The sequence below is a fragment of the Silurus aristotelis genome (assembly GCF_946808225.1).
Source record: "Silurus aristotelis genome assembly, chromosome: 28".
Classification (NCBI taxonomy): Eukaryota; Metazoa; Chordata; class Actinopteri; order Siluriformes; family Siluridae; genus Silurus; species Silurus aristotelis.
The window spans coordinates 5,300,077-5,372,165 of NC_139601.1; the positions used below are offsets into that span (position 1 = coordinate 5,300,077).

General features: G+C 39.6%; 3 protein-coding genes across 4 annotated transcripts in view; 1 reads left to right on the top strand and 2 right to left on the bottom strand.

Moving 5' to 3' along the window:
• zmynd8 (zinc finger, MYND-type containing 8) overlaps positions 1-102 on the bottom strand; it is a 19,479-nt gene extending 19,377 nt beyond the window's left edge. The window contains exon 1 of the mRNA XM_083534043.1: positions 17-102. The gene's annotated coding sequence lies outside the window, so the exon portion shown is untranslated. The remainder of the gene's footprint in view (positions 1-16) is intronic.
• Positions 103-3,915: 3,813 nt separating this feature from the next.
• On the top strand, positions 3,916-38,385 carry ncoa3 (nuclear receptor coactivator 3). 2 transcript variants are annotated; one of them, XM_083533905.1, is made up of 24 exons: positions 3,916-4,088; positions 25,618-25,692; positions 25,968-26,016; positions 27,975-28,079; positions 28,159-28,319; positions 28,869-28,969; positions 29,057-29,231; positions 29,312-29,497; positions 29,646-29,735; positions 29,825-29,968; positions 30,193-30,340; positions 30,728-31,251; positions 31,398-32,386; positions 32,482-32,599; positions 32,710-32,865; positions 32,980-33,207; positions 33,367-33,475; positions 34,388-34,559; positions 34,833-35,180; positions 35,332-35,568; positions 35,676-35,910; positions 36,002-36,179; positions 36,407-36,587; positions 36,766-38,385. In XM_083533905.1, the coding sequence occupies exons 4-24, from the start codon at positions 27,994-27,996 to the stop codon at positions 36,772-36,774; spliced, it is 4,575 nt and encodes a 1,524-aa protein (XP_083390031.1). In that variant the 5' UTR covers positions 3,916-4,088; positions 25,618-25,692; positions 25,968-26,016; positions 27,975-27,993; the 3' UTR covers positions 36,775-38,385. The 2 variants fall into 2 exon arrangements, with proteins under 2 accessions (XP_083390031.1, XP_083390032.1); XM_083533906.1 differs by lacking the exon at positions 3,916-4,088 and adding an exon at positions 24,497-24,933.
• A 1,890-nt stretch (positions 38,386-40,275) lies between these two features.
• Positions 40,276-41,395, bottom strand: id1 (inhibitor of DNA binding 1, HLH protein). The gene is made up of 2 exons (XM_083534327.1): positions 40,958-41,395; positions 40,276-40,848 (listed from the first exon to the last, which is right to left on the bottom strand). Exons 1-2 carry the CDS (start codon positions 41,303-41,305, stop codon positions 40,813-40,815), a joined length of 384 nt encoding a protein of 127 aa, XP_083390453.1. The 5' UTR covers positions 41,306-41,395; the 3' UTR covers positions 40,276-40,812.
• Positions 41,396-72,089: the final 30,694 nt, after the last annotated feature.

Below are 72,089 nucleotides of genomic sequence, written 5' to 3' on the forward strand. Positions count from 1 at the left end.
GATGAGTGACACAAACCTGTAATGCACGTAGTGTTTTCCTGTCTTTAGATCCTCATGCACGACTCTGTTGATCCTTTATCCCTCCACCTGAGGCCAAGTCACCAGCTCAAGCCACCAACATGAAATGCAACCAAAAGTTTAAAAAAAAAAGCATCATGTTTTGGGTTAGAGCTAAACAGTGGTCCCCATCTTGGGGTCCTTGAAGCATGGTCAGGGTTTGTTACTGTGGTTTAAAATCACGAACCATTTATATCAAATCAGATGATAAATATATCTACTTCAAGTAAATGGGTATAGTCCAAACCTCATAACTCAAATGAGAGCTAGCAGGTGAATAAGTTCATCTCAGAGCTAATGTGTTCGTTTATTCAGTGCCAAATGCAAGAATAAAATGTTCTATGGAGCCAATAAATAACCAGAACACACATTTAAATAATAAAATGTATTGGGGGGGATTTATTTCATACTTAAAGGGGTTGTAAGCTGGCTGCAAATAATTTATAACTCAAGTGCTTAAATTTGCAGCTCCATTACCTCCATTAAGTTGTTTATTTGATTATAATTCTACAGATTTTCATATGTTTGGATCTTCTATATCAAAACGAATCAATTCAATTCAATTCATTTTTATTTGTACTGCGCTTTTAACAATAAACATTGTCTCAAAGCAGCTTTACACAGATAATGTGGTTATAAAAAATGTTCTTTATAAGTGTAAGTTTGTCCCTGATGAGCGAGCCGGTGGGGACTGTGGCGAGGAAAAACTCCCCGAGATGGCATAAGGAAGAAACCTTAAGAGGAACCAGACTCAAGAGGGAACCCATAATCATCTGGGTTGCACCGAAATCATTGTACTACAATCAATGTACAGACATTATGGTTAACAAAGGTGAATCATAATACCACCATGGTTTACATGCTGCAATATGGCGGTACTTTCCACCTTTTCTTTCCGCCACCAGAACACATTAGACCCACGTTCATGGTATTTACAGGCTGACTCATTTTCAAGCAACTGAAGTATAGATTTAACTCAAGTTACCAGGCTAATAGCTATAAGAAGAATGTGACAGCTTCTTGTGTTCCACAGCTGTAACAGATTTACTTGGAGAAAAACATCTTTTGTGTAACTGTTTATTACATATTTATATATAAATATTAACACAGTTATATGATTTCACACCGTAACTACATTTTTGCCCATGAAATCAACAGGCTTTTGCTGTGGTTCACTGTTATAGTGATATTATTACGGTAACTTTAGCATATGCTGCTTTTAAAAGGCACAAGAAACCTACAGTACAGTTATTTTCTTCACATTTTTAGCTTTAATAAGTTAATCATTTTATCAGTTAAGATTAAAATTCTGTATGAATGAATTATGTCTTAAATTAACAACATGATGCTTTAAATTATTCATTCATGACACAACTTCTCATTAAATATTTTTTCGTATTTCTCTTTTGGATTGAAACTGAAGTCATTGCCAAAACCATTCTGTCATCGTTATAACTAATGTATGACCATGGTTTGTACAAAATAAAGGGTATTATGATTTTGGAGATGTTACTGTAATGAATTTGCTCTCGTTGGCTATTTCACTTGGTGAATGGATTAACACTATTACAATTCAAAATGTGCTTTACAAGGAAACATCCATGTACATCTCATGACTCAGTCATTGTGCATCAACAGCTGCTTTTTGCTCAGGTCCAAATTTACTACACAACAGTATATACAGTATTTGTGCTTGAGTGATTTCTAATATTATGACCTGACCACTAGAGGAAGCTGTTTACCTCGTAGGCTCTGTCAGTGTGGCAATTGAGGAGGACAGCTGTCTATGAGACTCCCTGCTGCATTAATAAATCAAAACACAGACACACACACGCACACACACACACACACACACACACACACACACACACACACACACACACACACACACACATACAGGAGCACTCTACACAAGGAATACAGAAATTAAATATTAATTTTGTCTATTCTTAACTAAAAACTCTTGTAACAGTGTGTTTTCTGAAGGATCAATCAGATCAATCCTTGCCATTTTAAAGGCAGGACAAATGCAATTTTGTCACACCCTCTCAAATATAACAGGGGGCTAAAGGGGCAAAAAAAATTGTGAATGATGGTTGCAATACTTCATTCATACACACAGGCAGTGAACTTTTATCACCCACAATAATCCTTTACTGACTTGATGCACAAACCTATTTTATGTATCTGTCAGTATCAGATGTGAACCTCTTAACCCTTTAGCCAGAGTGTGTGTTTTGTTAGTGTGTGTGTGTGTGTGTGTGTGTGTGTGTGTGTGTGTGTGTGTGTGTGTGTGTGTGTGTGTGTGTGTGTGTGTGCGTTTTTGTTTGTGTGTGGAGGGTTCACGTGGGAGGGTGAGGTGAAGGAAAGAACCGGGTGATTGGATGCTTGCAGGTAGACGATCTATAGACACACAGACGATTAGGGGCTATCTCCTGTCCTTTCAAACCCCAATCTCTTGTCCCTTTCAAAGGCTGCAGAAAGAGGTGGGGGGTGTGGATGTGGAACGCATCTCTCGCTCACGAGGGGGGTTTGTTAAGAGTCTTTTTGCTGGAACATGGGGGAAGGGTACAAACAGGTCTATGGGCCTCTGCTGCGTGTCGGAGGAATGTTATTTAGGTGTACTCACTCTCAAACATACACACATTTTATATTTAGTTGATTGTACCAGGCTTGAAAGTAAGAGTATGAGACTCGACTTTTATTCTGCAGATTCTCACATTTTTATTGCTCCTGATTCTCCTTTTAAAATGGGTTCTTCAAGAGTTCTTGGTATATCTAAGGGTTCTACTTTGGTATCTGATAAGGAAACACTGTTATAGATTCCCAAGTAGAGCATAAATGTAGGGCTCTAGATTTGAACTAGATTTGTTTTGTGCCACCTATTCGGAAACATAACACTGATTTTTGACAGCAGTATACATTTATAAATTATTGACATTTATTTAGGACAGTCATCACATGTCTGGGATCATCCCTGGGTGCATCTTTTTTTTCTCCGTTTACCACTCAGTTCATTTTCTATATATAAATGGCATTTTCCAGCATTGCAGCATGCCATTTGCATGTCCACACATCCTCGTTGAGATGTGATTAGAGGCCGGTGTTGCAGTCATGACAGGAAACAGCAAGCAATGAGCTAATTACACCCCCTCACACACCTCTTTTTCTCCCTCTCACTCTATTCTTTCCCCTCCCCCTTCAGTGTCCTCGTCCAATCTCTCTCTCTCTCTCTCTCTCTCTCTCTCTCTCTCTCTCTCTCTCTCGCTCTCTCCCCCCTTCCTCCCTCTTTAGCACTGTCTCCTTCTCCAACAGTTGAAATCCTACACTGGTATGCCTGCGAGCTCACCATGGAGACGAGGTCACCGCTATCTTCCGTCTCTGGTCTTCAGAGGACACCTACAGCATCCATAGGGCCCTAAATGACCTATTCAACTCCTTCAACATCTGTGTGTGTGTGTCTCCCTCTTTCTTTATTTTTTATAAGCTTAAACTGTATAAGGGTTATTGCATTTAAAGGGGTATCAGCAAACACTCTTTACATGCATGGAAAAGATTATTTGCATACATTATTGTCCATTATTGACAGGGAAAATGGACATCAAATGCTTAATTAAAATTCAGCCCATAGTTCAACAAGTTCAACCAAACATTCACACACAAAAACATAGAGGGGGCCTACGTGCTCCTCCGGGTGTGCTAAAAATAAACGTACTATATATTTTTTCTAATATTGCTCCAACTTCCCATCTCCTAGTGGCTGTTTTCTGTATGAGGGGGGAAGTTCATGAACTTGTAGTTCCTCCTCCAGGGGTTGTGCTTACACTCATAGCTGTGGAGAACCACATTACCCAGGATGCACCAGGCCAGTCTCGGCGCTAGGCTTCTCTGTGCGCTCGGGGAGTGTTTCCCATTTAAAACAAACACAGCTCGCGCGGAAGATGGCGGAGCGTTCAGAAGTGGCTTAAAGGAAACTGGCGTGTTGGAAGTGGGACACGTTATTAAAAAAATAAAAAAACTCGACCCCTCCGGTAAGTGATCGCCACGGTACATTTAATTTATTTTGCACGATTTCCGGCTGTGTTTTACGCGATTGCATTTTATATATTTCAACGCCGCGCAGTTGTTTGTAGGTCGCTTCCCATCCGCGCGTAAGCTCGCGACCACTCGCGGAGACAAAAATCGCTCGTGCACCTAACACAATGTACCTTCATTTCTCCCCCGGCGTGTATTTTCACCACCATCAATTATAAATATAATCTTGTTTATTTTTCTTATTTCGTTTCCCACCGCTTTTTTTGTCCCACCAGAAGTGAAAGCACTGAAAAAAGAACCAAGCACGGGTGCTTTACAAACTTCACCCACCTCCAATTCGGTGCACGTTCATGATCTCTTTTATTTCCTGATGATCAGCAAAAACACATACACACTAAACACCCCGGTGTTACTCCGTGCACCTCATCCTCATTTACCCTCACCCGGTTTCAGATTCCCATCACGGTCACGGAATGATTGTTTATTATATTTTTAATATTCATCTCCACCAGGAAGTTGTCGTTTTAAAAGCGATTTAAAACGCGCACGCGCGAGTACACGCGCGCGACCGCGCTGAAGTTAAAGTTCAGCAGAAAAGTGCAGCGATCGGTTTTTTTTATTTATTTATTTCACACACACCCCTCCTCATTTTTTATACCCCTATTCCAATTTCAGTCACGCTTAGATAAAATGCACTTTAATTTCTATTCGAATTGTGATAAAACAAAAACAAAAACACAGTGTTGCAGTGAACGTGGGTTGAACACGACTTCCGGTTTAAAGCTGTAAATACTTATACACTTATGGACACAAACACACGAGAACACTTTACCCGTGTCTTGATTGCTGCAATAGATATTTTGGTGCTGGTTTTCTATTATCTTGGTGGGGAGGGATCAAAAGGGCATGTGACAGATGGGTGGGAAAAGTGTGTGTGTGTGTGTGTGAATGGTCAGGTGTTTTTTGTTTGCTTCAAAATGTTATGTAAAATGTTGTGCCTATGTTTATTGAGGTTCTTGAGCAGTAAAAAAAAAAAAATTTACAACCTGGACCATAACTGATTTGTTTTCGTAAACATCCTTCAGACGTGGCATGAGTTTCGGGGTTGGCGTCCTCGTCCTCATTCTTGTCCATATTCTCGTCCATGTCCTCTATACTCAGTAATTCATAATAGACAGATTTGTACAATAAGTTCTGAACGTAAATACATTTGGCTGTTTTCGGTGTGTTTGTGTGTGTGTGTGTGTGTGTCTTGTCTCTTTCTATGTCTTATCAGTGAAACATGGAGGTGCAGATAGATGACGCCTTGCCTCTGTCTTGACAGAAGCACTGTCAGGAAGATGTACAGTACTGGCAGTGTCTCTCCCACCCCCCCTTTTTTTCCTCCTCTCTCTTCTTTGTGTACACACCATGCTTTATAAATATCGGTGATTCACTTTGGGGTTTCAGGATCACAGAGAATGTACTTAAATAGTTGTTTGACTTGTATGTATGTCACCTCTGAAGAGAAAAAAGTTCAAGTCGTGCTCGCCGCTTGATGGAGGAGTTGATTTTCCAGTCTGATGTATTTACATATTTACCATCTGGCCTGAAGTTTCAGATAAGGACTGCGTTCTACGTTCAGTTCACTATAATACTATTTGCTGCTGCCGTTCTTGCAATTGTGCATTGAAAGGGAATTGTAATTGTCCACTTATGCACACACACACACACAGTGAACCATGCTCATCTCTCTGTGTGGGAAAAGACCCTCTGAACTCTTCCTTGCACTGACCGCAAGCAGAGTCCCCTCCTCCCTCCTTCTCTCCCCTTTATCTCCTCTTTTCTCTCTGTCCCCTCTCACACTCACAGGGGTGTCAGGCTGCATTAACTATGAATCAATCTTGTGTCAGACTCTTTGACTGTAGCTGGGGGTCGGTGGCCGAGGGCGTCCGTGGCTGCGGCGTCCTCCTCCACCTCCGCGCGCTTGCCGTGCATTCTGTCACTCATTAACGCTGCGCCCCTCTCCAGGGACTTCGAAGGTTTCTGTGGTAGTTTCAGCTTGCAGCAGACAGACCAGTTTTCTGGTGTTGCGTCAACACGGTAGGAACACACCCACTCAAAACGTAGCAGAGAGAGAGAGAGTGAGTGAGACCGAGAGTGAGACAGAGAGTGCTTTCGGGTGACAATGGTTGTCTTGATAATTCAGTGTGCGAGACAGTATATTTTGGAGTTTGCGTAGCAGCACTGATCGGAGAACAGTGTGAAAACGTGGATGTCTCATCACCTCTCTTTTGCACTCTGTCTTTTTGTCGACGTACACTTTTTCCACCAGTCCCGTCCGAGAGCCTGAATTGGTGGCATTCTTTCAGTGTGGAGTCAGAGCTTGTTTTCGTTTGTGTGTGTTTGTGAGTGAGTGAGTGAGTGAGTGAGGGAGCGAGTGAGTGAGTGAGCGAGAGAGAGAGAGAGAGAAAGAGAGAGAATGGTGTGCTTATGAGACAATTGCTTCTAGAGAGGAAGGCATATTGTGTGTGTGTGTGTGTGTGTGTGTGTGTGTGTGTGTGTGTGTGTGTGTGTGTGTGTGTGTGTGTGTGTGTGTGTGTGTGTGTGTTAAAATTAGGGTGTGCAGTGTGGCTATGGGAGGGCTGCTGATGACAGTGTGCTTAAACAACAGCTTGATTGTTGTTCCAATTGTAATCTGATACCTTGGCCTTGGTAGTGGCTTTTTGACTCAGGCTAGGCAAAGGTGTTGCAGAGCGCTGTGGGTCTTAAAACTCTCCCACTGTTGTGATCTTAGCCTTTTTTTTCATTTCTTTTTTTTAAGACGTATTTTTGAAAGCCAGTATTATTTTCGGTATCATCTGGTGCTTCCAGTGAATTTCAAAACACTACTCGTACTACATACAAATCTCTCATTCTCTTTTACATTGCGTCGACAACATAATTGCTCCTGGAAACGGCACTAACGCATTAGCGAAACGTTCTCCAAAAGCTGTTATTGTCTTCATGTCAGCCTCAGACCTGATAAGCAGTGAGCATAATCTTATAACTTGGCTGGAAAAATTTTCTCGCTCCACACTTATTTGAATGTCTGTAGTGATGCGAATCACACGTGCTGTTTATTACTGAACGTATATCCAGAGCACAGCCGTAGGAAAGCTAGCAAAAAACTACAAACCAGCAATAGTTACAAATCAAGCCTTTATCTCATTGTCAAGTGTTTCTATTGCTTACTGTAACTAAGTTCCTGTTCTGAATGTAGTTACACTTCCTGCTTGGAAACCAAATAAGGATTTGTGGGTGAAGCTTGAATTAGTATAAACCTCTGCTTGCTCAAACAGAATTGTAAATCAAGTTTAAAAAACAGGGCTACGTTCTATGAGTTTTATCTTGGTTGAATAATCACTAAGGTTATACCCTTTAAGATGCTCTTATTGCTACATCTAGTGATAAACAATCCACGTGACTAAATGGCAATGAAAGTTAGCTTTTAAAGCTTAACCATCAGGTGATTGTGAGAAATTAGACAATATTGATAACCACATTTAGGAATTGGGTTTGAAGCTGATGCTATCTGCAATGTAGGAGGTACTACAGAAGGAGACAGAAGTTTAGAAAACTGTGCTTTTTATTTTACTACTGTATTTATTATAATTTTTTGGAGCAATTGGTTCGATCCAATGAAACCTTCTTGGTCCACATCTGGACACAGGCCACCAGTCGATGACCCTCTTTTAGACACAAGTTCAAGCAGCATTCACATTCCAAAATTTGCTTCCAAAAAATTCCTGACACAATCCGAACTTGTTTGTTAGCAGTGTTTTATTGAGCACAAAAAGTTAGCAAACAAATCTTCAAATACATTTGTTTAAGACCGCTAGAATCATTAGATTCTCACATGCAACTCAAGTAAGACTTTTAACATGTGTTTACAAATAATGTGTTGCTTTCTCTTATCAGTAGGGCTGCTGCTATCAATCATTTTATTGTAATTGAACATTTTATTGATTAGTCCATCGATCATTTCTAATAATCGGATAAGCAGTACTTTTTCTTCATTGAAGAGCAATACTAAATATACAAGAAAAAAACAAGTCTCTTATAATGAACATGGCATTTGTTCCTTTTAAGAAAAAAAAAGAACATTTTTATTGCTGAATTTGCAGTCTGTGAAAACTAAATCCATTTAGTGCATTTAATTGCTACATTACATCAAAATGCAAATCAACAAAATTTTAAATGGCTGTATGGTGCTTTTAGTTTGAAATGATCCCAAACTTTGAATGAAAGTTGACATGAATCTTCTCCTTGCCCCTCACTGTTTTCTCTCCGTTCCTCCATTTTTCATTTTGCAGTGTCTTCTGTGTTTTACTTGTTCAGGGGTCTAAAAGATCAAGTTTTTAGCCTTGTTTTGTGCGTACAGCACTTTTCACGCAAAGGTTGTGATTTATAAAAAAAAAAAAAAAAAAACTTGACAGGAGAAAATGCGCACCTGTAAGTAAACTCTAAACCCTGCATAAACGCAACATGGAGACACAGAAGACGAGAAGAAGAACCCATGACACAGATAATGCGCACAACCATTGCGGGGAAAGTCATTTATACACGTTAGGTACGCTCGAAACGGGGCTGTTAACCAGCGTATCCCACGTTTATAAATGAGACGCCAGAGCAGTCCAGTCCAGTTTAGCGGGTGGTGCGTCAGTAATAATGGTCCGTGGGGAAACGCAGTTCTCCGTGTTTAGTTACTTGGACTAAATGAAGTATCGAGGAAATGTTTTTTTGTATTCAAATTAGTCGAGTTACTCGAGGAATCGTTTCATCCCTACTTCTCAGTATTATTTTTCGCCACTTAACACTAAATGAAATGTGAATCCAAAATCTAGACCGTTGAAACCCTGCGATATTATTGCTATTATTACGGTTAACTCTAGCACTAGCATCGCGGAAGAAACAGACTGCAGAAATCTGCACAGACATTCACAGATATAGTTATGCAACTGGAAATAAAAAATTGTCAACCAGGGACGGAAAGTGCTACGGTTTCTGATTGATATATAGCTCAATAAACGGACACCACCCCAAAAATGCTATTTTATGTGTACAGTACTGTATTAACATTTTACGTCATTTTATAATTTATAATTATAATTTTATTATTTTTTTCAACATAAAACTCCATAAAATGTTTTTTTGGTCTATTGTGCTATCAGCGAGAGACCGGGAAAATCAGCGAAACAGATTAGTTATGTGGAAAAGCAATTCCATGATAAACCAGGGGCGCAAGATTCGAACCGGGGTAAAGCGGGGATTACCGTGTGTGTATGTGTTTTTTCGTAGATACGAACACGGCCACCCAAAATTAAACGAAGAAAATGGAAATATATTCAAGAAAACTTTCAAAATCTGTGTGTGCTGTTCATATTCGATAACGCTGCAAACAGAGGGAGAAGAAGAAGAACGACTGGCAGGCGTTCATTGTAGGACCGAGAGCAATACCTCTTTATTTTGCGCAAAGTCCTCGTTGTGTGAGGACATATTCCATACAGTATTTGTACAGTGTGTTGTGATATTTGTGTTGGGATTTTAGTGTTTTCTAATTTCTTACCATGGCAAAAAAATACAAATGTAGTGCTCCAGCTGGTGGACATTAAGGTCAGTAAAATATTTAAATACATCTTTGTATCATAGATTTGTCTTTGACTGCTATATATAAAAATTTTTTTTGTAATCTTTATTTCAAGGTTTACATTTGATGCTCGGTAAGAAAAGCCAGGCATCACAAAATATGTTCGCCGAGGAGCAGTTTTTAATTTTTCCTTCCCATGTCCTCCAAGATGAACGTTCATCAGTAGTAGGCGTTTCTGCTCTGATTCATCTTGTGGTTGCCATAGTTTCCTTAGTATTACTTAGCTGAAGCATTAGCCGGTTTTGTTTGTTGCTTATCTGTGCAGGGACAGGCATGTGTAAAAACTGATTTATTATACCCGATAAACCAATCTACACAACGATCACAGTTTAATTAGACATTAATTAGCATATTTATTAGTGGCCACCTATAATTGAGTGCATGTGTTTGCGTTCACATGCGTTTCTTATACCACTGTACGCACTTTCTAGTTTTATATAAAACTTGGTTTTGAGTTTAGGACCGTTTGTGTTTTTCATATGTGAATTTGACTTGAAGCAGCTTTACAGAATTCCTCTAGAATTCCTCTTACCTCTAGAGTTTGATACCAAATGAACATCCCAGAGGGACATGGACAAGGTAGACCTTGAGGAAAAGAAGACTCGAAAGGGAGTCACACCAGGTAGTGATAAAGTGAGATACCAGTCAACCAGCAATGTATTATGAGTCAGGTCAGTGTTTATATGATTGCTTTGACAGTTCTTGGGTCTTCATTTGAATTGGTTAAATCTCAAATGTTGGTGCTTTAAAAGAAATTCTTGTTAGACCGTGTCTGATTAGTGAGACACCCTAAAATAGCATGTCATTAGGCTTTGTGTGACAAAGAAGAGTTACTGGTAAACACAGCGTCCTAATTTCACCATCTTCCTGCTAGCGTCAGCACAAATGAAGGTGTAGAAGGAACGGTGTGGTAGTTAATGGAATAATTAGTGGTTAGTGTGTAAAAATGACAACAAAAAAACAGCAAACATCAGTTAAAACATTCTCTCGTTATGTTAAAGTATAGCTATTCTGTTTCAGTGTGTAATTGTAAAAATATATATATTTTTTTTAATGAATTCAAAGTGATAAAACTAACATGTGCTTGCAGTGCATTATGGGTAGTACAAAGGGCCATTGGGTCACTGAGGGGGGAAAATGTCCTATTGAATCTTGTTAGAACCGATTCCAAGATCTGGCCTTTAGAGCACCTCATAAAACATGGCGTTTTAGTAAAAACCCTAATAAGACATGACTTCTAGGGTTTGTGACAGGGCAAAAGTTTACATTTAATTATAATATTTATATATAATATTAATTATATATACATATATATATATATATTCATTTATTAGTCACGAAAGATCTGCGGTTTCACGAGTGTGCGTGCAGAAGTTTACGGCTCTCCTTAGCGCACAACAGCGCGGGCTCGCATTTAAAAGGAATGTGTACGTTGCGTCCAGCTGCGGTTGCTTGTGTAGAGCCCCGTTGCCATGCCGACGCGCGTGCGTGCACAATTCAAGGTCATCAGGTTTGTGACGATAGGCCCGATGACGCATCACACACACGGGTTTGTTGTGCTATCCTTGTGAAGACCCGTCATTGGTGTAATTATTAATGCAACTAACCTGCTGTCAAATGTTCAACACTCTCATATTGCTCGAGTCCAAAGCAAGAGATAATAGAAATTGTTACATACACAGTAACAAACAGGAAGGGTTGGAAATTTTACTATTTTTTTGGCCATACGTAAAAAAGCGTTGATTTTGGGGGGGGGGGATTGTGTGCATTTCTTTTGAGTGTCTTAAGAGTCATTGTCAGGTTCAGCTGTTGTAGATTAAGGCCTGATGCATTGTGCATATGCCGTGTTGTTTAGTGCAGTCAAAAGCCGCAAAAAATGATCCGCGACGGAGCCAGCGGGTTTTCTCGTGATCGAGGCATTTTGCGTCAAACAAATAGCATGTTTTTTTTGTACATATAAAGCACAAGAGTTTGTTGTTTATGCTCTAAACCATGTTGTGTTATACTCTGCAAAGTAGGGCGGGACATGAACAATCCCTCATTCTTTTCCGCTTTCACTCTCGTTTTCTGCTTTCTCTTGCTCCGCTGAAGAATGCTCGTAAACCAAGTTTACCTGAATGAGTCCCTAGGAGGGGTCCACTCCTGTTACTGCCGTAAAAAGGTAGCTGTGTGTTTGTGTTATGTTACGGGCTCTCAGTATAAAAGAAGAGAAAAGCTTGGAGTAGCGGCCTAAACGTTACCAGATGCTTTCTTTGTCAATCAGTGCGCATGGAAAGAAAGAAGGAGAGAGAGAGCGTTAACTCTGGGTGAACTTCTGAACTGCTTAGTAGCCACCTTGTTTTAATTCTGCCAGCATCCCCACCCCCTTCCTGGTGCTCCGGCAGCCTCCGAATTTCCCTCTGTAAAAACCTCAGTTCCTCTGATCCAGGTCGGAGTGTAGTGTGCAGTCGGAAGACTTTTAGGTGACATTTAAAAGTGCAAGCTGGTTCAGAAGTCTTAACAGTCTTCAACTGAGAGTTATGAGAAGTTACACTCCCAAGACTAAATATTGTTTGTTGAAATAAGACTTGGGATTGAGACCTAATAGAACCAGGGAAATTGCAGAATCATTTGATCGGTAAAAATGGCAGTGCTGCTAATTAGTACATATTCAGATTGGAGTTCGCCTCTCTGTTCACTCATTGTTACTGCTTGGCACATATTCACAGAAAATGCAAAAAAAAAAAAAAAAAAAGATTTGTTGTTCTGCAGGCATATACACTGACATTCTTAGCAACGTTAGTACCTCTGAATTTATATAATATAACATTTAGGTAAAAATGAAATGTAATTTTTCTATTTTTTACTTTTAGGACTTAAAACACACGCATAGCAGTAATTATCAATGTTTTAACTACTTTACGTAAACCTACATATGAGTAAAGTATAGAAATAAAATTACTTGAATAAAGAAGTAGTAGGACAATTCGGAATATCACTACTAAATACACTACACCTAGTAAACATTGCCTTCTACAACTGATTATAAAGAAAATAATACTGCATTGATTATTGCTATTCAATCACAAAACAGCTACAATGTGTCCTAGAATAATTCAAATAAAATGGTTTAGTAATTTGGTTAAATCGAGGCTCTAAAACTGAATGTTGTTTGTTAATATATGTACACCTTCATGTATTTACATCAACGCAGATTGTAGCAAGTGCTAGACATGAGATTATAATTGTGTACACCACACAAAATAAATCGTAAATGGAATTCTTACTAAAAAAAAAAATACCGGATATCTGTAAGCGATTTTTGTTGTGCTATTGATCTGATGTTAAAGATAATCAATGCATATTTTTTTTCCATGCTGCCCCTTACATATTGTTTTTCTGAAACTCACAGGATCTGATAGTTTCTTTCTCTGCAATTTTCTTTGGACCAGACATTTTTATTTTTTTAGTCTAGAAAGATATTGGCTTTTCCATGAAATAAGACATCCGGACACCGGATCGTGTTCTCGAACCGATCATATGGTGATGCGTGTCATCGGGTCAATATTGGGTGACGCACAGACACATGCAGAGAATGTGGCTGTGTTGTTCCAGGAAGTGCTTGGTATAAAATGGCAAGTTTTACCAGGTAGAAAAAAGGGTTTCCTCATGACGATAGTTTCGGTTCTTCATTATCGTGTATAAAGAAGTGAAGCTACTGGCATGTAGGTTTCAGTGGCCATATTGAAGATTGAACTAAATTAGAAGAAAAAAAACAATGTTAATGAATATTTAATGACACATGTTTTAGAACAGTATAGTGTGTCACATCATTTTGTTTTTTTTGAAAGTGTAAAGATTGTAAACAACAATCTTCCTTCTCCTTCTGAATCACAATCTAATTGAAACTTCGACAAATAGAAATGTTTCCATATCAGTTATAAAAGTTTAAGTTAAGGCTAATTTAAGAGTTGTGTAGAAATTTCCTTAAATAATAAATACCACTTGTTATTTATAGACTGGTGCATGCAATGGCCTAGTCTTAGAATGTCAGAAACAGGAACACTATACGTTTTAGGGTAAATGTCACTATTTTCTTTCTAGTATTTGAGTGCTGTATGCAAGTAATGAGTCTACTGCATACCATGGTCTGATTGTGATTCTGCCAAGCCATCATCATGAGCGTTGCTGCTAAGAATAACCCACGTAGCCCATCTGACAGGTTGGTCTGTGGTAAACGAGCCTACTTCCTGGTCTAATGTCTCTATTACGCCGACATGGCTCCATGATGTCACTGGTGTTTGTGGTCTGTTGTCAAGGCAGCGAAGCAGACGGTGCACTGCGCTCCGTGATGTTAATTAAAGGAAAGGAAGCGCATCCATCAGTCTCCTCCTCCTGAATTCCTATCTAATCAAAACATTGTGGCACAAAATAAAAATGTCAACAGACATTATAAACATTGCCAAGTCTCAATTTCAGGATGATCAGAAGTGTTTTAGGTTGATAGAACTCTGTGATTTACCTTCTTTCTGGAGGGGCGTTGGCTGTTTTCCTGCAAATCACAGCTCTGAGAAGTGTAATTAAGGGGGGAAAAAAACAAGGTGGGGATCTAAATGTAATGTCTGTATATTTCAAAAATGTTTCTGAAACAAGGTTGGAACTCCCTGTTGATGAGCCATTGAAGAGATTCTTCAGTACAATTAACAGCCAGACAGCCTTGTGGATATTTGGGCGTCTGGTACTGAGAGAAATTACCGTACTTGCTTTGTAAGAGACAATGCAACATGATGTACTCTAATTCACTTCATTTTACATTAAAGTTGCATGTTGTTATAATTAATTAAAATAATAAGGTATGGTCTTGGTAACAAAAACAACGAGTACCTAAAAACACAAAGAAGAGACTTCTGACACATACTGTTAATACACTGTGGCAAATCTTTTGATAAAGGGTCTAACTGCTTTGCTTAATTTTTTTTATTAATACTATGTAAACAACAACAAAAAAGCTAGGAAACTTGCCATCCTTTCTTGGAAACAAAAAGTTATCTTAGGGTCACATGGAACTTTTTACACAAGTTTACTTTCACTGTTAGTCACATGTGTGCCCTCTGTTAGCTTTGCCTCTCTGGGAGTCTTTTTGGTGGCACTAAATGCGAATAAGTTGTGCCGTGGTTATTTATGGGTGACTTTTCTGTCAGTCACATAGACATTTGGCAGGAATGTGCAGCGCTAAGATCTTGCATGTGGTAGAGGGCAAATAGTGTTAGTTTGAAATGCTGCATTTATAGTATAGTCACTCAAATTGGCAAATCAAGATACATTAACAACACTATACGGATAAACGTGTCTGAATTTTTTTTATTATTTGGGTCTTCACCAAACTGTTACCACAAAGTTGGAGGCACGCTTATCTATCGACTTTGGCTGGGGTAGCATTACGTTGTCCTTTCACTTGAACTTGCAGACGCAAACCTTTTCCAGCATGACCGTGCCCCTGTCCACAAAGCCAGCTCCAAAGTAATATGGTATGAAAAGTGTTGGAGTGGAAGATCTTAACTGACCTGATATAGACCTGTTTTGACCTCAGCTCTGCACACCTTTGGGATGCATTAGAACACTGACTGCATCCCAGGCCTCCTCACCCTGCATCTGTACCTGACTTTGCTAATGCCCTTGTGGCTGAATGAACACAAATCTCCACAAACACACTCCAAAATCTAGTTTTTTTTACCATTAAATGGGGACCGGCTGTGGAATAGGACGATCAGAAAGCATCAATGAATCTTACAGTCAGGTGTCCATATCGTCTTTGAATATAACTTATATATTCAAGCTGAACGTGTGGTACTCTTTTCAGAAATACCTCATGAGAAGCATTGGAGCGCTCTTGTTTCTGATAGTCGTGCTAAAATTATTGGTGACAGTTATACTAAAGATATTTTAAGGTATAATTTTATGGTATTGTATTAAAAGAATAAAGCAATTGGAACATTTTCTTGTTGAGCTGTTTTATTAAAGAGGAATTCTGTACTCGTACGTTGTTGCACGTCATAACTGGTACGCCGTGTACGTGACATGTTTACTCTGTCACTCATTAGCTTTCCTGCCCAGATAAGACCGTAACCTGGCTTTTTGTGACAGGATTAAAACACATCACAGAATAAACCAAGTACCTTAAATATATTGTATAGTAAACTATTTATATAGTTATTTAAATCTTAGTTATTCAAGTCTCCCCGATACAGTTCATATAACGAATATCCAAATATAAAAAAAGTAAAAAATGTCCACCCCTTATCACCTATGGGCTGTCATTACTGCCATTCAATCATATACTAGATTAACTGTGAATGCCTAATTTGTGTTTACATTCTCGATAATGTTTCTCTTCACTCATCATCTTGCCACCTTTTCTTTGTTACAAAGGTGATCCATTTAAAATCCAAACAAAAGTGAGGTGTCCACAACAGGGATATCTGTGACCCTCTGACCCTTCACCTAGGCTTGTCTTGATCTGCCATCTAACCAAACAGTGCCACGGCTCACTTCACCTAGCATCCGGCCCTGCATCGTCAGCAGCATGCATCTCCACCACGGGTCAGGGGTTATCTGGAAGCAGAGCCGAAAAAAGCCCAACAAAACCACTCGCCCTTTAACCCGCCTCATTATCTTAGCGATAGTGCTGAGTGGTGGCCGTCGTGTCACAGCTTCTGTTAGCTCCGGAAAGCTCTGCTGTTCTACTGCGAACTCAAACAAATCATGCAGTTATGCAACTTCCAAGATGGGTGGATAGGAAAGAGTCCAATCACTGAGCAGAGTTTTATGTAGTTCAGTGACTGAGCAATAATGCTAAATTTTTAGCTGGTTTTTATTAGTAAATTAGAAATAAAAACTCAAGAATATGGTCAAATAATCTTATTCTTTTATAATCTTTTAATGAGAAATTACCTGTTTGTATTGAAAATGTTTGGCTTGCACTTTTTTGTACTTTGCACGTTTAATATAAGAGCCATGAATTTCCAATGCCTCAAGTCTTAAGTCATGAATCCTTGGTTTAGTCTGTAAAAAAAACACTGTTTAGTCTTATATAATACTAGATATTGTCATCTTTGAGTTGAATAAAATTGTCTAAAACAAATAGGATGTAAAAATCTGTGATTTTTGCCTTTAGCATTATTGTGAAGATTAGCGCTCGTTGTTTTTGAGTGGTATAGTGAGTGGTCAGTGTGCGTGTGTTAACCTTTGCTTAACCCTTTGCTCATACACATTATGGCCATGTGATAAGAGAATTACAAATTCCCCACTGGTTTCTGGAGGTGCACTTTGCATAGCTTTGTGCCAGCTGACTGCTTCCTTGTGCCTCAATTAATTTCCTTGCAGGAACCAAAACTCGCCCTTAAAAGGTTCAAAGAAAACGTTTAAAACATTTCCGACCATATCGGTGGTGTAAACTCGATTTGGTTTAATGTTAGTCACCGCATCTGCGTGTTCGGTAGCTGAGGATCTGTCACTCGTGTTCCCGAGGGCTCCTGCCCCTCGCGACCCTTCTGTTCGCTCAGCGTTCATAAGTCATTTAAACACGCTTTTAATAGTGTTAGCTTGCCTTCAAGCTCAAGAACGGAGAGGGGGAGTTACGGGCTGAGGTCACTCCCACAGGGTCGGCGAAGGGCATTCGGCTCACTTCGCTATGAAAACTAAATAATTCGATTTGTGAATAGGGACGATAAAGAGGTTGAAAGCACGTGGTTGGATCCCACATTGGAGCAGCTGCTGAATGAGATAAGAAAACAAACCCAACAGGGAATAAGATGAATATGATATATCTTGGGGCTGCGGGTTTGCATTTTGCAAATGTGATTAATTTTTTATTTTATTTTTTAATTGGTTACAGGTGATGGCACTGGTATCAGGTGACCATTAATCATAAATATCAGCCATTGGACTTTATAAATCAACCACTTTTTTTTTCATGCTGTCATAAAGCAAGCAGAGCTTTATTATTGGTTGTGTGGCGAAATCCTTGTATTGTTTTTAGCACTTTTTTCTGTAGTTGTTTCAAAACAAATGTGACCTTGAGCAAGAGAAAGAAGCACAGTGCTAAAAGAAAAGGTAAAGACAGCAGTGTGTGGGAAGGAGGGAGAGAGAGAGCGAGAGCGCACCCTTCCTGCCAGTGGAATTCAAGGGTCAGAGGTTATGCGCCTCGCTGCTATTGGCTGAGGAAAGGTGAAATTAAAACCACGGTAAACTTTTGACCCTGCAGGAGGCATGCAGGAACGCCCAGCGCCAGCGAGGAGCCGAGGACACGCTCCCTACGAGAGAGAGAGAGAGAGAGAGCATGGGGGGGGGGGTCTGAGAGAACGAGGGAACAAGGAACAACTACTCTGAAATGAATAAGAACCTTTCAGCACCAGAGCCGTCAACACTGACTCTATGGAAAAGAAAAAAAGGAAAGTAAGAGAGAGGAGAAATGCAGTGTTTTTAATTCGCACTATACTCTCTGTGCAGTTCTCACTCCCCCCGTTCAGTTTTTCTCTCGTTCTCTCTTCCCTACTAACTCTCATTCTCCCTCTCCTGTACAGGTTCAAAAAGCCATGGATGTTTTTCCGAGTGAAGCAAAGCTCTTAAAATGGGCTTTTTATGAGGAAAAAGAGGCCCACCCTCTGCCTTTTCCATTTGCTTGCCAATGTGTGTGCGCGCGTGTGTGTGCGCGCGCACACGTGTGTGTAAAAGAAGTAATGCTACATTAGCTCACTGGGTAAAACTGAAGGAAGGCAGTAAGCTGCTCTGTTTGAATGCATCATTCCCCTCGTTTTTTTCCCCTCCTTTCCGCTTTCTCTTTTTTTTTCGTCTTGCTGCCCTTTTCTCTTCTGCTTTTTTTCAATTCTCTCACCCTCTCTCTCTCTCTCTCTCTCTCTCTCTCTCTCTCTCTCTCTCTCTCTCTCTCTCTCTCTCTCTCTCTCTCTCTCTCTCTCTCTCTTTTTCTCTCCCTTTTCTCTTTCTCCTGTCAGCCTGATGAAAGCAGCCTCTGTCATAGATTAATGAATGAATCTGCATAAAATAGACTCTTGCCTTTTGCCATCCCCCTTTCCTCTCCCTACATCTCTTTATCTGTCTATTACTCCCTCTTTCATGCAGGGGTGATTATACCAGGTTTGCTCCCCCCCCCTCTTTTTCTTTTTTTTTTTTTTTTTTTTACTTGCCGTCTGCAGTTTTAGCTTGGCTAGTAGAAGGAGAGAGGAGAGGCCAGCATGTGCCTTTTCAACACACAGAGAGAGAGAGAGAGAGAGAGAGAGAGAGAGAGAGAGAGAGAGAGAGAGAGAGAGAGAAGGGGGGTTGTTCCAACTTGCTTTTTATGCACGACCAATCAGTATAGGGAAATATGGATGTGACACGCTTACCTCCTCCTTCCTCTCCAGATGCAGACCTCTGGCCACTGAGATGCGTTTTTTTTTTCTTTTACATTTTTATGCACTAAATTGCAGACACGTGCGAGCGTGTTCAGCAGCCTATGACGTATATCATTTGTTATACCACAACGCTGTTGACTACTCAAATCTGATTGGACAGACCGTGATCGTTCCTTTTTCTCCAACAGCAGCCCTGACAATAGGCTAGAAAGGAAACCTCAGTTTTTTTTTATTTCTTGCTGTATACGTTATTGTGTCTTTTGTGCCTGCAGTTAAAAAGGGTAAATGTTGATGTGGTGTAGATAGTTCTAAGATGTTTATTCAACATTTATTGCACAGACTCTCTACTGTAGGTACTTCATAATTTTTTGCCAGAATGGTGGATAGGCTCTGCTTTTTTGTTTTGTTTCATGATCTTCACGAGAAAGAAAAGAGGATAGGCTGGTGAGGGGACAACTGTAAATAGTCGTTATAAATGATGATATTGTTTCATGGATGTTCCAGAACATGGAATGTAAATATAAGCAGTTAAAAGTGCACGCCATTTGAATACCTTTAAGTAATTACGTTTTTTTTATAACATTGGGAGATTGTAGCCCGGTCCCAAGGGTTTTATTCCAACTTAATTGTTATCACATAATTGGCCTTTGCAGTACTCGTACCACATAAGGTTGCGGTATGTAAATGAGCCCTGTAAGTAAATTGCTTTTATCGCTTGCTTTGAGGAACCTGACCAGACTCGGACCCTCCACGTGAATGTTTAATGCGTTTGACGAATTGCCGCGTTCATATGATCCAACAACCTTGAAAGAAGTTTGCTGTATAACGCAGACCAATCTGTAACGCTGTCACATCAGGGATTCACTAGTTTTTATTATATCGTACAACATATTGCAGTCACTATAACTAGAAATTAGAGGTGCAAATCTCTAGGCATCCCACTATTGGAATCAGGATTTTTCTTCTTTTTTTTTTCTTTTTTTTGTTAAAATATTTTTCCCTCAATATAATAACTTGCTGCTTTTAAAACACATTATGATCCTCATCCATCATGAAAAAAGGCTGTGTATTCGATGTCACCATTGTTCTGGATCTCCGTTAAGCCACGGTGCAGTAGTTAAATTCTGAAACGACATCCAGTTATAAGATGATGGATTGTTAGAACTTTCTGATCTGTTAATAACTGGCTTGGGATGAAAAGCATAGTGCTTTCTGCATCTGTTCATTCTGTGGAGTTATATTTAAATACATAAAAAAATATGTAAATAATATATTAAGATAGTAAATAAGTTAAAATTATACGTTGAAGTTTAATTTGTTTCTTCAAGCATGTTTTTTTTTATTCACCTCATTAAAATGCTTCTGTTGTGTAATGAGTAAAACTCAAAAGTGAAACTTTCTTAGTTATTTTCCAATGAGTGTTTTTTTTTTTTCCTTTTTCTTATACTACAGCAGACTGACGATGCCTAACAAGTTATATAAGCCATTTCTTCTTTTTTTATTATTATTATTATTATTACATTTAATGTTATAGAACATCTACAAAATATCTATTACCGCTTATGTTGTAGCAGCTACAAACACAAGTTCCCTTTACCAATCTTAAGATAAAAACTCCTTCAGGATTTAGAGTTGTAATAAAATTTGGAATTTTAGTATGTATATTTACTGGGGGGTTTTTTTTGTTTGTTTTTTTTTTTTGTTTTTTTACATTTACAGATGGCAGTAATAATTAATAATACATTGTAATGCCTCTTTTATGTCAAATCCTTTTAGAAAAGACCAATAAAAAGTCATTTCAAGAGTCATTTCACTAAAGTTGAACCTTTCTTGCACTTGTGTGTGTGTGTGTGTGTGTGTGTGTGTGTTTGGAGGAGGTTCAGTAATAAAGCCATTTTATAACCTGCTCTTGTATTCACATGTTGGGCACATGCTGGAGTGCAGTCATTTGTCTTTTTATTTTATTTTTTTACATTTTTTAATCGCCCGCTAACATTTTCCTTTTATTTTCGATGCGGATGAGTTATGACAGGTCATATTGAGTGAAACTTGATTAGGTGTCCAGTGTCCATGCCAAACTAGTTCCTATTTTTCAGCCACTTGTTTATCGTGCTCTTCGTCTTGGTTGAGACGGAAAAAGACAGAACATTGTTTCCAGAGGTTTTGCCCGAGGATGGCAGTTTTTGCGTGTGTGTGTTTGTAAGTGTGCGAGAGGTTTGTTGTTCGGAGTGTGTGCCTCAGCTCACATTTCATGCAGTATTTCAGGCTCTGCCAGAATGTCCCAGTTATTCTGGGCCTCAATGAGCCACTTCTCCACACCACAGCAGGACACACACAGAGCGACACAAACATTTTCTCCTTCCTTTTCCTCCATCTGATTCCTTTCACTTTAAATTTTGTTCACTTTGAATGTTATATTAGTAGTTATATTAGTAGTACCACTTTGAATGTGGTATATTTGATGTATGGCTTATATCATAGAGTGATACTAAGCTCTGTAAGACTAAGGTTTGTAATGGTGCATTAGTCTCATATGGTCATACGAGAAGTGTGCGTCGTGTGCTCACTTTCATCCATAAAAAACTTTATAAAATAAACGTTTTATGTCACACTGCAGTTTCTGGTCCTCATTTGTCGTCCACTTCATCGTTCGGTTGAAAGTATGCATGTTAAGCACATGCTTCAAACATGCAATTATTTAAAGTGCCCTAAAACTTGACTGGACTTAAACTTCATCTGATTCTGATTATATAAATTAGTGCTTGGTTTGAGAATTTTCTTTTTTTTTCTTTTTTCTTTCTTGTTCATTATTTGTTGCATACATTTGCAGTAATATTTATCATTGTTTTAGGTTGACTTGACAGCATTTGCAGCTGGAGGTGGCAGAACTGAAGGTGCTGAGATTTTCATTGCGAGTGACGAGGATGGGCAGTATTAGAAACTGGTTTATTAGAAGAACAGCGCATGTAGGACGTTTTGGAGACATGGTGAGGGAGGCGAGATTGAGATGGTTTGGACATGTGCAGAGGAGGGACATGGGGTATATCGGTAGGAGAATGCTGAGGATGGAGCCACCAGAAAGGAGAAAAAGAGGAAGACCAAGGAGGAGGTTTATGGATGTGGTGAAGAAAGACATGCAGGTAGAGGCAGATGTAGAGGATAGAGGGGTATGGAGACGGATGATCCACCGTGGCGACCCCTATTGGGAGAAGCCGAAAGACGAAGATTATTTATCATTGTTTTAGGGAGGAACTAAAACCCTGAACCGAAAGCGAAGTATGACCTTAATTTGCAAAAGCACCAAGGCTTGAACAGATCCCGTCCAATATGCAAATTATTGTGTGAATGTCTGAGACACTTGTTGGATAGCTTAGACGCATCCTGAGGGGGTAAGTCAACAAAAGGCATGTGATGTTTAATAAAGACCTACCGTTCACATGTTGAGCTAATACTGGTCATGTTTTGGGTTTTACAATTTGTGTATATAAATGTGTTTTGGCGGCTTTATTAATGCTTTTTAACATGTTTTGCACTGTGATTACCGTAGGACGTAAAATCAAAATCTCACTGACATCACAATGACATTGTGTGCTAACTCAGAGGGCGTTGTTGCAACTGTACAACGTCATTAGGCTACTTTCAGCTGCCCGAATGAGATGTTTTAAAGCAGTGTTCTAGTACAGCGCTCTCATATGTGGTGATTTTATAAAATTTCCACATACTCAATACGTGACAATGCAAATTCAGACCATGTTCCTTTCAAACAACTTTCCTCACATGATTATTTGACATTGTTCTACTTCTTGCACTTAGCTGTTAACTCATAGCTAATTGCAATCTGTAAATGAGTATGTATTGTAGCAAGAGCTACAAGAAGTGTAATGTTAGAAACGTTCATTAACGTTAAGAAGGTGACCCAGTTAGAAAAATTACCTGAGCCATGTAAGGTAATGCTAGTTATACGCCATAAAAACATGATTTTGTTCACTGTTGGTGATATCCAGTTCCATAGCTAGCTGTCTAAGAATGGAAACCTTGCTATATAAGCACTTAATACTTGGCTGGTTAACTAGAGCCAAGACTGCAATCTTTGTAAACTGCTAGACAGCTAGCTCACTTGCCTGTAGTCAGTTATGAACAAAATCATGCTTTTTATGGAACATTTTGACAGATTTTGCTGTCTTTTAGATCAATCACTTGGAATAATGACAAAGACTCTGGTGATGAGGTCCCACTGAAAGGTGCTAACTAGCCAGCTTGCATATTATAGATATTCATATACATGGGTTTTTATTTTTTATTTTTTTTTATTTTATACTATTGTAATAGCTTCCTGGACTGAAAATGCACCCAAGTTTATTGTTAAAATGCTAAATAATAAAAGGCATCTTCCTATTTATATTTCTTTCACTACAACACTTTTTCTTCTTGTCTGCTAACAGAACAAGGGTTTTTTTGCCCTACATTTTCCTGAGACAAGTGACCTACTCCATGCTCGAGCCGCATGTACTGTATTTACATATTTCAACCGTATTTGCATACATATTCAGTCTACTGCTCAGGTGAACGCGTTTCAGTTCGTGTCTTCTCAATAATGCAGCTTAGCCTTTAGGTCCATATACTGACTGCACGTGGTCTGTTGGAGTGCAGCAGCAATCTGCTCATGGAAGCTCCCTGAGGCATGTAGAGCTGTGTGTGTTAGCATAATGACAGGAAGCAGCTCTATAAATAATGCAGGTAGGCTCCGTATGGGGCAGGGGAATGATGGGAAATGAAGACGTAAAACGAGGCAAAACGTATGTCATACCCCACGTGTGTCACCGGCCTGGTCGGCGCAGAACTGAAGTGACTTAAATTTCAGAACTCTACACCAAGAAAAATTTGTGAAGATGTAGCCTACTGACAGGGGGAGAAGAAATGGAACGAAGGCATCAGACAGTTATGCAGCCCAGTATGTTAACATGGCTGTCTTCGCAGCTCATGCGCTTTTAATAGAAGAAGGAAGTGATGACGTGAAGCTGTGTGTGTGTGTGTGTGTGTGTGTGTGTGTGTGTGTGTGTGTGTGTGTGTGTGTGTGTGTGTGTGTGTGTGTGTGTGTGTGTGTGTGTGTGTGTGTGTGTGTGTGTGTGTGTGTGTGAGAGCAGTGAATGTGAAGAGGACACAAACAGGATGCTTGCTTTTACTTCTTCCTGTTTCGGACGTTCTAGATAATTCTCCCATGAAGGCAGCTTCACTTTATATGAAACCTAAATGGAAAAAGTGAAACTGTTTGCGTTCTATGATTAAAAACTGTGTTTGGATTTTTATTTAGCTGTATTTTCACTTTGTTATTGAATAAAATAAAAAAAAAGTCTCAATAATACATTTTATTGCACATCAAGCACATTTTCCTTTAAAGAGAGAAGCTCTTAATACAACTGAATTCATGTGTTTTTTTCTAAGCAGTTAAATACTCGTCAAAGTTTGGGTCTTTTATCTTGCCATTTATTTGTAATATTCATATTTTTACATTTAGTAACAGGTTTTCTCAGTAATGCTTTAATCTGGTTTGGTGAGCTGGAGTTTCAGCTCCGTTCGTGACAACACAAAGTAATCTTTATACAGCATTGGACTGAACACGTCAGAGATAAGACAATGACATGAAACATGTAAATTTGAGTGCTTATGCTAGGCCAGTGGATCTGCTTGCTAACTTGGCTAGTGTCCATATTAAACAAAATGTATTAATTACTACATGTATTTTGGCAGGTTTGGTGTACTTTCCTGTATCGTTGTCGAATAAGGGTGGGTTTACAGGGAGAATATTAAAATCTTTCTAAGAATTATTTGAATACTATTCTAATATCACACAAAACACAAGCTACTGCAGTGTGCTGTATAAAGTGACTCTTTACACCAGGAAAATTAACCACCACCACTCCATTTGTCACACAATATTGTTGTTTATACCTTTCCAAGGAAATCATGATCTTTTACAGCAATTTGCTGTGCTGAACAGGTCTCATCTAATTATCGAATGACTAGCCATTTTTTTTTTAGCTAACTAGCAAACAATTTTATTAATTTATTTTTTTTTCCCCACGAATGATGATTTCTGAAACTCATTTGTCTGTTTGTGAGAAATGTCAGCTTGTTCATGCCAGAAACTATGAATGAAAATAAATTACTTGATTTGCAAATTTTCGAAACCCACCTGATGTCGCCAGTTATCTCACTGGTTAGGAAGAATGTAGAAATGTTCCAAGGCCTTTTAGACAAAAGGCAAAACGTTAGATGATAAAAATAAATTCAAACATGCAGTGCATCTTAATGTGTACTTTTTTGCATAAAACGTTTTATTTTAAATGTGTGTACATTCAGATGTAATTTTTACTTGCTTATTTTGGTGAAACAGTTAAGTGTCGATTCCTTGCAATAAAAGTATTTGATATAGTGGTGTTCCTTCTTTTCTTTTTTTTCTCTAAACAGTGTTGGCCTTGCTGAAGTCCTAGATGCCCTCTGTGACTGGGTCTTTAATTAGAGTTTCCACATTGTCACTCAAAGGTAACTGAAAATGTGATTCTGCTTCTAAAAGCAGTAATCTCTGATATGTTTATAATGCTAATCTGGAATCAGGCTTTGTGTTCTAATGTGCTGATCTCAGTCAAAGCAAAGCTTCAATAGAAACAGGTTATACAACTCTAATTCTTTATTGATCATTTGAGCATGGGATCTGAAATGTGCCCTAGGCTGCACTTGTAATTGCATAGAAAAGACTTTATCCTGGCGTTCTTGCTGAAATTGTATCTATCTAGTGACTCTCGGCATGTATTTTGCAGGATGTGAGGTGGAACGGTGTGGATGTCATCATTCTCCACTGCTGCAAAGGTAAGGAAAAAGGAAGAGGGGGCGGGGAACGGGATGAAAACTGATGGATCAGAAGACAGAACGCAGGGAAAGAGAGAGAAGCCGGGGGGACTGTCGATAGAGTTTGTTGTGCGATATTAAATGTGTGTTGCTGCGTTGCACATGTCTGGGCAGGCAATGCAGCGAGTTGCATAAAAGTCGCCGTTTGGTCCCGTAGTTCGACTCAGGAATGATGAGCTCATGCAGGAATTCGTGGCTCTGTTTGTGTGGAAGGGAAGGGGAAGGGTGGGTGTGCGTCTGTGTGTATGTGTGCGAGGCCAAGAGGAAGAGTGTGTGACCTGATGGCCTGTTCTCAGAGGTTTCCGCTGAACACTGAGGGGTCATTCATGAGGCAAGGCTACGCTAACTACACATGTGCACGCACTTTTTTTTTTTACCGTCCTTGTGAGAACTGTTTATTGACAGAAATATTAATGCAGCTTGTTAATGCTATGCCTAGACTTGAATCTCATTCAACCTTAGTCTGTAGCCAAACCTTTTGACAATGTACACGTAGACACACACGTGAAAAGCCAGACACAATTGATGAATATAGATGGATTGTCCGATTTTCTCAAACAACAATATTTAATATCAGGTCTTGTACCAGTATGTTAATCATGAAAATTAGAAGTCACTTCCTTCATCAAGGGAATTTCACATGGGCAAATAAAATTTTGTTATTCAGAAGAAATATTTCAGTTTAATCTATTAATCCACAGCAATGTGTACTTAGTTTGATATATTATTTTTCTTGTGTTGGATTCAGGATCAATCCGTGATCTTTAATAAAGGCTGAATTCCCGTTCGCCGTATGTTCTGACTACATATGATAAAACATAATGGCATAGTAGAATCTCATATAAAGTGTATAGCATTGTGCATTAATGTAGTAATAAAGTAATATATATTATTAAATCTTTTATCATACTTAAACATTAGACATAATACGATAGTTACGATAATACAATATGTTCCTGAATACAAAAGGGAGTTTTTTTTAAAAAGAGAAGCTGTTGTCAGAAAGATTCTGCAGTGGGAAGTGAAGATGTGCAGGTGAAAGAAAAAAGAGAGAGAGAGAGAGAGAGAGAGAGAGAGAGAGAGAGAGAGAGAGAGAGAGAGAGAGAGAGAGAGAGAGAGAGAGAGAGAGAGAGAGAGAGAGAGAGAGAGAGAGAGAGAGAGAGAGAGAGAGAGAGAGAGAGAGAGAGAGAGAGAGAGACTTGTGCGCAATAGTGAAAGAGAACTGGAGAAAGAAAGAGGCGTGTGATAAGAATGGTAGTAAACAACAGAATTGGGCGAGTGTGTACGTGTAACATGAGACTGTGTGCTATGGTAATCTTGCAGTCCTGCTTAGCGCTGAGAAACAATAAAAGCTGTCCTCAGTATGATTTTCTGCGAATGGAAAACTTTTTTTTTTTTTTTGCTGCTGAAATACATTGTTTAGCTTTCGTCCTGTTTTTTTTTTTTTTTTTTTTTTTTTTTTTTTTTCTTTCTTTTTCCCCATGAAACTACCTTTTAAATGATATCGATCCCTTCGACTTTGCCTCATTATGAGAATCCACACTGTGCTTCAGCTTTCGGAGAACAGTATTGACCCTCTGCGAGTCGGTACTGCAGAGAAACACACACACACTGAACGAGGGATGACCCATTTCTCCTGGGGCCCTGTTTCACTCAGTCATCATCAGTGTACACACACACACACACACACACGCTCACTGTCTCCCTCAGCTGGAACATACCTTACACTGTATGAGTGAATACTTCAAATTAAGCTGCCTGATTTACACACACACACACACACACACACACACACACACACACACACACACACACTCTGATTTATTTGGATCACACATGATTTCCTAATTTCTAATTCAGTTGAGAATTTACTTTCAATATGAACAACTAAGTGTGTATTTGTGTGTGTGTTTGTACAGGTGCTGATATGTGTTGAAGATGAGTGGACCAGGGGAGAACACTCTGGAGCCATTAGGCTACGATCGGAAACGTAAACTCTCTACTTGTGACACCCCAGGACTAGGGTAAGAGTGTGTGTTTGTGTGTGTGTTGCAAGTGTATGCGTACGGGTCAGTATTTAAATGTACATATGTATTTATCCAGGTGTGATAAGCGTCGGAGAGAACAGGAGTGTAAATATATCGAGGAGCTCGCCGAGCTGATCTCAGCTAACCTCAGCGACATCGATAACTTCAACGTCAAACCGGACAAATGCGCCATCCTTAAAGAGACAGTACGCCAGATACGGCAGATTAAAGAGCAAGGTAAAGCAGCTTTTTATCACTTTGTATTATTTTTGTTTTAATTTTACAAATTGCATTGACATTTGCTGAAAAAAGGGCCTGATAGCTGGAGGGTGATTTGTAAAGTGCTGCCATCTGGTGGTGGTTGGTGAACACCTCGATGCAACAGATGCATGCCAGATTTGATCATTTTCCATTTTCAAGCTGACAGAAGATCAAACCAGTCACAGTGAATGCTGTAAAACCATCATAGTTTTGGGGGGAAAGTGCAAAAGTGTTTGGATTTAAATATTGGCAGTAACTTAAAAATGCCTATAAGTGTGATTTGTTTTAAATCATTGCATATTTGATGACAAAATGACAAAAATAATTAATTATAATGCCTAATAAATAAATGAAGAGCAGAAAAGGAAAAGTTGTCAGAGCTGATGTTTGTACTGTAATAGTTCTAGTTTGTGCGAGAACACTTCTGCAGATAGAGGAAATGAAAATAACACTGTGTTGCGTTTGGTAACATTTAAAAACGCAAACGTAATAATGATTTGACGCGGCTGCTTGGATTACTTGCAGGAAAGGGTTCGTGTGGCGACGATGATGTCCAAAAGGCAGACGTATCCTCTACGGGTCAGGGGGTCATCGACAAGGATCACCTGGGCCCTCTGCTCTTGCAGGTTGCTAGAGCATGAAAGATTTACCTATCATGTTTGATCCTTTTTTTGTATCTTGTTTGGCTTAACTTTCCTTTCTTTCTCTCTCAGGCTTTGGATGGCTTTTTGTTTGTAGTGAACCGAGAGGGAAACATTGTGTTTGTGTCCGACAATGTGACTCAGTATCTACAGTACAAGCAGGAGGAGCTGATCAACACCAGCGTCTATAACATCCTGCATCAGGAGGACCGTGAGGAGCTGCAGAAAAACCTGCCCAAAGCCAGCGGTACACACTTTTCCATTTACCTTTACCTGATATGTACTGATATTTGCACACTAAAATCTTTCGTGTGTTTGTGTTAACAGGAGCGAATGGTGTTTCATGGACTGGAGATGCCTCTCGTCAGAAAAGCCACACCTTTACCTGCCGGATGCTGGTGAAGTTCGGCCATGGAGGCCATGGAGCAGAGGATGGAGCAGGAAGGCCACGTTATGAAACCATGCAATGTTTTGCGCTCACCCAGCCTAAAGCTATGATGGAAGAGGGTGAAGGTGCAGTTATTTTTTTACACACACCTACACATAGACCTAATCATTAAAAAAAAATGGCACAGTCACAAAATTCACCACATATGATATCATATCTGCTACAACACCTCATAGAGCAATACCTGATCAAGTGTACATGTTGCGTGTGCAGATTTGCAGTCTTGTATGATCTGTGTGGCGCGAAGAGTGACCGTGTCTGTAGATCGCATTGAGAGATTCAGCACCAGGCACGAGCTTTCAGGTGAGTGTGTTGAAACTACTTTTGTAATCATTTCTAATTTAAAGTTTTGAAGTGTCCTCATAAGTTTTTATGGAACATTTTAATAACAGGTAAGCTGATCGAAATCGAGCAACAAAGCTCTTTACACACCACTATGCGTCCCGGCTGGGAGGATCTGGTGCGCAGGTGTTTACAGATGTTTTTACATCACAGTGAAGGCCAGGCCTGGTCTTGCAAACGACACTACCAGGAGGGTAAGTGCAAATCTGTGAGAACCTGTCACCTTTGCAATGCAAGAATTGCATTTAAACAAAAGTTCAAAAGCAGGAAAATAGTATATGAATGTTAATATACAAGTGAATATTAAGATTTAGTAATTATTCTCTTACTGTCTGATGCATTTCCCTGTAGAAAGTCTAGAAACCTTACCTCTCTTGGAATCATGAATAAGTCTCTGGATTTTTTTTTCTCTCTCTAGCTTGTATGCGTGGTCGAGCAGAGACTCCACTGTACCACTTTTCCCTTTCTGACGGAACTCCGGTAACTGCGCAGACACGCAGCGAGCTCTGCCGAAACTCAAATACCAATGATCCTCACAGCTACCTCTCCACTCATCTACTGCAGAGGTTTGTACTCTTTCTTTTGTTATATTTATAACATTTTTTTATTATTAATTGCCTCTTACTTTTATTATAGAAACTCACTATTTTGAGGAACAATTAATGAAGTACTTGAGGTTCTAGTGACACACTAGTCAAATTCACTTATTAAACAAGCTCATGCTATTAGTATTCACTTTCTTCTGACATGTTACATTACTGTTAATATATCCCATGCCCACTTATTTGCCAGCAACCTAATTAATGCCTCTATTAGCGTATTATCGACTGATCCCATTTCTTTTAATATACATTTAATTCACCGCATATTTTCCATTACAGCTTTAATGTTTCATTCTTCCTATATTGAGGCCCTGCTCTAGTCTTAGTCACCCCTTTTCCCTTCCCCTTTAGGGAGCAGAATGGTTACAGGCCAAACCAGGGAGGTGTAATGCGTTCCCAAGGAATGGGTGGTGCCAACCATAATTCCCAAATGAACATGACTCCTGGTGGGCAGATGGGCATGGGGAATGCCAGAGGCTATGGTATGAATGACTCGGGGCATATGGGACCCAGAGTAGGCCCCATGTACGGGCCTGGGAACAGAATGAATCAGATGAACTCGATGCACCAGATGAATCCAATGAGCCAGATGAACTCTATGAATCAAATGAGCCAGATGAATGCAATGAACCAAATGAATCAGATGAACCCCATGAATCAGATAAACCAGCTTAACCCTATGAGTCAAATGAATCAGATGGGGCATCCTGGAATGAATCAGCATTCGCAGCACTTCCATAGTGGAGGCTATGGACTTGGAATGACGAGTCCTTCCCATGGTAGCCCAGGTATGAACCCTTCTCAGCAGAACATCATGGGATCGCCACGAATACGAGGAAGCCCCAAGATGGGGGCCAGCCCTTTCTCTCCTGGAGGTATGAGCTTTACATATACACGGCTGTATCTGGCTTTTTGAAACAAGCTTTTTTTTTTTTTTTTTTTTTTTTTTTTTTTTTTTTTTTTTTTTTTTAAACAAGTACTACTTTGTAATGCTTTTTACATGACTGTGTTTCTTTGGCAGGTATGCACTCTCCTATAGGGCCTGTTGGAATGACTGGCAGTAGTGGCTCCTCTGGTGGCAGCACTTTTTCAAGCAGCTCCCTCAATGCCCTACAGGCCATTAGTGAGGGGGTAGGCTCCTCCCTTCACTCTACACTCACCTCCCCTTCTCACAAGTCAGAAAGCTCTCCCAGTATCAACTCAACTCAGCTTGGTCAACCAAACCAACCTGGGGTCAGTAAAGGGCCCAATGCGGGCGACACAAAGAGCCCTGTTAGTACCCCTGTCACGGGGACGGACCAGCAACACGCAAATGCTTCGGAAACCTCAACAGATAAGCCAGATAGTCAGTGTAACAAAGATAGCCAGGCTGGAGTTGATGTGCAGCGGAAGGGTCCGGAAGGAAAAGGCCATAAGAAGCTACTCCAGTTGCTGACGTCTCCACCAGAAGAACTTGCCTTAGGAGCAGGAACTGGAGCGCCCCCTCCAGGACGTGCATCCACTCCAATCGGTGCAGACTCTAAAGAGACTGGAGGTTGTATGACGAGCCCTTCTTCCACCGGTGTATCATCATCATCATCATCTGCTTCATCAGGAGGCACCACAGCGCATGGTTCAGGATGCGTGTCATCTACGGGCTGCATGGGTGGCCACCTCACGTCTCATTCCCTGCAGGAGAAACACAAGATCCTCCACAAGCTTCTGCAGAACGGCAACACACCGGACGAGGTTGCGCGCATCACAGCCGAGGCCACGGGGAAGGTCACCTTACCTTCGGATCACCAGGGCTCTGAGGGTGTAGGGTTGGAGGTCAAGCAAGAGCAACACAGTCCAAAGAAGCCAAATGCTCTGCTCCACTATCTTCTGAACAAGGATGATACTAAAGATAATAGCATAGAGGGCAAACCAGGACTGGATGAGCTGGAGGGGCGTGGGATTGGTTCAGTAGGAGTCACAACCTCGGACTCCAGTAGCCAGGATAGCAAGGTCAAAATCGAGCCACCTGATGAGGTACGTGAACATGCAATGACAGATTTATTAGATGACGCACTGTTGCCGATTCATTGAAAATATCCATGGACAATTAATTGATTCTATTCTTTCAGTTGCAAAGTTTGGAGAGCATTCTAGGAGGCTTGAAACCGGGTACGGGGATGTTTGTTGATTCTGGAAGCACAGAGGGAGAAAATAAAAAGGGGAATGGACCCAACAGTGGTCCACATGGTAAGACATGATCTTTGCTCTTCAATATCACTATTGTCAATGATATCACCATATTCAACAGTACCTAAATTCACTCCAAATTGCTGCTCTGCGTTTATTTCCCTGTGTAGACCGTGAGGGGGCAGGGATGGGTCCTGGGCCTCGAGTGCCCTTTCAGAGAGCAATATCTGTGGACAGTAAACTATTTGGAGGGGCAAGAGGGTCAGGCAGGAAGAGTGGCTCTTCTGTCATTAAACAGGAGAGCTTGGACAGCCACATAGGCATGGGTGAGGAAACATTTTCCAGTTTAATAAGTCTGAGCTTGTCTGAGCTTCGACGTTGAGAGTATTGTCAATAAAAGCTTTTTCCCATCATCTCTTGATCTTCTCATTATACAATAGGTCCTAACAGACAGATGGCCATGAATCAGATTCCCCCTATGATGGGGCCAGGTGAATGGAGAATGCCAGGTCCTGGGGGCAGTCCAAGTGGCTCTAACGGGCACCCCGGTATGGGTTGTCACGGCATGGATCCAAATCCCAAGGGAATGATGGGAGGACCTATGGTGAACAGATCAAACAGTGTACCAACACCTAGATCCATGCTACAACAGCAGTTAATGGATATGGGTATGTTATTCTAGAAAATGGTATGGGTTGTTATGCTTGTGTGTTCGTCATATATGTCTGTGTGTGAGTCATTTATTTATTACCTGCTTAAGACTTCAAATGTATGCTGCATATCTCAAATAAAATTATCTTCTGTATTAAACGTGAATGTCTTTTCAGGTCAAAATGACATGGGGATGAGCACATTCCGAGGGCAGCCACATCCTCCTCAGTCTCCGTCGTGGCCAGAGTGTGGTATGGGCATGGAGGGACCCTCTAATGCAAGCAGGTGAAGCTTTTATTAGTTATCCAGTATTCTGGATTAGGAAATGCATTACTTTTGAAAACCAAATAATAAAGCTTTTCTGACTATTTCGATGGCCATATATCTATACTTTGAGCAAATTTGTTTACAAATTGTGTGTTCAATGCAAGTACATACAAATCCTAACTTTTGTGAGGCCGGAACAAATGTATTTAACTGTGTCGCATTCTGTTTTTCATTCAGTATATACCTAAACTACTTTAGTTCAGGTACCTGGGGTCAACAGTGCAAAGTAATGCAGAGTGTGTTGGAGAAGTGAAGAAAAGTGTGCAGGCAGGGTGGAGTGGGTGGAGAAGAGTGATAGCAGGAGTGATTTGTGATTGAAGAGTATCTGCAAGAGTGAAAGGGGAAGTTTATAGGACTGTGGTGAGACCTGCGATGATGTACGGTTTAGAGACAGTGGCATTGAGTAAAAGACAGGAGGTGGAGCTGGAGGTAGCAGAGCTGAAGATGTTGAGGTTTTCGTTGGGAGTGACGACGATGGACAAGATTACAAACGAGTTTATTAGATGGACAGCGCATGTAGTAGGTTTGAGGGACAAAGTGAGACAGAAGGTTTGACATGCAGAGGAGGGACATGGGGTATATCGAAGAAGAATGCTGAGAATGGAGACGGCAGGAAGGAGGAAAAGGGTAAAGCCATGGAGGAGGTTTATGGATGTGGTGAGGGAAGACATGCAGGTAGTTGGGTTGAAGATTTAGAGGACGGTGGGTATGGAGGCGGATAATCCACCGTGACGACCCCTAATGGGGGCAGCCGGAAGAAGAAGAACATAAACTACTTTTAATTAAAACAATTGTTCTTTTGTAGACGTATGTATATACATTGGTGCTTGTCCAGTACACTTATATTTTGATATTTTTATTTGTGTTCAGCTTGCCATTTGGCAACCCCTTGGATGACCTGCTTGCTCCTCCATCCACCACTGAAGGTCAGAGTGATGAGCGAGCTCTGCTTGACCAGCTCGACTGTCTCCTCAACAACACAGACAACCTTGGCTTAGAGGAGATCGACCGAGCACTTGGGATCCCCGACCTAGTTGGCCAGGTTTGAGAAAACTCTCAATTTGTAGTTATCGCAGCTGTTAGGATTTAATAACAGGATCCAGCTGATATTAGAATGCAGTAATACAACTAAAACATTTCGTCAGCGACACACTTCAGTAGTTTGATTTGCACTGCTGCTATGTAACACATAACGCCTAAGATACAAAAACAAACACACCGCTGTTGTTTACTCTTGAGTTTATAATGTTTATCTAGATTTAATACATTTTTATGATTTATTTTAAATGTAAAACAAGCTCATCTCTTCTTACAGGGCCAGAGCGCCGAGCAACCAGCAACTCCTACAGATTCTTTCCCAGGCCCATCTCCAGATTCATCTATGAGTATGGATCCTAAAGTCATGTATGGAACAGGCTATCCTGGTCCACCTTCCATGGGCATGCAAGGAGGTTACGGGCCTGGGCCCGGACCTAATACTGGCCCTGGCCCCGGCCCCGGCCCTGGCCCTAGCGCCATGCAGGGCCACCCGGCACAAGGATTTCACCCAATGATGCAGCAGATGGGTGGGATGGTGGGCATGAATCCCCGTGCTGCCATGATGCGTCCACGAATGATTAATGCTAAACATCCACTCAGACTCCATCTGCAGCAAAGGCTTCAGGTGAGAAATCGAGATATTGCGCATATTTTTCTTTTGGGTGCTCTCCGAATGGCATGAGGATCACCTGAAAAATGATACCCGGCAATTCACTCAAACTTGGCAACATTTACAATCTGCTAGCCTGGGTAACCATGTATTCTCATTTTTACAGTTTTTGAACCAGCCCCGACAGAACATGCTGATCAAAACGGAGAATGCACCGACTGGAACGAGGCCCGGCATGCAGCCCGGCATGCAGCCTGGGATGCAGCCCGGGATGCAACCGGGCATGCAACCGGGCATGCAACTCTCCGTGCAACCCGGCATGCAACCCGGCATGCAACTCGCCGTGCAGCCCAGCGTGCAACCTGGCGTGCAACCCGGCGTGCAAACTGGCATGGGAGGACAGGTATGTCACTGCTCACCCACCAGCTAAATTCACATCAAACACATAATCTAGACTCCTGTCCAGTGCTTAGTAAAAATCCCTGTCCTCTTTCTTTGTTTCTCTTTCAGCCAAATTTTATAAATGCTCAGATGCTGGCTCAGCGAAATCGAGAGATAATGACTCAGAGAAGGCAGAGGATGATGATGCTGCAGCATCAGCATCAGCAGCAGCAGCAGCAGGCTGCAGCTGGAGGATTCAGCCCCCCTCCCAATGTCACTGCTCCCACTGGCATAGACAACTCCATTGGTGGAACACCCATGAATCAGCCTGGCCAACAGCCATTTAACTACGGAGGAAACTATGGTGGGTACTTGTTATACCACTAACTGACTTGTTGGGAAAATTCTGTTTGAATTATTTCTTACTGGTATAAACCTCTGTGTTGTGATTACAGCTATGGGTCAGCAGGGTGACCCCTCATTCATGGCCACTGGAAACAGCCCGCCTAACATGATGGCCGGGCGTATGGGGGGTCCCCAGAATCCCATGATGCAACAGCACCCTCAGAGCGGACCCATATACCAGTCAGCAGATATGAAGGGATGGGGACCAGGTGGCATGCCCATGAACAAGTGAGTGGCGAAATACAAAAAAACTAGTTTGAATATGTCATAGTTTGTCAGTATAAATGTATATATTTTGCAAGTGCTCATCTAATATTTTCTATGGTTGTATAATTAGTTCAATTATATTGCTTTTCTTTGTTTGTTATTTATTTCAATGGTCATTTCTGATTTATAATACACTTTCGTATTATTATTATTTGCCTTTCTGACTGTATTTTGTTTTGTGTTTTTAGTTCATACCCTCAGCAGCAGCAGCAGTTCTCCCAGCAGGGGGCACCAGTGCAGTATGGAGGCATGATGATGAACGGAGCAATGCAGGGAGGAGTAAACGGGCCAGGACAGATGATGCCGATGCAAGGGCAGATGGGAATGAACTCCATGGGCATAGGTCGCATGCCATTGGGTCCTGATCAGGTACCACCGTAGTGTTCTTCAGGCATTGGGTGTCTTGTAGTTGATGAGTATTAAATTAGCCTTTCTTCCAAGAGAATTTAGAAGCAAACGTTCCTCAAATAAACCCTAATATATAAAGATATGACTATATACATATATTTATAACTGAACTTGGATTTTGCATTTGCTTGTTTTGCAGAAGTACTGAAGCAGAGCACCGTTGTTGCGAGAGAGAGAAAGAGAGAGCAGAGCGAAGTTATTTCATACACTGAGAAAACCCTGAGAAACAAAACACACAGTACTGCCCTGCTACTGCTGCGAAAGGACAGCCTGGACATTAGACAGAGCACTTGTCCACGTCACTGTGTTGTAATTCTCTCTGAAGCATTTGTGTTTGCCCCAGAAAAGAGTTTGTGCACAAACTCTCTGCCGATCTGCAGCCAAACTCCTGCTCTTCTGCAAAGCTGTGTGAGTGTAATGCCGTACTTCACCACCAGAGGGTGTGCTTTTCTCTCGCTGTGGAACTGCCCTGGTGCCAGGGTGAGGGATGCACTTTATCACAAGGCTAATAAGGAAAAAAAAATATCTGCAATATGCCCTGCTCATTCTAGCCTTATTTAAAGACTATATTTTCAGAAAAAAAAAAAAAAAAAAACTTCTTGGTGACATGTTTTAGCAGAAACCTTGCTTTCAGGACAGACTGCTACAGTTCCACACTATATGCAGCTACAAGCAATAATTTTCTTCTCTATGCCATATCTGTTAAACTGGTGCACCATTAAAATAACAGAGCAAAAGGTACTGCAGTATTAACTGGGCTTTTTGTTTTATATGTGAATAAGGACAGACTTGTACATGCTGTATGCTCCAAATGTATCATATGTGCCCTTATTATAAACTGTACATTTTTGCACAGATTTGGCCCATGTGAGGTTCAGCATATTATATTTTAGGTCAATATTGCTTTGGGCGTTAATTCTATTTTAACTTTCTCAAAGGGAAAACATTTTTTTAAAGATTTTTATCTTTTTCCGATCTAGCCTTGTTTTCTTTACAGTATTGCCGTGATGACAGCCATTAGTTTTTTCGAGGGCACTTTTTTTCTGTGGAAATAAAAACAGAGAAATCCTGTCTGATCAAGCAGTTACGTTAAGAAGACGTCATGGTTTATGTTTTTTTGCTGTATTTTTTTGAGCATTTTACAGACACGGTGGTGAATTTGAGTGAGACGGTTATTTTTCTCAGCCTTTCTCTGTGAGCTAGCTGTTACTATCGTTTTCTTGTTTTAAGTGCTGGTTCTTCATCGATCTACCTTTAATAAACTTGCACAATCCAAAGATATAGATATTTCATTGCTTCGCTGAAATTTTTACCGTACCCGTTGTCTTTGTGTAAATTAAACGGAGTGCAAGGTACATATCATTTAAGGTTATCGTTATGATTTTGTACTTCATGCTGTTTCCCAACCAATGTAATTTTAAGGCCAGTTCATGAAGATTTTTTTTTTTTTTTTTTCCCCCTCTTTCCCAAGAAATAGCAAACAGGCAACATATCAGCTTTTTTTTCTCTAAGCTTCTTCAAGTCTTTGAGCAGGAAATCATTATTTTTTATTTTATTTTCAAGTAGAATACATTGGATCATAATGAAATATATTTCGAAATGAGAACAATGTTTGGTTTAAGTTCTGGGAAAGGGTCTGATTAATTTATGTGGTCAAGCAAGCGAATAAGCTGATGTTTTACCGGATGTAAATCGCAATACAATTTATTATTTCCTCGATGTTGATATTGTTGTAAATAAAATTTATATTTAAACATGACTGACTACAGAGTTTACAGTGTGTATGTGTGGCAATTCTTGTTTTTGGTCACAAGGTGGCGCCAAAATTGCATAAAACCCATGTCGATACAACGTATGTTTTTATTTACATGTTTAAAGGATAAATATTTTGTTATTTTGGGGGGGGGTGTAATGATAGCCTGATAAGCTAAAGAATTTACAGTATCCCCCCAAAAAAAAACCATCTGTTTCTTTGGGTGTTTTATGAATTCCCCCTTGAGATGAATCCCTCTTCTTCGGAACCCTCTTAGATAAGAACCTGCCTGTCAAAATCTTCTACAAGTTTTCATAAAGGATAAGCCAGAATTGACAGAACTCCCTCAAGAGTTCTTAAGCTGTCTCTCTAGTGTTATGGGTAGGGGTAGCCCAAACCGTACCAGTGTTTCCATATCAGAAAGAGGGCAGAAGCCTTAAATATCCAATAAACATGTGAAGGCTTTTAAAAAGAAGACATTTCAATGCTCAGTGTTAGACGAAAGGATTCTTCAAACATTTATTGTATAATGAAAGGTTTTGCTTCAAAAAAGGGAAACACTCTGGTCCATGTGGGAACCCATAAAGGTCCCCACTAAGTTATCCATTAAAGTCAAATCATGTAAATGATATGAACATTTAATAGGTAGTTCCTCTGCATAACCATACAATCCCTGTTTTAAAAATCCTGCCTGGATTTGTTTGTCTACACAGTAGAAAAGTGTCAATTCATTGGTTTTGTTCATCTGCTTAAACCCAGAACAGTGTGTTTCCTTGACACGAGGAGTTCCAAGTTTCAAACATGGGTTTTATTTCCTCTATAGAGTATATGTGTAGGGGGGTGTATATAATATTGAAGAGGCATTGTATATGTGGTCTAAATTTATCCTCCGTGTAAAAATGAAGTATAAATATTAATATAAAAAGTCTATTTATATGGGTATTGCTTTGTAGGCAGTAGGGAAAAACGCATACTTTTTTTGGTGTTGCTGTTTAATTTGAGGTTTTCTTATTAAAAGCTCCGTTGTATTCGTGTGTGTGTGTGTGTGTGTGTGTGTGTGTGTGTGTGTGTGTGTGTGTGTGTGTGTGTGTGTAAGAAAGAGTCCAGAGGGGGACTCAGAGCTCCTCTTGGCCGTCTTCCTGGCGCATCTGCGGCCGCGGGGCTCTTGTGGATTTTACTGTTTGTTAATGTTTCAATCAGCTGTGTGCGCTGGAATGTGGCGCGCTTTAACCTGAAGCTCCCCAGGTGCGCCACGGCGCCGCTCAGTCTGCGTCCTCACCCCCCTCCTCCCCTCCCTGCGCTTGGCACACAGCTATCACACAATCACACACACGCACACACACGCACACACACACACTGGCGAGGCGTGCAGCTGCGCAGGGAAATGAGGGAAAACACTGCACCGAGGAGACCGAATAAATCTAAGAACGATCCGCTTTGCGCACTCAAACACGGTTTAACCCACGCGCTCCCGGACACTAAACACACACCATCACATAGTGAAACCAAAAGAATTCACCATGATTAGTGTTATCACGTGTGAATAGCTTTCAATTCACGTGCAAATGGAGAAATCCCAACAGCCATCAGTTTACCATTAACAAACAATAATCTGAGAGGTGTCATTTTTTGTTTATATGGTACTCATGGTCTTATGTGGACTCTGTATTTTGGGCAGATGTTTGGATGATCAGCAGATTTTGACACTCATTTGGGTTAAAAAAAAAAAGTCAACTATTTTACATATATGTCCAAACATTATATATAGTATGTAAGTGAAAGTAGGAACTGAATTAATGTTTTGTTTTTTGTTTTTTTGATGCATGAAGTCATCAGTGTGATTATTTTCTCTATATTCAACCCCATTCACACACAAACAAGTTCAGGAGACAGAAATAACATTTTTGTTCTTGTTTTAATAAAAAAAACATTCGACAAGATATACATTGTAAAAAACACAATAAGACGTCCATTGTAATATACAATACTTTTTTGTTCCATTTTGCTCAGCAATCTGAGAAATCAACGCTTTAATAAACACAAAAATAAAACTTTCTAAAGGTATAAAAGCATTGGAGAGAAACTCTAAAAAAAAACAATTACAAAAAAGGAATAACAGCAACATGAGAATATTGGTGGGCTTGGGCTGCGTGATGATAACGGTGCCGTGGATTCCACAGCAGACAACCATCTGTGCTTGAACGAGCGACCCACGTGAAATAAGACGAATCTTGGATCATCACGTATTTCATATTGGATTCGACTGAGGAATGTCCTCATAGAGTTGACCACAGTCTGCTGTACACCATGATGAATCACCATACACCAGTTCAATGCGTCAGAAGTGACTCTTGGTTCTTGCTTGGTTCTTGCAGGGATGCTCTAACGTGCACCAAGTGGAGTTGCGCCTTTCTGCTTGGTGCGTCTGGGTCTTTAACGGCACGCAATTCTGTCATCAGAGCAGCCATTCTGCAAAAGGAAACACACTTAAGATTAGATACATTGTCTCCATCGTTTTTTTTTTATTTGGATTCCTCATAAATAAAGCAGGACACATTGGTCATATATGCGTATTTACCTCGACAGAGATGCTGGCGATCTCCGCGTTGAGAGTAGTGAGAGGACTGCGTGGAGTGGAGCTCTTCTTCCCAGGCTCGTTCAGCTCCACCTGAAGATCCCAGATGTAGTCAATGACATGCTGCAGGATCTCCACCTTGCTAGCCTTCTTGTTAGCGGGCAGTGTGGGCACCAGCTCCTTAAGCTTGCTGTAGCAGCTGTTCATGTCCTGCAGGAAGACGCTCATGTGCTCGTCCAGGAGCGGCAGTTTGCACTTGGAGATGCCCAGGCTCTGATCGGACAGGCAGCGGACCACCTCGTCTCCTCCGACCTTGCTCTTGAGAGCGCATGTAGATCCCACGACTTTCATTCTCGCTGTTTTGTTTTTTAGGTTAAAGTCCTTTCGGTTGAGGGTAGTTTTCTTCTGCGTTGACAGATCGTCACATGCCGTCCTGCGCGACACCGACAGCTTTTTATCCGGTTCCAGCGCGTCGGGGCGTGGCCACAACGCGCGTGTTTTCAGCTGCGGGGCCAATGGGAAAGCAGCTCAATAGTTCCTCTGGCAAATCACAGACTCCGCTGTGGTTATCGAGTTTACAATCTGCTTTTGGAAGAAGTGGTGGGGATGGGGGGGTTTACAAATGGAAACAAATGTGTGTCTTTTACGGATGATGTGTGGAAATCCAGCTGTCCGTGCATGGCCCCAAGACTCTGCAGGTGTAGAAAGAGAGAGAGAGAGAGAGAGAGAGAGAGAGAGAGAGAGAGAGAGAGAGAGAGAGAGAGAGAGAGAGAACAGAGGGCTCACCTTACCACCAAAGATCAACACTTTCACACGAAACCATTCTACATATTGTTAAGATATATAATACCTATATATTGCATTTTAGAAAACACAAATCCATCCATCTAATGCACAACAAATGCATCATAGTTCTAGTGCAAGGTGCATCTCAATGCATCTTAATGCATATTGTAATATTAAAGATTTATTTTTTACATTTTTAGTTTATAGGTTTATTTCGCAGTGCATCTGATCATTCTAAAGTTCAACAACAGGTCTCACAAGATCATGTAAACCAGTCTAGTAGCAGGCCTTGGTAGAACATTCCTCAACCCAAAACACTGAAATGTCTAAAAAATATTTTACTCATACATTCTTAGAAATAAAGATACCAAACTGTTTTCTTGCTGTGCCATCAGGGGTATTTATATATTTATTTTTAATAATGTACATTTAGGATACTGGATAATAATCTAAGTGAACATGACCTGGCATGTATAATCATGGGATAACAATAATTAATAAATAAACACACAGGAAAAACATACTTAATATAAAATAAATGCATTCATTTGATGAGATTTTTCATGATATTTGCTCTTCAAATGCATGCCACATGAATAATATGTATTATTATTTTTGTTTGTTGTTGTGCAGTTCATCCGATAATTAATGTCTTTTTAAAAAGTTAATTTGTAGAAAAAAATATCTGGATATTGAAAAAAAAAAAATAATAAATCCTGCTGACTCCATCTCTCTAAATTCCTTCACACGGTGTTCCTGTATGAGTTTCCCATTGAGAGCCCGGCTGTACTCGGTGATACTGCACCGCTGTCTCTTCCTCCGTCCCTCCCTCCCTCCCTCTTTCTCTCTCTCACTCCCTCCCTCCCTCCTCAGATTGTCCAAACAAGCCACCGCAGACTGCCGGGCGCCAGGGCCGTGACGTCACCCATTCATTCGCTCTCTGACGCCTGTCAGGCTGGCGCCGCGCGGGCGGTCTCCATAGTGACTCTAAACACCGGGGGCGCGCCCCCCCTCCGCCGCGCTCCATTCACCTGCACCGCGCCGAGCCTGAGAACAAGCCGGCTGGGAGCATTTATCACCCAAACCCTCTGATGCGATTACCGCGCAGCGCACCTGCAAAACGGCCATTGTGGCCTGAGCGCTTCAAGAGCCTCTTTCAGTGCAAGAAAGAAAAAAAAAAATGAATAAGAAGAAGACAGGCAGAGAGTTTCGAGTATAAAAAGAACACCAAAGTGCACTGAAGCAATTTTTGTATATAAGTAGATCTCCTTGCATTCCATTGCACAGAGTTTAAGTATGCTCAGGATAAAGTTTGCTTTTACAGATAAATGCAGTAGATGCATTACTGCAGTAGATGCATATAAGCTGCATACTGCACAATCTTTTCTTTTTTTGTTGTTGTTTACATATTTTTACATAAATCTTTAATCTGTAATCACATTTAACAGTTTTATCTTTTTTTTATGCATGCATGCATTATTCAGATTCTTGATGTCTTTGCATTCCATCACACATCTCTACATCTCTACATCAGTGCAAGCTCAGTGTACAAAATGTACACAAAGCCTGTGCACGATTCAGTACAAGTTTATGTGATTATTTTCTAAATTAATTGTTAGATAAATCTGCAAGATAACTTTTAGTAAATTTCAAAATGTGTGGGTTTGGTTTAATACAGAAAAATAGCTTATATATTGAAAAAGCCAAAATGTAAAGCGTTTATTGTGCAAGATTGAGCGTAATCGATGCATCGAAAAATATTATCCTGAAAAGTCATTTTAATTTGTGCATGCATGAATGCATGATTGCTTGTCTTTTGCTGAACACAAATTAATTCTTGAAAAACCTTTATTTGGCCTGCAGGACTCGGAAGGAGTTACAGGCTGGGTCACAGGGAGGAGGCACACCACAATAGAAATGAAAGCGTTCCATTCAGAGGTGATCATGCCTATGCCCTACTCCCTATTAAGCCAAAGTAAAAATAAAAAATAAAGAACACATACATAAAATATATAATGTATAAAGCTCATACACTGTATTTAGCCTATGAACTAAGTGTAATGTATTTAACTATCAGCATGCGAATACTCAGTGGATCACACATCTGGCAATCATTGATGTTGTTTTTCTTACACTAAACTGTTACATACAAAGGACGTGTTGGTAACTAATTAAAGAAGATATAACGTGTATGTAAATAAAAAAAAACGTGCATTTCCTTGTCAAATAATACAGTTGTGAAAGTTAATGTATTTAAATCGCTGATATAATCAGGTGATCATAATTGTAACCAGTACTGGGTGTTGCTTCCTCAGTAGTCTAAGTAGCAGTTAATGTAGTTCTGGGAAAAGGAAAAGTCCAGCCATATGTGCATTGTTGCACTAGAATTTTGCCATCCTCCAAGAACAAAACCTTTTTTTTTTTTTGTCACAGGCATGCTAACAGTTTGGGATCTGACCAGTTACAGCCTGAGCACTCTAGTTAGAGCACAAGTACACAGGATGAACCACAGCTTGAGAAATCTGGGTTGGAGCCGGCAAGTCTGGAGCTCTCCTCCACTCGCTCAGTCAGCCTTTTGTTCAGCTGCACAAGCTATCAGCACTTCCTACCGACAGCCAACAATAAGCCTTCACAGCTGGCCTGAACTGTGCAGAGCTTGTTTACCCCACATCAAGGAAAGAGGAGGGGAGAAAGAAAAAGTGAAACATATTGCTTGGAAGTGCTGACACCCCTCGCACATATGAACCCTCTAAAAAGTTATCACATAAGACACTTTCAGAAAGAAATGACAATCAAATAACTTCAGCAAGTTTAAATTTTGAATACATAATAATTTTATGATAAAAATTGATATTTCTGTACATGCATATGTTTTAATATGAGGAATATTGGTTTATAATTCAATACACATTTGAAGGAATTACCAGAAATAAATAAGCATGCCGTATAAAATAGCAAAACAAACAGTGGTACAATTCAATGGTGGGACTTCTAGCACTAAACAAACAAAGAAATAAATAAATCTCTAAATAATGTTTCAAAAATAATGAAAGAATTGATATTTATATAGTGAGATATATATATATAACAGGGATTTCCTTTCTTTTAAATGGCTAATACTTTTAATAACTAATGTTATAATGTATAATTGCGTACATGCATGTGTTTTGACGGATGAAATATTCGAGTATATCTTGCACAACAAATAGTTTCACCCTATAAAACAGTAAGCCTACAATCATACAGTTCAGTCTTGTGAGTTTAGCAGTCCCTCATGCAGTATTGACTGGTACAAAACTTTCTACAAACGTCACGTTCGAACATCTTCCATCTTCACCACATGCCTCTTAAAGGAAAATAGCATACAGCAGTAATGAAATAGCATTTGTTGTGCCAAAACCTTGCAAATCCTTTTTTTTTTTTTTTTTGACTGATTTAGGAAAGTGATGTCTCTGTCCCCAGAGCTCCCCCCACAGAATGAGTGATAATTATTCCTAAGGGAATCACATCCTGTGTAATGAAAATGAGAGGAGTGTGATAAGCACCAGGGTTCAGATCTTCATACGTCATCTTTAACAGGCACACATACTTGAGTGGAGGAATGTCTCCTTTAGGTGAATATAGTGTGTGTGTGTGTGTGTGTGTGTGTGTGTGTGTGTGTGTGTGTGTGTGTGTGTGTGTGTGAGATTGTGTGTGTGTTGTGGTGGGGGGCTTACAATTGGGGGGCATCACATTAATATAAAGGCCCATAACAACCATATTTTGTCTATATAGATTAGATTAGATTAGATTAAACTTTATTGTCATTGTGAAAGGTACATGTACAGAGCCAATGAAATGCAGTAAAATAACAATCCCAAATCAATACTTGCATCCAAGTTGCATCCAACAGTGCATTTCATTCACACAACACAAAAAGCAAAGTCCCTGTAACAGCACATAACGGTACTACTATATTGGAGTATCCAAAGCAAACCACCTGACCCTCCTAGCAGCTCTCACAAAAGCAACAGCTTGCTAGCGGTGGCCTTTCCCTATGCCAGCTTCCACACACACACACACACACACACACACACACACACACACACACACACACACACACACACACACATGCACACACAGATAACTCTCCAAGACCCTCTTGCCCGGCTCCCACGTACTATCAAAGGGTCTTAATGGCTTCTAATTAGCTCCCAATCTGCTGGTGACAGAGCCAGTGGCACGCCAGAGCTCCATTCAGAGAGTGGCCATTGTGCGGCCGGATAGTTTCCACTCGGCTGGAGAGAAACCGTTCGGAGGGGAGAGGACAGATCGGGTGGGGTGGACGGGGGACATGAATGAGAGACAGTGTTGCAGCTTGTTGCAAATCTAATAATGTGGGAGTCTTTTCCAACCTCCCTCCTCCACCCCCCAACGCTGCTCTCATCCGTTAGTTCTTTCTCAGGCTTGCTGGCAAGTTTTCTTCCTCTTGAAGCTAATAGTTAATCTGCAACTGCATCATCTTCTGGGAACTGCCTGTTTGGAGTGTGTAATTAGTATGTGAGCGAGGGTCATAAACACTATCACAGGGAGGGCTGTGTTTACACCCTCACAGCTGGCTGGAGAGGAGCTACAGAATTACTCATTAGCTTTTGAAAAGTTTATTCCAATGAATAAAATGTTTTCATATCTATATTAAGAGGAGCAGATGTGAGAAATGTTTTCGGTGGGGAAAATAAGATGGCTTATTTTTTTTTATATTTATATATATATAGATAAAATGAATATCTATTGAACATTCCAGATGGTGGGATAATAGTGGACTTGTACATAAATCTTGATTTGTTTACATAAACTGTGAATTATACTTGGGTTTTTTTTTTTTTTTTTTTTTCAAAAAGGTGAATGATGTGAATCCTCTTGTCTCTCCCTAATTTACATCACATTGCCTTTATATGACTGAATGAACAGCAGACAGGGCTGTGTGTGTCTGTTAGTGTGAGTGTGTGTGAAGACCAGCTGCTCACAGCTGGGGCATAATGGCTAAGTTTTGGAGGGAAAGACCTCTGCTACCAGGCAGCTGTCACCACCAGCAGGGAAGGATACAGAGGCTAAACTCCCCAAGCAGCTTTCTGCTTTCCTCATTCCTTCGCAGGAAAGGTAGCTTTAACAGCAAACATATTTTATTTTTTATTATTGTGTTACGTAATAAGCTATAAGTGATATCCCATTTCCTGCTGGCAAATTGTTGTTTCACAGTGATCTGTATCTTTAAGAGGCAGGCAAAATCATGCTGCACCTGTCAGTTCAGTTGAATGCAACTTGCAAGTTTGTAAGTGAAACTTCAGTTTCCATTTTACTCAGGTGTACAGGATGACAAAACATGTAAGGTGCAGACTAAGATTCAACACACAACACGTACTGCTCATTGGCTGCTCATCAGGGACAAACGCACACCATTCACCTTCACTGTTGTTTTCTGTAAAGCTGCTTTGAGACAATGTCTGTTGTGAAAAGCGCTATACAAATAAACTTGACTTGACTTGACTTGACGTACATACAGAAGGGTGACAAATTAAAGGAAAAAACAACACCATGTCTTAGTCAGTTCTTAGTCACCAAAAGTAACCAGATCACCTTTAATGCACCTTGGTGTAGATTCTACACATCTCTGGAACTGCACTGGTGGAAATAAAGTAAAAACCTTATATCCATCAAATTTCCATTGCCTTTAACAAATTCAGTGAGCCTACATGTGCTAAAGAGGTGTGGCAAAGTAATCCTTGAAAAGAGCACTCATATCGGGATAAAAAATAACCTGAAAAAAAATGATCAACCAAAAGAATTTCAAATTTTTGGTTAATGTTTTTTGTTAAAGTTCAATGGCTTTGAATCAATATGTAGTTAATTAGAGTTGTAAGCTTTTTACTATAATAGGACAGGCATGCTATACAAGCTGGCATAGCTAGCAAACACAACCAATACAAGTGATGAAGGAAACTGTGGTCGATTCAGGTATATATTGACACGTTGCCTTTTAAAGAAATTGCTTTCAGATACTGTTAATTAGTGAAAATAATGCAAATCCATTCACATACTGAAATGCAACTTCTGCTTATGTGCTAATGCAGGCTAGATTGCTAGTACTTGATTAGCCAGCTAGTTTAGATGACTGGAGGACATGGGGATGCTAGCAAGTAGTATATTCGTTTAAGCTAACAGTGTAGTGACGTTCCTATTCATATTTTCATAGCTTTTGGGTATTTATATTTAAAAAGTTCCACAAAACTAATATTACTGATTTGGCTAGCAATGTGTACATTTCTCAACAAGACTTTAGTGTTGTGTGTGGTGGTGTGGCATCTCGTAAAAGCTGTACATAAACATGGAAAAGAACCAGTTTCCTCTGATTACTGGGTAGTCTGGATTTTTTAAGGGTAGTACTCTACATTCGGCTTCTAAATTACCAGGATTCTGTTGGAACTGGACATTTACATAGGTGGTAAGAAAAACGACAAACTGTTCATAGCTGGTTACAATCATGGTTTCAAAAATGGTCAGAATTTTCAGGACCAGAATAATTCAACATGTTTAGTTGTGTTTTTTAACTTAGCATTTGTCTTTATAGTGTATTGGAATTTGTGTCAGTTCTCATGAACCAGCTTGAACTCCAGAGCTCAGCTTGTTAACACAGTTCTCACTTACTGAGGGCAAAAACATATAGCTGACCCATGGCCTGTACTCTGAACAGCCCTGAAGCTAGAGATGAGCATAGTGGTAGCAGCTGTTTTTCTGTCACAGGGCTCTATTCAGTGTGAGGAGTGCTGGAGGAAAACAATGCCTGCGTCCTCCTCAGTCCCGCGCTAAGATTAATTCCTCAAATCTGTTCTTATCCCAGTGTCGGTCTCCCAGGATGGAAAGGTCTTGTGTTCTCTAGCATGCATTGTGCTGGTTGCCAGAGAGAGAAGCCTATAGATGCCATTGACAAGTGGGTATAGCGAAGGCCTTCTCAATGCTTTTGTCCCAATTATTGCACATATATAATCTGGATTATTCTGGATTTTAAGGCGTTCTCACTTCAGACAATTAGGTAGTCTCAAGGGTCTTTAGTTATGCTTGAATTGCTCAAGACTCATTTAGGGTTTTATCTTCATCCCAGGATATCACTGATGTATCACACAAAAATGTTTCTTTTCAGAACACAAACTTTTAGTAACTGTAATGTGATGTAATAATAAGGATATGTTTTATACATATTATAAAATATTATATTATATTAAAATATTAACACAAAAATTAGGTAGTTAAAAATAATGATAATTAATGCTTAAATAATAATAATAACAACAACAACAATGCCAACTCAAGGGTTGCCTTATCGTCTTTGTATTGAACATCAAGTTCATGTTTGTCTTACATGATTGCACAAGTTTCAGGATCAGCAGGGTGAAAATTTGGCAATGGAGGATTCCACAGTCTTCAGATCAAAATAGCTCAGCGTTGACTCATTGCCTTCCTTTCCTTTACTGAAACTACATTAGGCTTGTGGAGAGCACACCTGTGTCGGGTGTGGTTGTACTGTTCCCTTACTTCCACCACCACCACCCCTGCACACACACATATACACACACAGAGTGCACAGGTGTTTAGCCTAAAGCTTTAACCCTATTACAGGTGAAGCTTGTAATCTATTCCACGCATGTGAAACCTCCAGGAGTGTTGCCTTTAGCTGTCAGTTGCAGCGTCATGAATTGAAGCGGTGTGAGTACAGGTTTATGAAAATACACTTTTATACTGAGATTAAAATTTATATTTGTTTTTATATATCGCAGTTGGAAGTTTATTAGGTAGACCTACCTTTTTTATTGCATAGACAGAACATGGAGGTTACTTTTGTGGTATAAATTCAGGTATTACTGATTGTAGCCTGTAGCATCAGCTGCTATGCACAGTTTTATCAGCCTACGGCTCCATTGACCACCACCAAACCAGATTTTATTTGGGTGGTTAATGATTCTCACGTCAATGACACTAACATGGTAGGTGTTGGTGATATCCGGAGATGCCAGGGCAGCTTTAACATACTTTGGCACCGATTCTTAAAGTCTCTGAAGGTTGACTGAAAAGATGAACTCTCTGCCTCGAACAGATATTTCCTCTATTGGTGTTTTGATGATGTTGGTGAAGAGCCTGCCTAACACATTGCTCCAAAGCCTCCCATACATGCTCAGTCTGATTCGGATCTGCCATGGAATATTATTTATATAATTTTCATCATCATCAAAACCACCTCCGGCCCTGTGGATGTAAGCAGGGTCATCCTGGTTTAAGGACCTAGGTTTAACATTGCCTTCTACAATATGAGGGAACAGTTTTGAGATCATGTGTTGTACATATGTAGATAGAGTGTACAAAGAAAGCGGGATGGATGGTCAGGATACATCCTGTCTGTAAAGCCTTTGCACTCTCCCTGCAAAGGAATGCATACTCTGCATGAATACACATACTCCCCTCGCTTTATGCTTTCCTAAGCATCTGTAGAGCATCTCCCACAGACGCACACAGATGCAGTAGTGGAAATGCTATACTTGTTCCCACCACAGGGTTCAAGCCATCTTGCACTCTTATGCACAACATGCATAACGAGTCACCCCTTGAACTTTTACACAATTTGTAGTGGTTGAAAAAGGGAGGGAAATTAATGTAATTGTGATACATGTAATGTATCACACACATGTTCACACACACACACACACACACACACACACATATATATATATATATATGATGTATAAAAGATTGCATGAGTATCCGTGGCTTTTGCCTGTGAAACCTTCATCTGCAACCAGAAGTGACATAATCAAAGAAAGGGGTGCAATTAAAGTGTCACTATGTTCTCCATATAAATAAACTTGTTCCTGAAGGCACCACGGTTTGTTAGAGAGCATGCCTAAGCAAACATTGCCACAAAGAACAATAAGCTGTCAAAACAGATCGAGGACAAAGATCTGGAAAAATGTCAATTGTGGTTTGGATTTTTTTCTTTTTATTCCCAAACTTCAAGTGGAGCACCACATTATTAAAATAAAAAATAAATGGATTGCACATGTCTATCGCCTGAAAATTATTGACTGGATAGAAAAGGAATTAGTCAGAGAATCAACAGAAAATATGAAAAAGGTCATGGGGTAAATACTTATTCAAGGCGCTGAGCGGTGTGTCCTGTGTGCAGATTGTTAGTGATTATAGCCGTCTTTCTCAGACAGAAAAACATGATAATGGCATACAAATACTTAATGATTAATATAACTCGAGTATTAAAACACAGTTTTTGGCCCATATGTGTAATGTCAAATGTTGATGATGAATAACAAGCTGGTGTAGATGTGTGAACTTGTAGACACGCTAGAAATCTGCAGTTCACATCTCCTTGGGAAATAGGCGGGACCGGAAAATTAGTGATGGGAAAAAAAAGACCTCAGTTTTAATGCAGTTAGCAATTTAGCCATGACAAAGCATTTTTGCTGTGGCTAGCAATACTGTGGTGAGAATGAAAAAAAGAATTTCAGAGATGAGTGCTGTTTACCCTGTTTGTGAGTAATCAACAGTTTTGTCAAGTTCAGCAACGTTGAACTCCACATGGAGTTCATGTGACTGCTGTTTGTGGTAAGTCACTAGTCTTAAAGTCTATTTTACCATCCAAAGAAAAATGTTAATGATGGTAAATACAATGTCAGAAATATGCCAGTTTATAAAAGGATAAATGTGATGCAGTGAAATTTAGTGTTCAACATAGCTCTGTTAAAGATAATGGAGTAAAAGTTCAGTCTTCAAAAGTATGTCATCATGTAAATATGACACACTTCACCCTTGATACACACTGCTGCCGGGACTCACTTCCAAGAATATGATTACCTAAAACTGAAAGCAGAGGGTGTCCTCATTTTTCACTCAGTTCTCCTTTTTTTTTAATTATTATTATTATCATTTATTGTTTTTACTGTTTACAGTGACAAAACAAGGTGTGAGCGCTATATATGCGCCCTAACGTGTTTCTAGTGTCTCTACATCTGTGCTCTCATCCATCTGTGAGCTCAGTGCCACTTGTTGCTTTGTGCTTTTGTGTGTGTTTATGTGTGTGGAGGGGCGTTAGCAGGAATGTAAAGGAAGAGAATGGAGGGAAGCAGACACTTTGTGACAAAAGCAGGACACATTCCTCAACCCTCCCTTCCTCTTTCCCTCTTCTCTCTCTCTCTCTCTCTCTCTCTCTCTCTCTCTCTCTCTCTCTCTCTCTCTCTCTCTCTCTCGCTCTCTCTCCCTCCCTCCATGGGAAAATCAAACAGGTGGTTTAGGCCTGTTAGAAAAGCTGCGTGGAGTGGAGGTGGCGAGTACCACAGCCTGTTTGGTGTGTGTGTGTGTGCTTTAAAATGAAGCTCCAGTGCTTAGTGAAAGAGAGCCGTTCTCATTACCATATCAATTCTGGGAACGAACCTCAGCTACACCCTCACTGGCCGCCCATATGGTGTGCGCTTGGCAACCAGAGAAGACCCCCCCTTTCAAATTCATTCTCATGTGCACACACATTCCGATACACATATGCACATAAAACATATGCTTTATCTTTGCACCTACAAGTGGCTTCCACGTAGCACATCCCACATGCAAAATCAAACACACATATGCATGTACTACTCACACACAGAAGCACCACCCCTCGGTATGTATTCTATATTGAAACACAGGAGGTGGGACCAGTGATAGAAGCCTGTAACTTCTGAATTTACTTTGTGTGAGGCCCGGACCACACACAGTAATAATCAGCCCCATAGTTGCTGATGCTGTGCTTTTCAGGGATGTTTCAGCATCCACAACAAGCTTGAAGTAACCAAATCCATTATATAGACTTATTTACAATGTACTTCTGGCTTTTATTTTATTGAATGCTCTCTACCGTATGTTCTCCAGCTTGCTGAATTTGTTTGGAAAAAGGAGTCTCGTATTCCGAACCACACACCACACAATGTTTTCCAGTATTTCTTTTTTGCTCTTACACAATTTAGTCATAACTCATTTTCATCAACCCCCTAACACATGCTTCCTTCATAATGCCAGTGACCACATCTTTTTAAATTGCTACTCAGGCAGTGTCATAGATTGGTTAACATCTCTGTGAATGGCTATGATTGGCTGTAATTGAGGGAGAGGAAAGCCATACCACCACCCAGAGATCAGCCATGTGGCATACATAGTTACATGTGACATCATTTTGCAAATTTGGCCCAGTTGGTAGATAAGTATATGATGTGCAGAAATTATTTTCTCAGCAGGCATGCCAGATGATTTTCAACATGGCTCATGCTTATGAAGTGTAAATCGTTGTAGGCAGACCCACTTTGTCAGGAACCTCCTTTACCCCAGTGCACTATACATCCCCTGATTGTTAAGCAGTAACTCAACATTGCTGTAAATTTATTCCGGCAGAAACAAAAGAAACATAATAATAATTTATGTGAATCAATACATGTATGTTTCATTATGGGATGTTTGACCATTTGATAAAACTCATGTACAGTATATACAGTATCTCACAAAAGTGAGTACACCCCTCAAGTTTTACCAACCATTTTAGTATATCTTCTCAACAACCAATACTATAAAAATGAGGCGTGGATATATTTTAGAGTAGTCAATGTGCAGCTTGTAAAGCAATATATATGTAAATATGATTTACTGTCCTCTAAAAATAACTCAACAATCAGCCATTATTGTCAAATTATTGATTTGACAATTCGAATTCATAGATGCCCAAGGCTATAAGAAGATCAGTAACACTCTAAAACCGACTTACAGTACAGTGTCATATAAAGGATTTCCAAGACGCGTTCCACTCAGAACGGTCTCGCAAATGTTAATTAGTTTAGTTTTTTCGTTTTACAAAACAGAAGCGCTGCCAACATTGCTTTAGACATTGCAGAAGCGGAAGGTCCACTTGTCAGCGCTCAGACCATACGCCGCACACTGCAACAAGTCGGTTTGCATGGCAATCTAGGGTCCCTAAAAGGGAGCCACTTCTAAAGCTGTCTCACAAGGAAGACAGCAAGCAGTTTGCTTAAGACAACCCTGTCGGAAACCATGAATTACTGGAACCATGTCCTTTACTGGGGCGCTGTGGTTCATTGAGGAAAAGATGGATTCCAACATGTACTGTGACATTCTGAAGCAGAACATTATGCCCTCCCTTCAGAAACTGGGCCAAACTACAGTTTTTTTTTACATAATAACAATCCCAAACACACTGCAAAGATGACAGCTGCCTTGCTGAAAGTGAAGGTGATGGAGTGGCCAATAAACCCTAATGAGCACCTGAACACTAATAAGTGTGGGATCCTCAAGCGGAAAGTGGAGAACCGCCATGCATCTAACATCCAGCACCTCCGTGATGTCATTATGGAGGAGTAGATGAGGATCCCAGCAACAACCTGTGCAGCTTTGGTGAATTCCATGCCCAAAAGGATTAAGCCAGTGCTAGATAACAATGGTGCTCACACAAATTATTGACACTTTGGACACAGTTTTGACGTTTTTCTTAGGGTGTACTCCTTTTAGTTGCCAGCTATTTTGACAATAATGGCTGTACGTTGAGTTACTGTCTTACAGGACAGTAAATATATACTGCTATACAAGCTGCTCATTGACTACTTTAAAATATATCCAAGTCTCATTTCTTTAGTGTTGTCCCTTGAGAATATATACTACAATGTTGGCTGAAATTTAAGGGGTGTACTGACTTTTGTGAGATACTGTGTGTGTGTGTGTGTGTGTGTGTGTGTGTGTGTGTGTGTGTGTGTGTGTGTGTGTGTGTGTGTGTGTGTGATAAATCTATACATTATTAGGATTTATTACATAGCTTAATCTAAACAAATATAATTAGAGCCACTGATAGATTTAGGATCTGTTGGAGACTAGGTGTTCATCAGGACCAGGATACTGTGGGACAAAACCAGAAAAGGTTGCCCTAGCTGGAAATAGAAATGTTTTTACACCATTTCTTTATATTTTTGGTCAATAGAATTGTTTAAAAAATGTAGCAGTAAGCTAGAATCAAAAATAAAATAAAAATGCAAATGTCTGGTTTGGGCCATGGCCCCTTTGGGTATAATTCCACATACAGATACACTAAACAATAAATCCTGTATATTGACATTATAGTTCATAAAAATGACTAAGTAAGGACTAATTATAAAATAACAATAAGTAAAGGGTCAAATATAAAGTGTACTTCCTGCTAAATAACTTGCCTGTTTGAACATGCTCAATAGACTATCTATCTATCTATCTATCTATCTATCTATCTATCTATCTATCTATCTATCTATCTATCTATCTATCTATCTATCTATCTATATATCTATCTATCTATCTATCTATCTATCTATCATGCTTGTGCTTTCTCTCCCTCACGCCCCCACTCCACCCTTATAAGTGTTATTACAGAGAGAGAGAGATGCCTTGACGCCCTAGCAGGTGCAAGACTGAGTCATCCTCCCTATTTTACACACCGCCTGTGTGTATGTGTGTGCGCGTGTTGACTCATTGTGGCTGCTGAAGGCATTCTCTGTGACGTTTCACCACAGCCGAAATCACAGGTACATGGTGTAATTGACCACTCAGCCATTCCTCCATCTTCTCACTGACCCAGCTGTCTTGAGTGTTTACCGTTATACTCTCACACAGACGCATACACACACACAAAACAAACAGCATGACTCTTGAGTTTCCAGGATTACATTCTCCACCGAGTGAGTAATTGTGTGTGTGTGTGTGTGTGTGTGTGTGTGTGTGTGTGTGTGTGTGTGTGTGTATATGTGGGGTGACTCTGATGCCGCACACAGCTGTCTGTAGCCTCTGGAGACGATCAGGCTGGGTGTCAGTGTTAACACTCTCCAGTCACACTTCAGACTAATACAGGCCATGTAGTATTTAATATAACGTACGTTTCTATTATATATTATTTAATTATTGTAGAAAAGTATTGATTTCAAAATCAGCATCTTTTTGTCAGAAAGGTAAAAACTTTCAAACTCCTGACTGAATTATCAAGGGAAAATAAATGTAAAGCTACATGCAGATTGACAGGTTTCTCTCAGAAATGTCACAAAAAACAGTATTGTTGTGTTCATGTGGTTAATAGGTGTTTGAGTTACTTTGTTAATTGATTATTTGTCATCTTTTCGGCCAGCTTACAAAGCTATGGATGTTTGCAAGCTGACAAAGCTACAAGTCACAAGCACTAATCAGGAAATCGAGGGTAAAACAGAAGAAGGTAACCTAACCCTAGAATGAGTTAGACTACTCAAATGCATTTACCATTAACCTAGCGTATACTGTGCTTTATTCTAATTTTTCAAAAGAATTTTCAAGTTTGATACATTTCTCGTGCTCTCCTTTGCCCTGTATCAAAGCTTTCCAGACACAAGCAGAACCATATGTCCTTAAACCAATAATTCTGCAGTAACTGCGTCTCTATTCATTCGGACAATGTGTTACAGACAGACGAGTGGAAAATAGTCATATTCAGTGCTCATATTCATCTTGTTTTACACACACACTTTACAGGCACTCGCACAATACACACATGTATAGACCCCGGGTCTCCACATCTGTCACCAGTTAAACCCACCCTCTGACGCCATGCGCATGATGAATTCGTCTTCAACCCAAAGTGTACATTTAATGGTCCTGTAATAGAAAGAGTCATTGCGGAATATAATTTGCCCTGTGATTAACAATAAATATTGTCCCCAGTCTGTGCCTATATTTAACCAACTTATTTTGGAAAGAGAAATGATGTGCCATATCTCATAAAGGCATCGAAGCGCCTTAACAGATGGTAGATCTTTAGAAACAAACAACATAATAAAAGCAGGAATGAGAGAGAACGGGAGGGAAAAAGCAGTTGAATGAGAAGGGGTGAATGAATGACCAAAAGTGATGGAGAGAGAAACAAGAGCTTGTCTTTCTGTATGGCCCTCTGATGTAGAGGCTTCTTCACATGCTAATGGCTCATTTCTTTAGCCACCGCGCTGTTAACATAACAATGGTGCGAGAGGGAAGGAGCTAAACTCCAGCTTTCTTTGGGAACGAAACCTAGCTTTTCTTTCGGACAAAATGCTCTTCCTCCTTTGTGAGCCCCTTGAATGCGGTTACTGGCAACTCGGCGCCGTGATCAAAGACTTCACTCGAAATGAGTTCGGAATGACCCAGGTTGTAGAAGGGGGATAAAGCATGTTTTTGACATACCAAAGACATAATCGAGTGGGACATCGAGCTAATTATCTGTGTGTGAAAGAACTTATATCGGTGGGAGCGTATGAGTATGTGGGTGTCATTCAAATTATTATTTTACAGAGCATGAATTATTACAAAACATCAAATATTATCAGTACTCAGTGCTACAGATAAGTCTCTTTATCCAAGTATTATGGCTCCTGCATGAGGTATACAGATTACACCCTTGTAAGGTTTGTCCTTGAAATGTTCTTAAACTCTTCTTTGTGATAAATCTGCTTTATTTTCATTTATGCTCTCAGTGACCTTTTATAGTATCATTCACAGACCCTGGAGTCTCCGCTGGTGTCTTTTTTTTTTTTTTTTTTTTTGGAAACAAGCAGGTTATAGAAGAGAGATTTCTAAAAGCGGAGAAGGGCCTTATCTAAGTAAACAGAGGTGCTGTCTTGACAAGTGCCACTGACTTTTGTAATTAGCCATTGTTCTCTGTGGCTCTTGTCCGTTATGCTTTTAGAGAGAGTCTTCAATGGGCAACAATTAGCGCTTCACTTAGCCCATTAGCACCTCTGATACCCTGTCACCCCCATCTCTGTGCAGGTCCATGTGCGAAAGTGTGAAATCCCAAGAGACCTGAAGCTTCAGGAATTCTAGAGAAATTTACAATGAAGGATTAACCAAAAAAAAAAAAAAAAACGTATTTCTTTGATGGCAATCATCAAAGCAAGTTAAATGTACATTAAGCAAACTTTCCATAATTTACACTTAGACGTGTAAAAGGAATGCAAAAGTGCGTTAAATTAACCTACATATGCACAACACTGATATATTGTCCTAAACTGGTGTTCCATACAGACATTCAAAAGTCACATGCTATGTGGTCACATGCTACAGATGATTGCTGGGGGAAAAAACGATTCCTTATTCATTCACTATTCATTATTCATTCGACACAGTGTTTTTTATGCACAGCTCAACCCAGATAACAGATATCACCATATGTGAACACTACAAACACACACCTACATAGTGCTGATATATGCTGGAAAAACTATTGTAGGAATATTGCTGTAGTTCCACGTATTATTATGTTATTAACTGCCAACTTTTTGTTAGTGTGAGATTGTACAAATGATGTCATATTACATCCTGATGGAAGAGAGCATATGAGCATTTTTTTTCACATTCGAGTAAACGAGCATGCAATCATATGGATACCATGTATGTGTGACAGAAACCCATTAGTCACCATTCAGCTTTAAAAGAGTCAACCACTGTATTCATAGTATTGTAAGGGTAGTTCACACTGCCTATATTCCACAAGTCATGTTAGCACCTACTCTTCTGATGTGACACATGCTATTGAAATGTTAATCAGCATTTCCCCAGTTGCTGTTTGCTGAGACAGAAGAAAACTGCTGGTGTGATGCTTTTAGCATGTCATGAACATCGATACAGCTTGTAACAAATGCTTAAAAAGCAGGAGTTCGGAGCAGAGTTGGTTTTTTTTACTCTGAGAATGTCCAAAGATTGTTAAGGCTGTTCATTGGTGCCCACCCACGGAAGACATTCCTATAAAATGTTTTATTAAATTTTATTAGACTAATTTAACCAGTCATATAGGTTAATTGCTGAAACGAGTCAAAAAATAAATATAATAATTTCGATCACAGTGCATTGTAATTTAAACCATTGTAACAAAAAAAAAAAACATCGCCCACTTTAAAAGGCATGGGTTTAAAGAGTATTTAACGAACTTCAATGGAGTCTAAGGCGTTATTAAGTTTCCAAAGAATTCTTTCTTGGTGAAATGTTGTGCTCAAAATAGCTCAGATCCCAAATATAGATGTTCTGAGTAGTTTCCTTGATGATTCTCAGTGTTACGATCTCAGTGTGGTTAAGACATGGGTGAAAACCTAAGGCAGCCTTCTAACTTCAGAAAGCCTATTGTATTACTTTAGCACATGTGATGTAAATATGTAGAACACACACATACACACACACAGACTGCTAGGAACACATCACACATCAGACATCTGTTGCCGCGAGGAGACAGACGGAGATGCACCGTGGTGACCAGGCAGCTCCATGGCGACAGCAGGCTGTCCTTCTGGTGCCAGTGTGTTTTTTACAAGGCAGGGAATAACAACACACAGCTGGGAGTGTGGGAACAGCTGCCACTAACATCACTACGCCCTAAATCTTTCCCTCTCTCTGTCTCTCCATCCATTTTCTCTCTTTTCTCATTCTCTCTCTCTCTCTCTCTCTCTCTCTCTCTCTCTCTCTCTCTCTCAATTTCACTCCGCCTTTATCTCTCTCTCCCTTCCTCCCTCGCTTCAGGGCTCCAGACTAACTGGAGCCGAAGCTCCAGGCTTACTTCCTCTCCGCAGCCTTTACTTCCTGTCATTTGATGGAACTTCCTGCCATGCCTCTGTGATAAGGCCTTGAAGAGGCTCCTCTCCGAGGTCGGCTTCCTGCCGCATGGACAGCTGTGGAGATAATTCCCACTTTCCGCTTTGCTCAGGGAATTCTTCTTTTCTTTTTTTTACACGCTCTTGCAGTAATGTCTTCTCCCTTTTTTTTTCTTTCGCTCGGCTTTATTGTTGATTTTTCCATTTTCCTGCACTACGCAGAAGGTGGCATGGATTCAGAAATCTCAGTCACGTCTTTTTTTGTGTGTATGTGCAGCAGCAGAGCATTACATGAACCAAACACCTTTCGTTTCGACCGCCATGTGCTTGGTTTGTAATAGTACAGATTTGCAGATGTAAAAGGTCACACTATTTCCAAATTGTCAGGGAGAAATAAAGAAAATGTTCCTTTCATGCTCTCTTTGCCTGTTCTGCTCAGCAGGCCGCAGGTGGCTGACCGGTTCAACGTTCACGCCACTTTAAAGCAGCAAAATTGTTAGCCTATATCTGGCATGTACAATAGCATGGCCCATCTGCGGTAAATTGAACATAGTGGGCCGGAATGCTGAAGATGTGGAGGTCAGTAGCTCAGCAGGAGGCAGGCACTGAACAGGACATGATGTCTTAGTGTGTGTGTCTGTGTCTGTTTGTGTATGTTTGTGTGTATATTAAGTAACCCAGACAGAGAAAGAGATTTAAAAAATGTTTCAATAAAAGGCACTGTAGTGCTTAAGAGATGAACTTGGACATACATTCCTCCACATGGTCCTTACATACACATTCACACACAGACACAACCTCCCACCATGTGTTGTCCTGCTGTCCCTCTGCTGTGCCCATCTGCTCCCTAGGGCTGTGTGTCTGTGGGCCAGTATGTGCGACAGCAGGAGTGTATGAGGGACACGACGAAAACTCGGCATGTGAGAGAGCTAGCTGTGATGAATTTTGTTTGAACTCCCCGAACCCACACCGTCATGGGCACCAGACACCAGGAGCCATTTGGGACTGCCAAATGTACAGCACATCTTAAGAAAAGAATGAGCATTTTGTAAAATGCTGATAAATGAACAAGGGGGACGAATTACATATGAGTGTTAATACTATTGCCATGAGATTGATGTTGTGTACATTTTTCGGCTTTGATATAATAGGTGTAGTAGCAGCACTAGCAAGGCCAGAGAAAGGCATTTCTCATTCACACCCTCGAGCTAATCAGTAGATCTTTATAGCTCGCTCTCAGATAAAAATCTATGTCAGAGTTTGTAAACAGGGTTATTTACACTCCCTTAATTATAATGTCAGTGTTAAAAGTGAAAACGGGAGCTCAGGAATACCCTTCTGACACAACGATCTCTTGAATATTTGTCCAGCCCCCGCGAATCAGCTGAAACAAAATTCTAAATGGTCTTTGGTCTGGCCTTGTGGAGATTTTGTTAAACCATCTAAATTAACCAGTGCAAAATTGTCTTATTAGCCCATTTGTATAATCTACAGCCTCAAGGCCTGTCCAGTGGAGAGAGAAAATACAATGGAGGAATGTGGAGGCAGAAATGGAGAGACTGAGAGAAAAGAGAAAGTCAGGGATTCCATTTGCGCTGTTGTTCAGGCATAAAATTGGACCATAAAGAATGAGAACAATTATTACCATTCGATCTCATAAAGGCGTGTGGGTTTTTTTTTTTTTAGATGTAACTCAAGACAGTGGTGGAGACTGGATGCCTTGTTTTGATTTGCAGAACAAAAAAAAAACTTTATTGCATTTGGATTAAATGACTCAACCTTTTTTTTTTATAGGCCAATCACACTGTGTTCCTCATGAGCAATGAGGGATTGATTTAGGATCCATTCTGGTACAGTAAACCATAGTTCCAAAAAAGCCACATCCAAAATCAGGAAGGTTACAAAATAATTGCAGTATGTCCCTAAATAAACTCTTTCTGCACGTGATTTATGATTTGGTTGAAAATTAATTTACAAAAACCAAGCTATAGAAAGAGTGCTTTGTGCAGAAGTTATAAAAGGATGTTGATGTACAGAGGATCAAAAAGCTCCTCGCACATCAGCAGTGCAGCGAAAATATGCACACAACATGCATTTGCCTCTTTTGGTAAGCATTTCTTTTGGAAGATTGTCCAAGAAAAAACGTGGCAATAATTATCATCACTCATTAAAGTCTGTATGCACGCATTAATCCTTACAAATATGGAGACATTTTTTTAAGCAAACATGTATTGAAGTATGCAGCAGAGACAGCACTTCAGTTTTTAAATAACCTAAATAATTTTTTCCCTTTTTTTTCTTCGTTCTCCTTCCAGTGCCTCTCTGTTTCACACACACACACAACACCACTCTCTCACTCTGTGTGTGTGTGTGTGTGTGTTTCGGGAAGCATGCCTTCCCCAGCTGTGTGTGCAGCCCCCTCTGTGAGGGTTTAGGGCAGGCCAAGCTCACAGCTGGCCAGACATCGTGGAGCCAGTCGACAGGCGCATGGAGGGCCGCCCGCCCAGGCCTCTTCCTCTGCAAACATGCCCAGGTGTGGGGCCTGATGGCTGGCTTCTGATGTGTGTGTGTGTGTGTGTGTGTGTGTGTGTGTGTGTGTGTGTGTGTGTGTGTGTGTGTGTGAAAGAGAAAGAGGGGGGGATGTCACGGCTGGAGGGGATGGGAGGGTGGTAGGATGAGAGGGGGGTATTCCCACTGAAGCTGTGTCAACAGTGACTGAAGGAGAGATTTCTTTTGGGGGCTGGAGGCAGTTTGCCGCGATTACGGCTGTATTGGAACCACATTGTAGCGCAATCGCTCATGCTAATCCTAGCAATCAGGCAGGCGGATTCATAGACATTAAGAGAGGAGAGAAGAAGAGAAAACGAAAGAGAGAGGAAAACATAAATGCTGGGTTAATATTGAACTATGATATACATGTTAATTATGAGCATATTCTATTCTTTCTAAAGTGCTCTGGAGGGTTTGTATATATATATATATATATATATATATATATATATATATATATATATATATATATATATATATATATATATATATATATATATATTAAGAGATACAAACAAAGAAAATGGTAGGTTTACAAGAAGGATGATATTTTTTCCTCCAGGCAGGTAAAATTTGATGGCTTTTTTAAGACTAGTTATTCTGCTTACTCATTTGCATCCCCAAATCAGTCTAGATACATAGGAAAGAACCCAATGTCATTTCTAAGGGTTGTCAGTATCAAAGAAGATGCTAAATAATGATACAATAAAGCGGGTGTATGGGAAGGATGTCATTTATGAGGGGATGATCTCTGTCTCTCTCTCTCTCTCTCTCTCTCTCTCTCTCTCTCTCTCTCTCTCTCTCTCTCTCTCACACACACACACACACACACACACACACACACACACACACACACACACACACACACACACACACAATTAACCAAGATGTTGCCAACCCCCCTCCAAAGTTTTTACAGTTGCCTCATATGAAGAGACAGATAAGCTCCCTTGAAGTTTTGGGAGTTTTCTAGATACTTTGTTACATGGTAAAAAATGTATGAAGTCATTATTGAATGAATAAAGAAACACATTTATGATCTCATCTTGGCCTTGGGGAGGACACGCTGGTCAGATGAGATAACTCACTGCCAGACCTGACTAGGCCTTTGAACAATTTTATCTAAAGCCCAGATGCAGATGCACCCACACACCCATTAATGAGTTGACCTAAAGATGTCTCTTCAGATCTGCCTGGTCTTAGACTCCAGTAAACTCTCACTCTCAGTGATAGCGTGTTCATGTCAATACAGCGCCCCTTGTGGCGAAAAGAGGAAGTTCACCATAATATTAGATTTGAACTCTACAAATCAGCTTTATTTACTGCTACATGACCAAGAAAATATACCCGACAGGATGCAGCAATAAATATTTCTCATGAAAGTCCAGTTACAGTATTACAGAGGCCTCTGAGCTTTAATTATCCTTTAAACATAATTCCTCACACCTAAGAATGGTCAGTGAACACATGAGTGTGTGAGCTTTAAATGGCTTTATGTGCTGGTCTCAAACAATTAAAAAACATTTACACTGCAAAATAGTCGGTACATTAATTACCTATTAAGGGCAGCAATGGATCCATAGTGTATCTAGGGAACATAGTACATGGCAATAATAAACAATATGTGCACACACATTTTCACCTACAGACACTGGTGTTTTTTAGGAGGAAACTGTAGAACTCAGAGGAAACCCAAAGGCTGTCTGTGAAATTGGGAAGCATAAAATGGTTTTGTGTCTGTTATGTTCCTGAGGTCCCCTTTATAACCTTTAAGGGCACACACATACACTTCCTTTTAGATAAGAATTAAATTAAGCATTAATAATTAAATATAATAAGTGATATATATATATATATATATATATATATATATATATATATATATATATATATATATATATATATATATATATATATATATATATATATGCTGAAAAGTCAAACAAATGCCCTTTAATATTGAAATCCTCAAAATGTGTATGCATATATATATATATATATATATATATATATATATATATATATATATATATATATATATATATATATATGCATACACACATATATATGCATACACATTTTGAGGATTTCAATATTAAAGGGCATTTGTTTGACTTTTCAGCAATGCAGTGTTGATATTGTCATTAAATTAGGAAGATATTTAGTATTTGTGCATTTTGCAAAAATATGAAAATAGATCTCTCAGGTCATTGGGAACCCAAATTGCTAAGCAGTATGAAGTAGTTGTGGATTGTAACCCATAATGGTGTACTGTTGTTCTTCAGCCTTACGTGTTGATTTGGACAGAATTAGATGTGCCCAGTTTCTCTCAATGTGTCTCTGTGTTAGTTTGCCCGCATTCCTGTTACTCAGCAGTAACCACAGAACCCGTATTACGGCAAGCTTGTGTCCTTGGTGGCGCAGCCTAGCACGTTCGGGCTGTCTTCGTGTTCTGACGGATGTGTTTTTCTAGAGAAGCACACTTACTAATCTAGACCTGAAAGCTCGATTTACATTTATTACAGCAGGTGGGGATAAGAATATTGTGTTTGCATCACCTAGAGTTTCTTGGAGTTTCACCGCAACGTTGAACAATGTGGGGTGTGTGAGGACCTCTGCCTGCACCAGTTTGGCTAAGGAAAACACACAGAAGGTGTCAAAATATCCTTGACAAAGGGGGGTCTGTGTGTAAATATATATGTAGGTGTGTGTGTGTGTGTCTTTATCACATTTCTGTATTTTCTAGTGTGTGTATGTGTGTGTAACAGTGAGGATGAATTGACACTCACCTGTACATACAATAACAAAATCTAGGTCGTTGGAAGGCCTATCGCTATTGTTTGCTCAGTACATATCCTAACCCTGATCAAGTCAAACACTCCTCCAACACACACACACACACACACACACACACACACACACACACACACACACACACACTCACCTCGAACACCACTCACATCTTCTCATAGCATGTTTGAACAGCTGAATGTTGCACCACCTTGTTGCTGTTTACTCTATGAATGCAAGGCAACTGGCTGGCTATTCAACATTCACAGGATGTTTTTGCCTTTGTAACTAGCACACTGTAAATCTATCCATGTTCATAGATTAACAAAGAACCATTTATTTCATTCATTTTATCTCTGTGTCTGTTACTTGCTTATACATTTAAAGCACTTTCTTTAAATCCACCAGGTGGTCCCACAAACCCAAGTAGCTAGCTGCAGCATGATTTTTAATAAACCAGTGCAGCTAAAAAATATAATTTCCTTTAAAATATAGATAATTTAGAGTAGGATAGAATATATTTAATTTTCAAATATTTATCTGTAAATATTTTCAGATATCAGTTACTAAGTAGTTATTTTATATGGCATGGTGGTAGTGTTACTTTGTTTGCTAGCTTTTAACTTTAGCCCATATAAAAAAAAAAAAACCCAGAACAACTGTGATATTATTTCCACTTAAGGGAGTGGTAGCTCAGTGGTTAAGGTGCTGGGTCACTGATCGGCAGGTCGGTGGTTCAATCCCCGGTATCGCCAAGCTGTCAATCTTGGGCCTTTGAGCAAGGCCCTGAACCCTCTGTGCTCCAGAGAACGCCGTATTATGGCTGACCCTGCGCTCTGACCCTAGCTTCTGAGCAAGCTAGGATAAGCGAAGAACAAATTTCACTGTGCTGTAATGTATATGTGACAAATAAAGGCTATTCTAATTCTTCTAATCAATGAAATATCCAGTCTGTAAAATGTTTCCTTTGGTGACGTACCTAGCACATTCACAATCGCATGCTAATTTGCTGAGAACCCAAAACAGGGATCAAAGTAGATATACACGTAAGGGGCGGGGTGTTAATTACACAAAGCTTACTTACTTACAACTAACTGACATCTAGAATAACATAAATCATTCTAACATAGTACCGTTCAATTTATCAACAATTTTTATTTTTATTTTTTATTATTGAAACCATTTATTCTATTCTCCTGCACACCAATTAAAAATTTAATATATGATATTTATGGTAAATATATTGTAAATATCATTTGCAACCCAGTAAAAATGGCTGCTTTTCATATTTCAAAGAATATATAGATCATAGTGACAAGCAGGCACTCACAGTGTGATGTATACAGGATCAAATACGCCCACAGGCAACTTTAAAAGGAACACCTGAACACCTGCAATTATCCATTCAACAAACTGGACAGGTGGAAGATTTTGAAGGGAAAAAAAAAACGTTCTCCTGTTCTTTTCCCACAGGTTTCCACAGGTTTCGGTGAGCCCGTGCCCACTATAACATTAGATTCCTGGTCTTGACTGACAAGAGTGGAACCCAACATGTTCTTCTGTATATCCACCTCAAGGTTGCATTTCTGCTTATTATGGTTGTAAAGAGTGGTTATTTAAGTCCTGTATAAACCGTAGAGACTGCAGTGTATGTGAAATCTAAGGAGGTTTTTCTGAAAATATTAAAACAAGCTTACTTTTTACTAAACCTTTGCTTCAAATCTACTAAAATTTTAAATGTTTTCCCTTATTCAGATGTTTGAGGTGAACATACCGTATACCTAAAACTCTTGAGTTATCTCTTCCTCAATTGATTCACCAAATGTACAAATACATATGAATTTAATTTGTCAGATTAGAGAGCAAAAATACACTGAATGTGCAACAGGTGTGTAAACATGCAGACCAGCAAGGCTATAGACACACATACTGTACAAAAAAAAAAAAAACTGAATAAAAGCCACATACAATACAATAACACAAAATACAATGCTGAAACCACAATGTCAGGTAAAGGCTATATGTTCATTTGATAATGGATGCTCTCTTGAGGAGGTTGATCCCTGCTGGGAAAAAAATAGTTCAGGTGCCATGTGTTATTAGAATTAATAAAGGTGCACTGTTTACCTGAGGGGAGTTTCTGAAACACATTGTGCTTTGTGTGTGTTTGGTTCATGGAGATTTTCCAAGCTTGCGAGGTTTTGGTTTTAATGTCATGGAGCTCCTGAAATGTCAGATGCTGCTGACTGGGCAGCTTTTAGCAGTGTGCACTGTTCATCTCAGTGTAGCTGTTAAACAGTAGGATGCTGAGCTGCACCACACAGTTACTGATAGTCAATTACTTTTGATGGTAAATAAGTTAAACTGATATCAAGTTTTTGTGGCTTTCATGAGATTTGTAAATGAACTTTTCTGATTATGGCTATATTTACTGGCTTTTGAGGTCTTTTGCAGATGTTAGTGTCAAGTGATTTGATTAACTGCATGATTATTGATTTTCAGGGACGGTTGAAGAGGTGGGTTCTTACAAAAATCATCTCTCGTATTCATTTTACTAGTGATTGTGTCTATTATGCATAATTTTATGCATACAGCATGCATGGTTTAAAGTTTAAATCAAGAAAAGACATTTAATAAATAAATGCCGTGCATGTGTACATATACCGTAGAGAAATTTACATACAGTGTTCTGATCTTTTCATATCTATCTATCTATCTATCTATCTATCTATCTATCTATCTATCTATCTATCTATCTATCTATCTATCTATCTATCTATTGACATTTTGCATATTTTTACAATAAATTAGTACAGGGAAGACTCCTTCGCCTCTTATGATTATGTATAATTAATTGATGAATCTATGTATTTTGTGCATTGTGCATTGAACCTGACCTTGAATTAATGATTTGGATAGTGCATATGGGTGTGCTAATGGTTTCATGTTTCTGAACATTTTGAGGGATTTAAATGAGAATGCAGTGTGCACTGAGCATGCTGGGTAGTAAGATCACACTTGACATGTCTCTGTTTAAGCAAACACATCAGTAGATTTTTTGGCTGTGTCAGCAAGTATTACAGCATCGGAATATAGACCATGTATTCTAAAGTCAGACATTTGATTATAAGGTGGTAAAGAGTCTTGGCTGAAAATCTGTAATTGTGCTGCACCACACTGACAATTTAGCAGGAGCCTGATGAGACAGAAGCAACAAAACAACCTGAGAATGGAGATGGAGTGCCCTCTTTCTCTCGCTCTCTCTCTCTCTCTCTCTCACACACACACAAACTGCTGGGCTACTGTAGTGTAAGCAAGGCCACAGCGATGACAAGCTGCTGATATTTACTACTATTTACTAAAGACCATGGGGGCCATACACACACATCTGGAGTCTAGACTCTCTGGCTCTCTAGACCAGGACCCACCCTCTCTCTCTCAATCTCTCTCTCTCTCTCTCTCTCTCTCTCTCTCTCTCTCCCTCCCTCCCTCCCTCCCTCCCTCCCTCCCTCCCTCCCTCCCTCAGACTCCCAACCTCCCTCAGACTCCCAACCTCTGTCCACTGTTTGTATAACTCCCTGTAATTACCCCAAGATTTTGGTGATAAATGACAAAAAAACTGGAGATGCATCCTAAAAAGGGCACAATTGTTCACAAACTGCATATTGCCAAGAATAGGAAATGTGGTTATAGACCCCTTCATGGATATATACACACACACACACGCAAACATGCATGCATGTACATACACGAGCACGCACACGCACACGTACACACACACACACACACACACACACACACACACACACACACACATTGTTAGTCTATGTTTGTTTATACATCAAGCCTGCAATCATGCAATAAATTCCTGCCATCACTGCATGTAAAGATGAATCCATACACCTCTCTCTCTCTCTCACACACACACACACACACACACACACACACACACACACACACACACACACACACACACACACACATAGAGGAAAACCGATCACTAAAACTTGACACTAGTTTATTTTACAGACCCTTCAGCTCTCCTGCACTTTTTTCCCCTAGCGCTCTTGTTTTCTCTAAACTATACAATGTCATTTGAAGAACATCTGAGCTTGTGCAGTGGGGATTAACCTTTCTCCAACCCCTAAAAGAAAATAGTTTTCATTTGGTAAACCATCCACCTAGTTTCTTCTCAATTTCCACCCCGAAACCTTTGGAAGATTGTTTTGTTCAAGTAGGACTTGGCTTAATATTATTATTAAACACAGTGATCTTCACATCACAGATAGCTTTCCAAAGTCCACTTGTTGAAAATATAAATACTTAATCACTCCACATTCATGCTACAATTAAGTAAATTGTTGCATCTTAATCTAGTATTTGCCAGTACTGTCTAGACACAAACTGTGAAGCACTATTATTTGGTTGCATCAGTATAGAAAAAGATCAGGATTGTGTCAACTTGTCATCCTGTTGCACAATGTAGTTTGCGATGTACATCTCGCTAAGCATCTGAATAGGGATAAACCACTTAAATATGGATAAGTAGAATTCGAGGATTCAAATATTTCAGGAGTAAACAAATACTCAGATAGAGGGATACCTTTTCTTTTGCATCCATTGGCAATATATTAAACTAAGTTAGTTTGTAAGTATTGCTAATGTCATAAATTAGTCTGGAATCGAACACAATGGCTAACATCTTCCTAAGCAGCAAACATCAATCACAACAAAGTGATATGATTACATTAAAAAATCAGTATCAGACAGGGTTTTATTGCTCATACACACACGGTTGTGCATAGAAATGTTACCAGTGTATGCAATGTAATAGATAACAAATATAAAAAATATATACTGTATATTACTCACAGAAATTAATCATTTAAAAAATATAAATAGATATAGATATAAAAAATATATATTTTTTTTTTTCACAGGAAAATATGCCATTAACATTTCATCCATTAAAACCTTTGTAACTTATTGTGCAGTTTAAAGCCAGCAACTACTATTCCCAGCAAAAACAATGACCTTTAAACATGTCTCCTACAAACTATACCTGTAGTCAATTTCACCTCATTTCATGTGCACACACCAAAGTAACAAAGACTCATTCACTGGAGTATTGCAAAGTATTTTCTCAGTCCTTGTCCTTGTGTTCTTAAAATGACCAAGCCTTGATATTCCTATTGCTAATTTATTGTTTTTTTTCTTCATTTGTATTTGTTTATATTTCTTTTACAAGACACGTTGCTCTAGAAATGTTTTTGTTGGATAGGTTCACTTTTAATTCGATACCTTCACTTATCTGTATTTCATTATAGTATAATTCATCGATGCTTTTTGCATCCCTGTTCTAAATAAAGTAGTTTTTAGTCAACGTAAATGTAGCTGATATATTTTCTCTCCTGGGTTTTTAAAATCAAATGAAATCAATGCAACTTGAGAATTCTAAATGTATATCTATTTGTGCAATTGCACTTTTACATGAGTAAAGAGTTTTGGTACTGTCCATGTCTAGATATCCATATGGTTTAATGCAAGTATTTGCATCCCTTATGGTTTCTGAGGGGAAATAAGGAAAACATACCTCTATTTTAAAGTTTCCCAGAAACAAGAAACCAACACAAAACATATGGTATAATCAGCAGAAAAGAAAAAAAAAACCCTTTCCATCTTTCTTGGATTCCGGAGTTGATGTAAAGAAGGCAGTGTATGACATCTGGCAGAGTTATAACAGATATGGCAGGAGGAATTGGGGAGGCTGTGTATGTTACAGCTCAGACGATCCAAAAGCTTTTTAGTGTACATTGTTTGACACTTTCTAATACTCGTGGTACTGGAGAAGAAACTGTATGTTTCATTATATTTTAATAATCTGTTTGACCAAGAGGAAGCTTTACAGTGTGACATATCATATAAGGAAAAATGTAAAAACATTACTACAACATAATATTATAAGACAACCTGAAACCGACAGTTTTATTCACGGTATCATTTATATATACAATATTATGCATACTTTATTCATAGTAGGATAACAAGTCACTATTGGCTATATCACACTGGGTGTGAAGCTCAACGACAGCGGAAGTAACCAAGCCACTTTGTGACAATGTCTATTGTTAAAAGTGCAATAGGATTTGAATTGAATTTGATTGAATTAAAAGAGGACCAAAACATCACAAACAGGCCTCTGATTTACTCCTACACACTTTTCACACATCCTTTTTTCCAGTGTCCAGTCCTTCCCATGCCATAACCAACACTGCGCTTTTATGACTGGAGCGACCCTCGGTCCTTTCACTCAGCCCGTTCTAAATGGCTCTGTTCAGTCTTCGTTGTTAAACAGCTCACAACACACACAACACACACAACACAACACACACAACACATACCGGTACATAGGAAGTTAATGTATTTTGAATCCCAAAGTAAGAAAGCCAACATAGTCTAGAATGTTTACACACACACACACACACACATATACATACACATACATAGCAGAGGTGTAAAGAGTACCCTAAAATTATACTTGAGAAAAAGTATTTATACCTTTCTGCACAAATTACTCCATAACAGAGTAGTCAAAAGTCATCAATTCCAATATGACTTAAGTAAAAGTCTTAGAGTATCTGATTTGAACAGTACTTCAGTATTTTACTCATATTGAACGTAGGCTCAAAGATGCACTAGTCCTCAACACCAAGAGTTAGTGAGAAGCCAAAAAATCAGTTGATCTTACAATACAAATCAAATTGTACACCTCAACACTGCATTAACCATCCACACAACAGCCTTTCCTGCAGAATCAAAAAATACACAATAGATTAAGCTGTCATGCAAAATGTAACTGGTTATGGACATTGTCAATTAAAATATTGTGTAAAAAGTGCGTATATTGAATCACAGATGTAGTTGAGTAGGCAGTAAAAGTTACTTTTATTTTTGATAGTCATTAAAAGTAATAAAAAAAATGACTTAAGTACAGTAACCAAGTACATTTACTCAAATACTTTACACCAATGATAGATAGATAGATAGATAGATAGATAGATAGATAGATAGATAGATAGATAGATAGATAGATAGATAGATAGATAGATAGATAGATAGAAAAAAACAAAAAACACAAAATGAAAAACTGTTCTGAATGTTGAAAAACCTTGTTGATTAGAGATGTTAGAGACAAACAGACAGACTGCTGCATGCTGACAGGAAGGATGACACATAACCACACTATAACTGCGATGAATTGCAAAGCATGTCTAATTAGAAACAAATCACAAATTCACTTTTGCTTCATTTTACTAATATTTTAAATGATTTTA

What these genes read in the sequence shown, in the direction of transcription:
- ncoa3 (XM_083533905.1), top strand. Translation starts at nt 27,994, where the DNA reads ATGAGTGGACCAGGGGAGAACACTCTGGAGCCATTAGGCTACGATCGG. An exon ending in ACCCAACAGTGGTCCACATG is followed by an intron (nt 32,600 to 32,709) that starts GTAAGACATGAT and finishes TTCCCTGTGTAG; the next exon opens with ACCGTGAGGGGGCAGGGATG. An exon ending in GGTGGCATGCCCATGAACAA is followed by an intron (nt 36,180 to 36,406) that starts GTGAGTGGCGAA and finishes TTGTGTTTTTAG; the next exon opens with TTCATACCCTCAGCAGCAGC.
- id1 (XM_083534327.1), bottom strand. Translation starts at nt 41,305, where the DNA reads ATGAAAGTCGTGGGATCTACATGCGCTCTCAAGAGCAAGGTCGGAGGA. An exon ending in TCGCCAGCATCTCTGTCGAG is followed by an intron (nt 40,849 to 40,957) that starts GTAAATACGCAT and finishes TTCCTTTTGCAG; the next exon opens with AATGGCTGCTCTGATGACAG.